This window comes from Perognathus longimembris, chromosome 2, assembly GCF_023159225.1.
Source record: "Perognathus longimembris pacificus isolate PPM17 chromosome 2, ASM2315922v1, whole genome shotgun sequence".
Taxonomy (NCBI): Eukaryota; Metazoa; Chordata; class Mammalia; order Rodentia; family Heteromyidae; genus Perognathus; species Perognathus longimembris.
This window is the reverse complement of record NC_063162.1, coordinates 151,110,005-151,170,952: the sequence shown is the minus strand read 5'-3', so window position 1 is coordinate 151,170,952 and position 60,948 is coordinate 151,110,005. Positions and strand designations below refer to the sequence as shown.

General features: G+C 55.8%; 4 protein-coding genes across 6 annotated transcripts; 2 read left to right on the top strand and 2 right to left on the bottom strand.

The window, feature by feature from the left end:
- Nucleotides 1–490: 490 nt before the first annotated feature.
- Nucleotides 491–20,033, bottom strand: Galnt11 (polypeptide N-acetylgalactosaminyltransferase 11). 3 transcript variants are annotated; one of them, XM_048340498.1, is made up of 12 exons: nt 19,911–20,033; nt 12,458–12,790; nt 9,258–9,381; nt 8,126–8,292; nt 5,565–5,690; nt 5,215–5,464; nt 3,667–3,784; nt 3,111–3,263; nt 2,134–2,352; nt 1,587–1,691; nt 1,110–1,247; nt 820–988 (listed from the first exon to the last, which is right to left on the bottom strand). In XM_048340498.1, exons 2-12 carry the CDS (start codon nt 12,750–12,752, stop codon nt 857–859), a joined length of 1,827 nt encoding a protein of 608 aa, XP_048196455.1. In that variant the 5' UTR covers nt 12,753–12,790; nt 19,911–20,033; the 3' UTR covers nt 820–856. The 3 variants fall into 3 exon arrangements, with proteins under 3 accessions (XP_048196456.1, XP_048196455.1, XP_048196454.1); XM_048340497.1 differs by lacking the exon at nt 19,911–20,033 and adding an exon at nt 14,410–14,578; XM_048340499.1 differs by lacking the exons at nt 820–988; nt 1,110–1,247; nt 1,587–1,691; ... (4 more) ...; nt 5,565–5,690; nt 19,911–20,033 and adding an exon at nt 491–603 and having other exon boundaries at nt 12,458–12,752.
- On the top strand, nt 19,574–20,529 carry LOC125345717 (basic salivary proline-rich protein 2-like). Its single transcript, XM_048337761.1, has 2 exons — nt 19,574–19,888; nt 19,975–20,529. Exons 1-2 carry the CDS (start codon nt 19,574–19,576, stop codon nt 20,527–20,529), a joined length of 870 nt encoding a protein of 289 aa, XP_048193718.1.
- A 6,443-nt stretch (nt 20,530–26,972) lies between these two features.
- Nucleotides 26,973–45,669, bottom strand: LOC125345716 (inactive polypeptide N-acetylgalactosaminyltransferase-like protein 5). Its single transcript, XM_048337760.1, has 8 exons — nt 45,411–45,669; nt 43,827–43,947; nt 39,590–39,756; nt 38,042–38,164; nt 36,359–36,605; nt 31,896–32,013; nt 28,987–29,136; nt 26,973–27,152 (listed from the first exon to the last, which is right to left on the bottom strand). The coding sequence occupies exons 1-8, from the start codon at nt 45,667–45,669 to the stop codon at nt 26,973–26,975; spliced, it is 1,365 nt and encodes a 454-aa protein (XP_048193717.1).
- Nucleotides 45,670–51,820: 6,151 nt separating this feature from the next.
- On the top strand, nt 51,821–54,406 carry LOC125345715 (basic salivary proline-rich protein 1-like). The gene is made up of 6 exons (XM_048337759.1): nt 51,821–51,955; nt 53,066–53,185; nt 53,302–53,481; nt 53,571–53,780; nt 53,929–54,055; nt 54,363–54,406. Exons 1-6 carry the CDS (start codon nt 51,821–51,823, stop codon nt 54,404–54,406), a joined length of 816 nt encoding a protein of 271 aa, XP_048193716.1.
- Nucleotides 54,407–60,948: the final 6,542 nt, after the last annotated feature.

Sequence of the window (60,948 nt, the reverse complement as noted above, 5' to 3'; positions counted from 1 at the left end):
GGGTTTAAATCCACCATATGGCTGCCTTTCGCTTCCCAGCTGCACTATCTGGTCTTGAAGTCAAATGACAGAGTAAATGCTTAGGATATAAGTCAGTTACGTAGTACGGGATTCTTGGCTACTTTGCGTCAGCTGGAGATGGAGACTGAGCTGCTGGGCGTCGTGGGGCCCACCTGTACTCCCAGCTACTCGGGAGGCAGAGGCAGGAGGGTTACAGCGCAGACCTTACCTGAAAAGCAAACTCAAAGCGAGAGGGCCGGTGTGGGGCTCCACCGGCAGCCTGGGTTTCCCCAAATCGGAGTCGGTCCTGCCGCCGGGCTCCGCATGCGCACATCGGCCAAGTCCGTCCCGGCCAGGCCCTGTCTTCTGCACGGGTGACTCGGCAGCTGTCCCCGTCCGTGTGGAACACCCGTATCCGTGGCTCCTCCGCTGAAGCCCACGGCTCACAGGCCGGCCGAGAACCCCACAGAACCGCGCCGAACCCCAGACACTAGTTAAATAATCAAATCCTTTATTTAAATGTAGTACCGTAAATCAAAATAATTTAAATATTATGACACCTGAAGTTAAAAGTAACGTTCGTTTTTTGTTTTTTCAAATCATCTAAAACGTATTCAACACATGATAGAAAATAATTAACTTCTATGAAGTCTAAAAAAAATCATGACAAGGTTTTTGATCCGCTAAATCCACGCCGTCGCCCAGGGAGAAATGAAGAAGCATGAATAACCGCCGACGCCGTGTCCACCTGGCTCTTCACCATTAACCCGAGTGCCTCGCTCCCCGTGAGCACGATGTTGCTAGCAGCAGCTCCGCAGCGGCCGTGGGCGCCGTGGGCGCGGAAGCCCTTCCCGCCTCAGCCCTGCAGGCGCCACTGCTGGGAGGGGGAGCCGTCGCAGATGCCCATGGCCACCGCGCCCGGGGCGCCCGGCGCCTCCACCGCCCTCAGGCACTGGCCCGCCGACACCTGGTACAGCCGGCTCTGCCTCTGCGGGACGACAGCGGGGCGCGGTGAGCACCCCAGTGCACGCGGGGGCCGGGGGGCCCCGACCCGCCCGCCCGCCCCTCACCCCGGAGGTCCAGTGCTGGGAGCCCCCCCCGCCCCTCACCCCGAAGGTCCAGTGCTGGGAGCCGCCGGAGCCGTGGCACTTCATGAGGCGCGGCGGGTCGCTGGAGCGCGTCTCGGGCATGTCGAGGCACAGGAGGCTGTTGAGCACCAGCTCGTGCTCCTCGTTGTAAACCCACACCTGCGGAGAAGAAGGGCCTGGAACCCCGGCGCGGCCGCGGAGCCCGGGGGGCGGGACTGGACCGCGGCACGCCCTGTGCGTGTGCAAGACACGAATCGCACGCGAGCGGCCGTGCCCACGCCGCCGCTTAGCCGCCGCTTAGGATGACGTCACACAGGGGAAGGCGAGGCACCGTCCTCGGCCCCGCGCGCCCCGCGGCCTGGGGGTGGCCGGGACACGCGGCTCCCCGCCCCGGCACGGCCCCGCCTTGGCGCCGTGGCCTCGGTCTCCCCTCGGGGCCGCGAGGCTGCACCTCGAGGCTGGCGTCGGGTAGCATGGTGGGGGGGGGGCTCCGCTCACCTGCGCCGGGTCCGTGTAATCGCACGCCCGCAGCACCACCAGGCTCCCCTTCTGGCTGGGGCGGCCCTGGGCCGCCAGGCACCGGCTGGACTGGACGTGGTAGAGCTGGGAAGGAGCGCGCGGATGGCTCAGCTACGTGCGAGCCCTTGGGAGCCAGGCCCCGACGGCCCGAAGCCGAGACGCGTGCGGGCCAAGGAGTGGAACGGAACCGTCAGACGCCCCGTGCTCTTTTACTTAGCGAGCATGCGGGGGAGGCCTCGAGCCTCCACTCTGGCCCCCCAGGAGCGGGGACGGCAGACACGCTCGAGCGGAGCGCCCCAACTCCGTGGGGCCCTCGCCTCGGCCCTCGCCACCCCTGTGGTTGTGATAACACAAGCACTACGAGCGTACACCCCCTTACACCCACGGTGAGGGATGTTAATAACAAAAGCGAGGCTCTGCGCTCAAGTCCCGGGTGTGGGCTGCAGGGGGAGGGGGACGACGGGGGGGGGGGGGGGCAGAAGGTTCCCACCACACCCAGTCATGGACTATCACAAACATGTCTCACCCGTCCACGCCGAAGGACCTTGGGGCGTTTGGGGCCTCTGTTGACGAAAAGGGGTTGCTGAGGTTTGGCGTTGGGTCCGGGGATCTGCATCTCGGGGTAAACGTTATCCAAATACCACTTGAACGACTGGCACCCCAGCTTCTTCCGCAGCTCCACGCGCTCACTGATGTTCCCGTAGCTTCTGCTCTTCAGGTCGGGTCGTAGGTTAAAGTACTGCTCCTGGGTTTTGGAGAGGGGAGCGTGACACGCGGGACACGCGGGACTTGTGCCCCTTGCACGTCCCGTGCAGTGATTCTGCGCTGTTGCGGACGTGGCGGGGAAGCCTCGCCTGCGCTGACATCTCCACCCCACCCCCCCCCCCATCGCTGCCTCGGCTTTGAAACTCAAGATTCCCAGAAACTCTGCTTGCAAGCCCCCGCGCACGGATGAGCTGCCATGCTAAAACCCAAAGCGGGGGCTGGGAGCGCGGCCCAGCGGCACACGCTCGCCTAGCACGCCTGAAGCCATGGGTTCCAGTCCTCAGCGCCACATACGCAGAGAAGGCCGGGCGTGGCGCTGCGGCTCGAGTGCTAACACACATGATACACACGTGAGCATAAATTACTGTTGTACCTGGGCTTGCCGCGCTACGGGTCAGGCGTGTGATGGTGTAACGTTCAAAATGCTCATGTAAGTTACACTTAATAAAGAGGTTACACAAACACCTAATATCGCTGAAAGTTACAAAGAAATACTGCAAGGTGATGAAGGCCGACGAGAGAGAAGGAATCCAAGGCGCGCCGGGCCGACGGCAGCAGCTCTCGAGTCCAGGAGAGGAAGAGGGGCAGCGGGGTCTGCGGGGTCACGGGGGGGAGGGAACTGGGGATGGGAACGGCACTTTTTCTGATGGGAAGGACGGCAGTTAGACGCCAGCTCGGAGCCGGGGCTCAACGCGGCCGGGTGTGGTGGCGCCAGCCTGTGACCCCCGCGGGCCTCACCTTGTACTCGTCCAGCCACACGTGCGCCAGCCGCAGGGAGTTGTGGGTCATGGTGTCCTGGCCCTCCGGAGAGCCGTAGGGCCGCCGCTTCCGGAAAATGTGCCCCACGCGCGAGCAGGGGATGATGAAGAGGCTGCCGCCGCACATCCAGATCTGGCGGGAAGCAAAGCGGGCGTGAGCGGCGGACTGCGGGCCGCGCGGTCATCCGTGAGCGGCCATCGGGGACCACGCACAAGGAAGCGGGGGCACTACTAGGAAACACCCCTCTGACGTGAGCTGCAGACGGGCCATCCTCACTCGCTGCTGTGTGTGAAAATGCTAGTGACAGCGCGGGGCTTCAGCAGCCTAGCAGAAGACGCCCTACGGTCCCGGCCAGTGAACGGCCTTCCTCCCCCCACCTCACCCCCCCCTCCAGCGGCATTACCCAGAGCGGAGGCTAGACAAAGGCAGAACTCACTAAGAGAAGCCCGAGAACCTAGAGAGACCGCGGGGGATGAATGAGGATCTACTTCATGACACCGTTTAATTATTGAACACACAAGAACATAAAAATTACCCGAAATGAAATTTCCAAATTTTCTCCTCCCCAGATATCCATGCCACTGTCATACTTGCCGAGTTCGTTGAAGTACTGTCTGTTCATGGCGAACAGCCCCCCGGCCATGGTGGGCGACCTGGAGGGGAGAGCAGACGCTGCCCACACCGGCAAGGGCCCCGCGCGCCTCTCCCATACCGACTCTAGGAAGCCAGCGTGCCCCACTCCTCCCGCTCCCGTCACGGGCGGGGCGGCCACGCTGCGCCGCCCTCGACGCTGCTAAGGAGGCGCTCCGTGCCTGGCAGAGCAACGTGACCAAGTGCGTGAAGTACTAGGTTTAGAAGAAATCCACCGATTAACCATATCGTGATCGTTGATGGTCTGGCAGAGCTGCGAGGCCGAAAATGGAACTGGGGGGGCCTGCCACGGGAGGCCGCGGCCCCGCAGAGTCGGGTCAGAGGTGCTGGTGCTGACACTTTTGGTTAGCTGTTGGGGCTTGTCATATCCTGTCAAGAGGCTGCCACTAGAATTGGCTGAGTATCCTAACACGCGTGAGACCCAACAACAGCTTGGTCCGTGGTCAGACGCCCCTTCCGGGCATCTCACCTCCGGAAACCCACCCGTGGGCCATAGCTTTTATTGGACCAAGTCACCTGTGGAAGAGAAGCAAACTACCAAGCAAAGACTCTGATGCCTGGCAGAAAGCAAACAACAGATAGCCAACTACCAAGAAAATTTTTTTAAAAAGTCACAGCTGGTGACTTGCACCTGTCATCCTAACTGCTCAGGAGGCTGAGATGTGAGAATCACGGTTCAAAGCCAGTCCGGGCAGGAAAGTCCATGAGACTCTTTATCTCCAGTTAACCAACAGAAAACTGGTTGTGGCGCTGTGGCTCCAGTGGTAGAGCGCTCCGCTTGACCTGAAGAGCAGGGACAACGTCCAGGCCCAGATTTCAAGCCGTGACCAACAACAACAAAAATTACATAAGGAGCTGGGAATATGGCCTAGTGGTAAGAGTGCTTGCCTCACATACATGAAGCCCTGGGTTCAATTCCCCAGCACCACATATATAGAGAAAGCTGGACGTGGCGCTGTGGCTCAAGTAGTAGAGTGCTAGCCTTGAGCAAAGAGAAGCCAGGGACAGTGCTCAGGCCCTGAGTTCAAGTCTCAGGACTGGCAACACACACACACACATCACATAGAAGAGACAACCTACAATAGAAGCATATTATGTCGCTGAGCAGCTCCTTCACACCCACTGGCTACTGTGTTCAAGGATAAGAGCGAAAATGTCAGAACGAGCTCTCAGGACAAAAGCTCAGTAAACGATCTGAAAAGCACTTCTGAAAGTTAAAGGAAGGAGGAACCAAAAGTTGACTGCTGCTGACTCTGCACCCCCAACTTCTGAAACGACCAGGAACCCGAAAACGGCAGTGCTGACCGGGCCCCGGGGAGGGCGGGAGGGAGTGCGGGAGGGAGGGAGGGCCCCTGGCCCCAGGGCAGGCGAGCTGCCTGCCTGGAGGGCGGCGAGACCCCGGGCCCTGGGCGCGTGCCTCGCTTTGCCTTACCGTATGGGCGCCGTGGCCCCGTCCGCCCCGCCCAGCTCGGAGGGCGGGACCAGGTCCCACTTGAAGTGCAGCCCCCAGTTGAAGCCCCCGCGCACGACGGGCGAGGCGGTGTAGGCCAGCGTGTCGGCGCTGATGATGTCGATGACGGGGCACACCACCGTGTGCGGGTCCCGGCGGATGGCGGCCAGCAGGGGCTGCAGCCACGCCACGTTCACCTCGCAGTGGCTGTCCAGGAACACCAGCACCTCGCCTGGGGGGACGAGGCACGGGGGGGAGGGGGGGGGGTGTGCGCGTGCCCGTGCTGCCCCGGCCCCCCCCCGCGGCTGTGAGCACGCAGGGCCCCCCCGTACCTGTGGCGTGCGCGGCCCCGACCATGCGGCCCCGGATCAGCCCCTCGCGCCGCGCGTTCCTCACGAGCCGGACCTTGGCGGGGAGGTACTTGCGGACATACTCGCCCAGCTCGCCTTTCAGGTCATCTGGAAGAGGGGGCGCCCCCTGAGCGCCCGGCCCGCAGCGCCTCCCCGCTCCCGCTGGGCTGGGACTCGATCGCGTGGCTGACTCCACGGGACGGCGCGGGAGGAAGGGGCGGGGCGGGGCCCTGGCCGCGTGGCACCTCGCCCAGGGCCCGTGAACAAGGGGGAGCGCAGACGCGATCACCACGCCACACAGACGCCATCACCACCACGCCACGCAGACACGATCACCACCACGCCACGCAGACGCCATCACCACCATGCCACGCAGACGCCATCACCACCACGCCACGCAGACACGATCACCACCACGCCACGCAGACACGATCACCACCACGCCACGCAGACGCCATCACCACCATGCCACGCAGACGCCATCACCACCACGCCACGCAGACGCCATCACCACCACGCCACGCAGACGCCATCACCACCACGCCACGCAGACGCCATCACCACCACGCCACGCAGACGCCATCACCACCACGCCACGCAGACGCCATCACCACCACGCCACGCAGACACGATCACCACCACGCCACGCAGACGCCATCACCACCACGCCACGCAGACGCCATCACCACCACGCCACGCAGACGCCATCACCACCACGCCACGCAGACGCCATCACCACCACGCCACGCAGACGCCATCACCACCACGCCACGCAGACGCCATCACCACCACGCCACGCAGACACGATCACCACCACGCCACGCAGACGCCATCACCACCACGCCACGCAGACGCCATCACCACCACGCCACGCAGACGCCATCACCACCACACCACGCAGACGCCATCACCACCACGCCACGCAGACACGATCACCACCACGCCACGCAGACGCCATCACCACCACGCCACGCAGACGCGATCACCACGCCACGCAGACGCCATCACCACCACGCCACGCAGACGCCATCACCACCACGCCACGCAGACACGATCACCACCACGCCACGCAGACGCCATCACCACCACGCCACCCAGACACGATCACCACCACGCCACGCAGACACCATCACCACCAAGCCACGCAGACACGATCACCACCACATGTCACAGTGAGTTGAAATGTCTTGTCTTGTTTAACTAACCAGAATCTTATTCCACTCCAGACTCGCTACATAGCGCTGACCGTTTCTACCACGCCTAAGAGCCACGGGAAACCTAACCTATCATTTTGTACCTTTCTTCCAAACACACAAAATATTTTCTTTACCAATCCCGGGTTATTTACCTTTCTTAAAGCTCGAAGTCAAAGCTCATGGGATAATATGTAATTTCTTCCGTAGCTAATGCATAAACGACTTGAGCTCATCAAGTTTTCCTTCTAGACAGAGGACAGGATGAAATACGGGTCGGCTGCGGTGGCCCCTTCCCGCCACTCGAGGGGCCGGAGCGGGAGGACCGGCGCTGCCAACAGAGCGAGGCCGTGTCCCCCAGTCACGGGTGACCAGAAACACGCGCGCATTCTAGAACTCAGTCTCCAGTCAATATGAATACTAAAGGCTTGGTTCCTCACCACCTGGTTGTGAAAGTACGTTTGGATTCCCGCGACGTGCTCCCCACGTGTGGCGGGTGTGCTCCCCACGTGTGGCGGGTGTGCTCCCCACGTGTGACGGGTGTGCTCCCCACGGGTGACGGGTGTGCTCCCCACGTGTGACAGGTATGCTTCCTCGTGCACAGCACCCGCGCGGGCGGGCACGCGGCCACGCCGCCCACGCCTGCGTCCTGGGGGGCGTGAGGAAGGAGCCCGGGGAGGGAGCGAGGGAGGGAGGCCCAGCTAGCCTCACAGCTGCCGAGTGTGTGTGTGTGTGTGTGTACGTGCGTGTGCATGTGTTCACATGTGCACAAATGCCCACTCCCATCCTGAGCTCGGGGCCTGGGCAGCCACTGTCCCCGAGCTGCTTTTGCACTCTACTCCTTGAGTCACAGCCCCACCTCTGGCTTTTCTTTTGGGGGGGAGGGGGGTCTTCTATTGGACATAAGAATCTCATTCCTGCCCGGGCTGGCTTTGAACCAGCACCCTCCGATGTCAGCCTCCCGAGCAGCCAGGATGACGGGCATGAGCCGCCAGTGCCCGCCAGCTGAGGATCTTGGGCGCATCCCGTCTCGCAAGGGGGCCTGGGGCTGGATGCGGGGTGCGGCTAGAGGGGCTCCCACGGTGGAGGGGGGAGGGGCCGCTCCGTGCAAGAATCGACAGTGAATTAAAGGTGGGTGAGGCAACACCAGAGATGACTCCCTGCCAATCTGCTTACTAGGTCTTCTTATTATTATGATTATTATTATTATCACCCAGTGGTTGTGCAGAGCCCTTCAATACACGTCAACGGACGCGTCCAATGCAACTGGATGGGTCAGTCTGAGAGGCCCCATGGAGGTGGCGACTGACCCCGCCCCCTGCCCCGCCCCCCGCCCCGCCCGGCGCTCACCGAAGTCGCTGGCGTCGTCCACCAGGATGACCTCGTGGAGCAGGGGCGCGGGCGAGCGCGCCAGCACGCTGTGCACCGTGCGCAGCAGCGCGGAGAAGGCCTCGTTGTAGAAGCAGATCACCACGCTGGCGGCGGGCAGCCGGGCCGGGTACGCCTTCTCCTTACACCTGCAGAGGAGAGACGCGAACCGCTGACACGCCCGAGGCCCCGCTGCCTGTGACCCTGGGCACTCGGGGGGCCGAGACCTGCGGCGCTGTGGCTGCAAGCCGGCCCAAGCACGCAGATCCTTAAGACACCCCCCCCTTTTTGCAGACTTAGACCCCCTGAGCCATCCCCTGGCCGCCCTTTGCCTCGCTCGTTTTGCAAGTAGGGTGCAGCTTTTGCTTCCCACACGGCCGTGATTAGAGGTACAAAGCATTTCACCGTGCTTATTGGTTGAGAAGGGATCTTGCCAATGTCAGCCTCCCAAGTAGCTGGGATTACGGGTGTGAGCCACCGCGCGCGGCCTTAGATGAACATTTGTAAACCTCCGCGCTTCCCTGGGCTTTCCGTATACTGCAAGCGCGGAACACAGAACGCGCCAGCGGATGTCTAGCTTCCCCTCAAGAGCTTTCAGAAGGACAGAGTTTAAACTGTGCACCTGAAATTTTTTTTCCCAGTAAAATAAGAACATATTGGAAGTTAGCTATAATCTCTCAAGATCTTAGAAGAGCTTTCGTGTCACAACTGTAACTACTAGATAAGCAACCAAAGAAACTACTGAGGAATCAACCCCAAAGTTCTCAATTCTTCTTCCCTGGTCTGGCCCTGCCTAGCTCCTGCAGCTGCCCAGCACAGCAAAGAGGACCAGGTCAGGAACACTCCTCCCCCGCCCCATCAAAGCCCATCCTCCCGGCTCCCAGGGCCTCTTCTCTGTGGAACCGGCGCTGTTAGGGTCTGGGCCTCGCTGCCCGGTCCACCCTAGGCCTCGTCCACGTGCTTCTGGAATGTTTCCTCATCTGCCGTCTCTGACTGACGCGGGGTCCTGTAAACCCTGGGACTAGGTCTCACGCTGGCTGCTCTTGAATTCTTAAAACTGGCACCAAGCGCCCTGGTACTAAAATGTATAAGCAGAAAGAAACAAAGAACATACGCTGCATTCCTGGTGTCGGGCACGTCTCGGTGGTACCCCAGGCGGTTACTAATAAGCATATTAAAGGCATGTTTCTGATAGCCCAAATCTCTCAACTCCTGATCACGTTGATTAAAAATCATTCCTGCAAAACAGGGAGCTTTCGTTAGCGCGTTCAGTAAGGAGAGACTGCTACATTACTCATTACCATCCGCCAAATGTCTTGAGTTTACCCTATTATAATCAAATAGCCCTGTTTCTCAAATGTAGGTTGTCTCGGGTTTCAGGTAGACCGAGGCTGAGATCAGGTTCCTACGTAGCGAGTGCAAAGCAGGGTGCTTAACCGTCAACACCAGCTGCTCACAAGCCGCAACCCCAACGGCGCTTTGTTATATGGGTGAGAAGAACTTACACGTGACCAAGGAGAAGTCTGATCATTTTCCATAAGAGCTATGGGTTATTAAATGTCACTAGGCCTCCGTCTTAGCAGGTTTTTCTACGAATCCCTGGTAAGCGTTCCCATTTAAAGGGCTCCTGCAGTCTGTGCCTTCAGACTCACGCAACAGGAAGTGAGTCCCTGCACGGCCCTCACCGGGAGGCGGACAGCGAGCACACTTGCTCTTGCTCACACGCCCACTGTGGGAGGCCGCAGCCTGGCACGGAGACCGTCTCCTGTGACTGTGGGTCTCCCAGATCACGCCTTCCACCTGTCCTCACAGACGGCGCCTTCCAAAGCCTTCAAGACGGACTCGCCCCCAAAGATGCGAACAAGCGTTAAAAAGCAAGCCAGCCAGCACTTGCTGGGGCGCGTGCGCGGGCCGCGGCGGGGCGGCTCTGCCTTTGGCACTGGAGCGTAGCAAGGTTTCAGTGCAAGGCTGACAGTTCTGGATTGACTGCCAAGGTTTGAACTCGGAGCTTCGCTCTTGCTAGGTGGCGCTCCAGTGCTTCACACGTTTTCTTTACTGATAACCCTCTTCGGAAATCAGCATCCTTCTCAAGCTAACACTACGCTGGCCTACACTCGTGCCTTCTTTTGGGGGGAGGGAGGGCAGTGCTGGGGTTTGAACTCAAGACCTCGCACTTGGTCGGCAGGCGTTCTACCACCAGAGTCACACCGATGACTCTTTGCTACCTTAGTTATTTTGAGGTCTCCAGTCCTTGCCTAGAGCTAGCCCCAGGCCGCCATCTTTGTGTCTGGCTTCCCACAGAGCTATCTCTGGCTTATTTGTTGAGATGGGGGTCTCGCTAACTTTTTGCTCAGCCTGGCCTCAAGATGTAATTCTCAAGTAGCTGGGTTTATAGGACTGAGCCACTATTCAGAGCCTCAGGACTATTTTTCTAGCTACTCTCTCCTCCTCAAATGTTCTTATATATCCTTCTGGAAAAATCAACTGAGCACAAATGTCATCAGACTTATTTTTAGACTCTTTGTTCTGTTCCACTGATCCGTATGTCTGTCCTTAGGGTAATAAAAACAGCTTTCATTACTTTCATTGTGCAGAAAGATTTGGAATTGGTTAAGTATGAGGCCTCAACTGTATTCCAAGAGTACCAACTCGTCTGTACCACTTTCTAATCAGTACTACTTTCATTCCCTATTAATTTTAGGATATTACCATCTTTAAAGTCCACTGACATTCTGATAGGAGCCAAACAGCTCTGGGCAGCGCTGACACCCTAGTTTTTAGTAACTACTTTTGCCAACCTAAGCTGTCTCTCCACTTGCCATGGTCTGCAGTAACTTCCTCCAGCACTGTCTTCTCCTTTTCAGCGTCTCTCTCTTGCTCGGCCACATTTATTCCTGAGTATTCCATACTTGTTGGTGCTACTCTAAATGGAGTCCTCTCTTAGTTTTGTTTCTGGAGCTAGCTTACAGAAATACAACTTTTTGCAGCTGCAGAATTCATTTGCTCTCATAGCAATTGTATAGATTCTTCAGGTTTTCTATTAAGTTTTTCACTTAGGAAATCTCAGTTTGTCACTCTGAATATGTACAATGTTTCCCCTACTTTCAAAGACAGCTACAAAGTTCATTCAAAATGGAGGACCCGGTGTTATTTTTGTTTTGTAGAAATGAAACCAAAATAAACATGGAAAACAAGAGTTCTCCATTAATGCTTTTAAAATGTGAAGTGGTTATTTAAAGAGCAGAAGGTATACTAAAGTTGAAGTGCATATTAGCATCATTTCTGATTGACTTAGAAGATCATTAAGTCCTAGATCATCAAACATCTGTGGTAGCACTTCCTTTATGTTCTCTGGCACTTTCCATCTATCAAGACAATGTACAATACTTTAGACTTTTAGATTACCTAGTATGTGATGTTTCTACAATCAAAGTACCGTGTGTGTGTGTGTTGGACTTGGGGCTTGAGCTCAGGGCCTGGGAGCTGTCTCTGAACTTCTTTTACTCAAGGCTAGAGCTCAACCACTTGAGCCACAGCACTACTTCCAGCTTTTCCCAATTAGTTTATTGGAGATAAAGAGTCTCAGATCTCAGCCTCCAACGTAGCTAGGATTATAGGCTTGAGCCACTAGCACCTGGCTCAAAGTATTTTTCATTAAGTTTTTTTAAATGATTTTTGTTATTATAAAGGTGATATACAGAGTAGTTACATTTTTAGTAAGTTCGGGAAATTACCAAATTAACCGACTGACTTACCCCTTGGAGAAAATTTGCCCAAACTTGGACCATGAAGTTGCAGTGCTCAAAGGCATATTCTTGTTTCCAAATTAAACAGATGTAAGAGGAAAGGGGGCTTTTCTTTTATACTATGATTTCATACACCCACATCTACTGCAGGGTCTTATCGCTCATAGGTGGAAGGCTCATTAGGTCTAAGTAATCTGAGCTTATTTCCAAATCTAATGCTTTACACGTTGTTTTAATTAAGCATGCAAAATAAGTTAGGGTCACTATGAAGCATTTTTTCCCCTTACTAAATAATCTGAGCAATTACAAAATCTCTTATAGGTTCCATTTTCTTTCAGCCCTTTTTCATTGTTTTCTTCTCTTGTCCTTGTTTCTTCTAGTTACTCATAAAATACTGATGTCACAGGTAAAAAAAATCTTCAAAAATCACAGAACCTCAGCTACTTCACAAAAATTAAAGGGGAATTGGTGCATTTCTAGTCTACTGAGCAACACATCATTTAAGGAATGAATTTTCAGTGCCTACATAGTTCAGTATAGCTGTTGGTAAAAATCAAACACAACTTACCCAATTCAGAAGAGGACTTTAGGTGGTCTTTTTCCGAGTCTCCAATATTATTATCTATCACATCATCCATTTTGTTTGCTTTGAACTGTGATTCTAATACTCGACTTGGGCCTCGAGTGAAGCGGGGATAGAATTTTTTGGGAACTGGCCCCTGGGGCCCGGACCCCTTGAAGGGCACATGCTTAAGGGGCTGAGTCACTTCGCTGACATTGAAATAGATGAAAAGCAACACCGTCCAGGTTGCAGATGTAAAAAGGCACCCATAACAGAAATACCGAACCGTGACACTTCCCATTATAGACCTAGCATGGCTGAAGGGACATTTTCAGTTTCCTAGAAAAAAAGGGTAGATAAGTTAGACACTTCAGTACACTTTTAAATCATCCATCAATACATGCTCTCAACTGTCCAAGCTGCCAAGTAGGGCCCCTGTACAGAGATTCAAATATAGTAAGACATGTAGATGAATAGCATAGACTTTTTTTTTTTTTTTTGGCCAGTCCTGGGCCTTGGACTCAGGGCCTGAGCACTGTCCCTGGGCTTCTTTTTGCTCAAGGCTAGCACTCTGCCACCTGAGCCACAGCGCCCCTTCTGGCTGTTTTCCATATATGTGGTGCTGGGGAACCGAACCTAGAGCTTCATGTGTAGGAGGCAAGCGCTCTTGCCACTAGGCCATATTCCCAGCCCCTAGCATAGACATTTTTTAAAAGGTGATATATTCATTCTCATTAAGCCAGAGGCAGCACGTAGCTGCCTGATTTACATGTGTCCAGGTTAATCTGGAGTTCTCCACTTTTTTTTTTGACTGCTTTCTGTTTGCTCATTTTTTTTTCAAGTTCTAACTTTTCTTTAGAAAATGCCAGTGGCTCACATCTGTCATCCTAGGTACTCAGGAGGCTGAGATCTGAGGATCGCCATGCAAAGCCAGCCCAGGCAAGGAAGTCTATGACATTCTTGTCTCCAATTAACCACCAGAAACCCAGAAGTGGCGCTGTGGCTGGAGTGGTAGAGCGCTAGCCTTGAGCTGAAGAGCTCAGGGACAGCGCCCAGGTCCATAGTTCAAGCCCCACAACCAACAGAAGAAAAAAAAGACAGAGAAGAAAATGTAAGTACTACAGATAATGTGACAGACTATTTAAAGTATCATTGAACTGTAAAATTACAGGAATTGTTTTCTTTTGGTTTGGTATTTTTTGTTTATTTGTTTTGTTTTTGTTGCCAGACTTGGAGCATGGACTCAGGACCTGAGCACTGTCCCTGGCTTCTTTTTGCTCAAGGCTAGCACTCTGCCACTTGAGCCACAGCGCCACTTCCGGCTTTTTTCTATATATGTGGTGCTGAGGAATCGAACCCAGGGCTTCATGTATACGAGGCAAGCACTTTACCACTAGGCCACATTCCCAGCCCTGGTTTGGTATCTTTTGTTTGTGCCATGCTGGAGATAGAAGCCAGGGCCTCTGCCACTGAGCTACACTCCCTGCCCACAGGTTCTTTTTCACATCAGGATCTTGGCTGTCACTAAAAATAAGCAATTTGGAAAACACAGTTGTCCTTTCTAGTCACAGATAACACTTATCTCTGTACCTATCATAGACCTAACAGTTATTTTCTAGTGAAGTTCAAACAACCGCGTTCCCTCTCATCATGACACCTTGTACACCAATGTAAGAAGCATAAAATAGAGCCTCAAATAGCCGTTCTTGTAAGCTTCCTGATATCTTCTCTCATGCAGACTCACGTAACTTCTCGAGGGCCAATGCACATATAAAACAGCCCCGGTGAGCAGACTTTGCACAGAGAACCCCTGGGGAAGAAGTCTGCAGAGATACTGCAGTATGAAATTATTTTTTTTAATATTATCATCTCCAAAACGCCAAGACAAAGCAAGTTTTCAGTAATCCTCTTTAAAAATTAGGATTATGCTGTAAGCCAGAAGACAGTAAACAGCTTACCTTCCAACCAAGTTGATGGGAAGCTGAATTCTGATCTGACCAACAGACAAACCTAGCACCACGTGAGAAGTGTCTTGGTATTATTTGCTAAGTCTTGGGTGGCAATTAACCCTGGCTTTACTATGCAAGCATAAAAGCCTTTAAAAGTAAGGTCACAGCCAATATGTAAGGTAGTTTATGCCGAACAACTAGTGAGCAAATCCTTTCAATCATAAGCTTGAATAGTTAAAATCCAAACTTGAGCAGTTAGATATCAACATAATGAATGTGTTCGCAGTTGGGCGCATGAACCTAAAGTCCGAAGTCAGTCTGGGTTGTTTTGCTTTAGTCATGGTAGCTGCTCAGGCACAAGACATCTGAGCGTTGAGGTTTTGCCAGACAGGAATGGGGCAAAGTCTATGCAAAGCGATGACTCTCACGATGGACTACAGATTTCAGTGTGGCGAGGCCCAGGATTCCCTTCTGGTTTGTCTGATGAGCTGCTGGAGTTAGCAGACGGGGCTGCAGCGTGGTTAGGAAACGAGATGCCCCACACCGAGAGTGCAGATGGGCACAGATAACAACGGGCCACAGACGTGTCTATGGTGTGATTGTGGGGAGCCCGGGGGCAGGGGGGGGAGAAAACCCTGGAATACGGGTCGTTTCCATCTGCCCAGCCCCAAGTAAGAACTCAGCAGGGTATTGTGCTCACAATTACTATTTATTTGCATATGCTTTAAAAGCATATTGCTGTTAAAAGGATATGGCCTAGTGGCAAGAGTGCTTGCCTGGTATACATGAGGCCCTGGGTTCAATTCCCCAGCACCACATATACAGAAAACAGCCAGAAGTGGCACTGTGGCTCAAGTGGCAGAGTGCTAGCCTTGAGCAAAAAGAAGCCAGGGACAGTGCTCAGGCCCTGAGTCCAAGCCCCAGGACTGGCCAAAAAAAAAAAAAAAAAAAAGGTCGGTAATCATAAGGAAAAGAAGAAAACTAAACATTGGGGGAGGGGGAGGTTAGAAGCTACACACCATTTTTGTAAGATGGAATCTGACTTGGTGCTACTATGCAATTCCAGACTCCAGAAAATGTATCTACAAAATTACCCAGGTAACAGTTTAAAAGCAAACGCCCCCTCCCCCCCCCCCCGCCCCCCCCCCCGGTCCTGGGGCTTGGACTCTGGGCCTGAGCACTGTCCCTGGCTTCTTTTTGCTCAAAGCTAGCACTCTACCACTTGAGCCACAGCACCATTTCCAGCTTCTTCTGCATACATGGTGCTGGGGAAGTGAACCCAGGGCTTCATGCATGCTAGGCAAGCTCTCTACCACTAGGCCACATTCCCAGCCCCCAAAACAAACTTTTTAGTGTTGCCATTAACATCTACTTCTGTTACATTTAAAATGCTGAGTCTCAACAGAAGGAGAGAGGGAGGAGGACCATGATAAAGTCAAGAAATTATTAAACCCGTTAGGCCAGGAAACACCTACACGGTACTCTTAGGTAAGACCTATTTTTGAAACGTTTCCAGTCATCTTTATTAACAAGGGATACGGTCTCTATAAAGATTTTGTCAAGTTCACAAATAATCCACATTTGTCTTCTGAAAATTAACTAATCCTAAAGAAAAGTCTAACAGTAGGAGCACAGTTGAGGAGCACAGTTGAAGTTCTATATGCAGGTACTGAAAGCATAGGTCCCGGCCATCCCAGAGGACCGTGCGGAGATCATCACAGGCAGGAGAAGAAGGTTCACAAGGAGGTTTATCAGTGGGGCCATAGTTCCCAGGGAAGAGGGAGCTACACGGCGTCTGCCCCTTAGCCAGACGGCAGCTTCTCTCTGGGGGTAAAGGGGAAGTAGGTAGGTAGTGAGGAGTGGCGGCTCATTAGGCGTGGCTGGGTCTGGGAGGAGCCGAGGACCTGAGGCAGGGGAAATGCTAACAGGTACCACTCAGGAGACTGGGATTATTAATGCTTGGAGTACTCATTATTACATTAACACCTTAGCAAAAAGGAAAATACCTGAACAACACCTAAAATGTCATCACTATTGTTTCACTACATAAAATCCAGTTTCCACAATCTCTGTACACTGTCTATATAAAATCTAATACTACTTCTGTCAACTACGAAAAATTTACTTAATAGACTCAGGTTACTGGCATTATGGCTAATGTTCTTTGTACTTGACTTTGTTTTAAAACAATGTAAAACAAATTCTGCAAATTTAGTATGAATGAGGGTAAAGACTTTATGGAAAAGCCAGGTGCCAGTGCCTCATAGCTGTCATCCTTGCTACTCAGGAGGCTGAAATCTGAGGGTCATGGTTCAAAACCAGCCCAGGAAGAAAAGTCCCCATGAGACTCTCATCTGGAATTAACCACTCAAAAACCAGAAGTGCTGTGTGGCTCAAGGTGGTAGAGCACCAGCCTTGAGCAAAGGAATTCAGGGACAGTGCCCAGGGCCATGACCACCACCAACAACAAACAAAAGAATTTATGGGGGGGAAAAAAGCTGTAACTTAACAGCTTTGGAAAGTATTAGTTTAAGACTTACAAAGAAATGGTCTTTTTTCTTAATTCGGAAGCAAAGAGGATTTCCATACCAAAATGAGCAAAGCACACTGAAAGAATATTTTAAGCCTGTGAGCTGGCCAAAAATCTGAGAATAAAATTCAAACACTGAACAATTTCTAAAAAATTCAAACATGGAGCACATGTCGTAAAAGCAAGAATCAAAGACTATGCTTCCTCCCTGAGTCACTTTCTAGTCTGAATTTCTATGTTGCTCTAATGTACATCTTGCCACAAAGCTCACAATGACTTATCTGTTTAACAGCTCCTTTCTCTCTCGGCACACAACACTTTTTATAATGTTCAATAAGTTTGAAATGTAAAGCATTTTACCTTTCAGTGGTGCCCAACTATTTTCTCTGTTAAGTACAGCCTGTGTTCCAAACTGTCACACATTGTAACTCAGCTACAGTCACGTGGGTACAAATATTGGTTTATAGAAAGTACAGCTCCTTCCATATCCCTGCGAAATTACCAGGTGATGACAACAGAGAAGTACACGTTATTTCTTCTCCTTCTTATTTACTCAGGAAAACCGGAAGAACACATGGATTCAGCAGTATTTTCTAACTGTGCTCAAGGAGATTACTGAGCCATGGAAGGTTCAGAGCAAACTCGAGACACCAGGTGCTCTTAGGGAATTATCCTTGGACATGGATGTCTTTTCCTAAGAAAACCAGCAGGGGAGCATGGCCCAGTGCCTTGAACCCCAGAACGCTATATAGGCTGAGGCAGATTTCAAGCCAGCCTCGGCTACACAACTGCAGACTAACCTGTGCTACACAGTCTCACCCGGTCTCAAACCGAAGGCAGAAATATAAATAGGAAAATCATGGTCCCTCGTGGGCAGGACCGGTATTTATGCAGAACCCCATCCCCCCAAATAACTAAAGTAACAGAGGCCAGCAGGGGGTGGGGGCACCTCAAGTGGTAGATTCCCCCAAGCATGAGACCCTAAAGTCAATCCCCAGTACCGCCAAGAGAGAGAACAAGAACTTAAGGACCTAAGTATCTAACGTTACATCTCAAGGACAGAAGGGAAAACGGTGCAAAACACATGCCACAGAAGGGGAAATGGAGAGAAAGCAACCTGGCAGAGCACCTGGAAGAACGAGCCTCACCTGGCCGTGAGCAGGGACTGGAGGGGACTGGCCAATAGCACTTACCACCTTCTTGAACAAAGGGTTCTGTTCAAAGAGACTAAAAAAGTGACAAGCAAGAAGTCAGGGGACTGGGAAGATGGCCTAGTGGCAAGAGTGCTTGCCTCAAATATATGAGGCCCTGGGTTCAATTCCCCAGCACCACATATATAGAAAACAGCCAGAAGTGGCGCTGTGGCTCAAGTGGCAGAGTGCTAGCCTTGAGCAAAAAGAAGCCAGGGACAGTGCTCAGGCCCTGAGTCCAAGCCCCAGGACTGGCCAAAAAAAAAGAAGTCAGGGTGTGGCTCAAATGGTAGAGTGCTTGCCTACCATGCGCTGGGTTCAAGTCTCAGTGCTGTTTAAAAAAAAAACCCGGGGCTGGGGATATAGCCTAGTGGCAAGAGTGCCTGCCTCGGATACACGAGGCCCTAGGTTCGATTCCCCAGCACCACATATACAGAAAACGGCCAGAAACGGCGCTGTGGCTCAAGTGGCAGAGTGCTAGTCTTGAGCAAAAAGAAGCCAGGGACAGTGCTCAGGCCCTGAGTCCAAGGCCCAGGACTGGCCAAAAAAAAAACCCCAATATGTACTAAGATGAAGACGAATGAAGAGTTAAATAACTAAACAAGGATAAACGGTTAAATAACTAAACAACTAAAAAAATGTCTTTCAGCACAACTGATGTAAACAAGTATGTGTAAATACACTCAGCGCAGCCTTCTCAACGATGTGGTCCATGGTCGTGCTGTGGGAGTACTCTGCTCGAAGGTCATGAGCTTCTCGGGATCCTAGTACTCAGCAGTTCAGGTACACTAGTCATGGAGCAAAGTCGGGCAAACCCAAGCCGAAAATAAAGGATTAGTACCACCCCTTTTATCTTATAGAAATTGGCTATCCCTAAGGACACTCTCAACTCGGATGTGGAGGAAGATCTGAATTCTAGTCATCTGACTTCGCAACAGTGTCTGTCCTTTTTGTATTATTACTATTAGCATACAGTAGGCCTAGAAGGTTGGGTCGTGACATTTCCACAAATGCGTACTATGTATCCCCCCCAGTCAACCCGGCCCAGACCAGCGTTCTCCACCAGTTTATTTATTATATCACCAGGCAAGAGGCAGCCCCGTGGCTTCCCGATTGTCATTCCCCGAACGATCGAAGTCACCTGGGGACTTCCACGGGAATGTATTTCCTGTAAGGCTAAGATGACTTTTCCTTTGGGGTAATTTCACAGTGACTTTATTACGTCCTAGTCTGCGAGTCACACAGAAGCATTAGCAGTTCCCCGACTGCATCCTGACTCAGGCCCCTCTTCATCCGCACCCCCGATGGCCCGGCTCCCCCCCCCCCCCGCCCCGCTTCTGCGCGGCGAGGTCCGTCACCAGCGCGTTCAACGTCTCCAAGGGGGGCAGTAAGAGCATCAGAACTGGAGGGGAGGGCTTGATATGATTTTATCCAAAGATCCCCCCCACCCTGGATGCGAGGTCCGTGGCACGAGCCCGGGGACCCGGGTAGATCAATAAGCGCACGGGAAAAGGGCAACAACGCCTGGCACCACCCCGTGCCCCGTGCCAGGGACCCCTCACCTTCCCAGGACGACCACGAACGGCAGGGGCTTCCGGAGAGGAGGAAGGCGAGCCCCGCGGAGGGCGGCGCACCGGGGTCCCCGGGAGCCCGGCGCCTGGGGCCGCCCCGGCCCGGACCCACCGCGGCCCCGCGCGGTCCCCGGCCCCGCAGGGAGGCCGCGCGGCCTCGCCGGCGACCCAGGCCGCGGCCCCCACCGCCCGGCCCGGCCCGGCCGCCCCGCTACTCACCGCGCCGCCCGCCGCCCAGCGCCGCGGCCTTGCAGGACGCGGGCGGTGCCATCCCCCGCGCCAGGGCCCCGCGCCGAGCCGAGCCGAGCCGGCCGCGCCTCCCCGAGCGGCCGAGCGTGACGCGCGCACGCGCCGCGCGCCCAGGCCGCAGCGCCCGGCTCGCCGGAGGGGACCCCCCGCCTCCCGCGCCGGCCTTCGCTCCGCCCCGCCCCGCCCACCGGCGCTACGTCACGGGCGGCGCCGCCCCTCCGCCCCGCCCCCCGCGCGCGCTGATGACGCAGCCGCCCTGACGTCAGCGCGGCCCCCAGGCTCCGCCCACCGAGAGCCCGGCGCGAGTCCTTCAGGCGCCGCGGCCGCGGCGGGCGGGGTCCCCGTCCCACCCGCGGGGCCCAGCGCGCGGGACGTCCCGGAAGCGCTCCGTCAGCTTCCGGAAGGCCCGCCGCGGCCCTCCACGCGACGGGGCCCGGCGGAGCGGCCGGAAGTGCCCGCGGGGCTGAGCCACGCCCGGAACGGCTCTGCTGCCACCGTCCCCGTGCACGGCGCCGTGCACCCCGGGCGGACTCGGAGGGGCGAGGGCCGGGCGTCTCGGCAGGGCGGCACGCCACCTGGCTTTGACTGAAGCGGCGGCCCCGGCGGCCAAGGGGCCGGGATCGAACCGGGGCGCACGCGGCATGCAGTTAGCGGTGGAAGAGCCCAGGACGCGCCTCACAGCCCGGAGGAAGAAGGGGCGCCAGGGCGCCGGGACGCCGCCCCCCCCCCGGGCCCGGAGACGCCGCCCCCCCCCCGGGCCCGGAGACGCCGCCCCCTCCCCGGGCCCGGAGACGCCGCCCCCCCCCCGGGCCCGGAGACGCCGCCCCCCCCGGGGCCCGGAGACGCCGCCCCCTCCCCGGGCCTGGAGACGCCGCCCCCCCCCCCGGGCCTGGAGACGCCGCCCCCTCCCCGGGACCGGAGACGCCGCCCCCCCCCCCGGGCCTGGAGACGCCGCCCCCTCCCCGGGACCGGAGACGCCGCCCCCTCCCCGGGCCCGGAGACGCCGCCCCCCCCCCCCCCCCGGGCCCGGAGACACCGCCCCCTCCCCGGGCAGGGATGGCTTTCACTGGCCCGCTTAGGTACATTGAAGACTCGTTTTACCACCATCCGTTGGCCCATCTTTACAGTGGAATGCAGCCTGTGACCCAGTGACATTTTGTGACCTCAGTGGCCGCCTGGGCTGGTCCCTCGTAACTCGGAAGGCGTAATTACCTGGCTTTCTCTCAGATTCGTGTCCCTTCACTCAGAGAACTTCTACCGGCCATTCTCCCTCTCAAGGGCTTGCGACCCTGAGATCTTTCAGGGGACGGGAAGTCAGGTTTCAGCTGCTTCCTTGTTGGCATGGGCCCTAAAGCCTGGGTCGGAGGTCCCTTGCCCTTGGTGCTCAGACAGCAGGGACAGCTGAGCATGCTGGGTTCTCAGGCTCTGGGTGACCCAGCGGCCCCTGTAGAAGGGGGTTGCTCTCTTGGAGCTCGCAACCCGGGCTAGGGTGTTTAAGGATAGATAAGGGGCCAGGCTGCGGAAGCTTGGGGACCAGTGAGATACACAGTAGATAGAGGAGCACACAGCAGCTAGTTAGGACCAGGAAGATGCATAGTAAATAAGTAGAGGAGCAGAAAGGATGGGAACAGATGGTTATAAAGGACACAACAAAAAGAAGGCTTGTAAATCCAGAGGACCAAAAGGATAAGATACTCTGTTTACAGCAGAGTCAGACATTGCGTTGATGGGGGTCCGTTACACTGGCTGGACTGCCTGGACTATGAACCCAGCAGTTAGACTGCCCAACCCCACCGCAGGAAATCAAGAACCATCCCGGGGTGGAGTGCCTGGCTCATCATCTTTATCTCCTCGTGGGAGGCCTCGCCTCTGTGGAGCTGGCTGCGGCGGACAGCACGACTGGCCCTTCAGTCAGGCAGGGCAGTCACAGTCTGGTGTTAATGGTGTTGGCCTTTCTGTGCTGTCCTACCCCAGTCTACAGTGATAGGTCCTGGTCTAGGCTTCAGAGTAGAAGCCGAGGGGTGCTAACAGTTGAGGGATAACTTGGGTTTGTTTGGCTTTGTTTTAGAAGGGCGAATAAGATAAGATTCGCCTGAATTTTATCGGGAGCCAGCCCCCTCAGGGAAGAGGGCTGCTCCCAGAGCTGGAGAGGACTGAGTTTCATACCTCCGAAGACAGAAAGGGCCCATTGATGTTTGGAAACCACTGGCCTTAAACATGGAGCTCTCCGTAGAAAGAGATCACGAGCCACTCTTTTCCCGGTGATTGACAAGCTAGCCTGCCAAGCCACTGGGCAATAATAAGAAAGAGAGCAAGGCACTACGAAGAAAAGGAAGTCAGAATCCAAGCAGCAGAAAAATCCTTGCAGAATGGAACAAACAGGCGTGTCCCATCCGGACAGAGGTGCTGAGCAGAGCTCTTTCCTCCTGCGGAAACAAGCATGTTGAACCCAAGACACCCAAGTGACACACAAGAAGGTAGCCAAGTCAGAAACCCGCCCCATCCATCAGACTCACTTACGCTTAGAGTTGCTCAGTCACCAGCTCTAGCCACCCACTGGAACTGATTCTACCTCCTTTAGCCTGCACAACCTTTATCAGCTCAGCTCGGACCACCTGACTGGGCAGATAACATCCATCCTTAACACCGCCTACCGAAACCACAAGTTCCCGCTCAGTACTTTCCCGCTGACCCACCCAGGGAGACCCAAGGCTGTGGGTGGCAGTGAACTCTGACCTCTGCTAAAGACCCCTTGGGCAGTGTCCTCTCCCAGGTTAACCCTGTGCTGACTCGGAGCGGCCTCCTGGCTCATCTGCCCTTTTGCTCCCTCTAACACTTCCAGGAAGGGATCCAAGCCATCCATTAGAAGCAAGTCAGAAACAAGAAAGGGAAAGGCCCCAGGGGGGAGGAAAGCGTCTGGAGTAAGGATTCAGGTTATCTCAGCCCCAAACAGGAGGAGAGAAGATGGCGAGTTCCCCTCCGTGCCTCCAAGTCAGAAGCAGATGCACTTCATCCAAGTCAGAACCCCAAAACAGGTGCCCCGAAGCTGAGTGCGGCCAGTCAGCCTGGAAGCCAGTGCCTGGCGTGGGAAGAGTTCAGGCAAAACTCGAGCCTAGTCTGGTGATGGGAAAGCATATTAGAAGAGTCTATTTACAGTACGCTGACAGTGGATCATCTCCAGGATGAGAATGACCCAGAATCGCTGGGCTTTGAATTATTTCAGTAGACACACAAGCAAGACTTTGAGCACCAGACTTGGAGGGCCTTGCTCCTCAAAACCGGGCCCCGCGGCAGGCAGCTGCGTGTCAGGAGCACTTCATGCCCGCACCGCTCCCAGAGCTCTAGATCACTGATGCCAATGAGTGGGTGACAGGGTGCTGTACACTGGCAGGGTAGACCCTCGCAAGGTCAGGGACTCAGGGCCGTGGCGCAGCGAGGATCTCAAAGGTCAGCCGGACAGAGTTCACCAGCCCCTATCTCAAAACCGGAGTAACAATGGCGACTTAGTGTGAGAGGGAGGTCAGATCTGGCCAGTGCCATCATTAGCTGTGGAGGAACTTCAGGTGGACTCCAGCTCAGATTAGAGCAGAAGCCAGCTCCATCTTCACTAAGATCTCCCCCACCCGATCCAGGGAAGCTCCCCTTTGCTGTGATAAGATTGTGTAAACTGCTTGACCGCCTGAAGCATGGAAAGTTCAAGGAATGTTCAAGGTTAAACCCGTGCCCTCCTGTTAGTAGGCGAATCCACCTGCATCATGTGAGCCCCGCCACATCCATGCGCCAGTTCCAACTAGAATGATAGGTTGGTACAAACAGATACTATGAGACAGACTGTAACTCTATTGGCCACCTGCGTGCGGCCTGGCACGCTCTGTGAGTGTTGTATCCTCATTGGCCGCCTGCGTGTGGCATGTTTGACTGTGACGTTTGCCTTATAATAACCAGTCTGGAAGGCCACACGGACACATGGTCCCAGCTTCCGAGTCTGGGCTGCACAGGTGTGCATGGTCCCAGCTCCCGAGCCTGGGCTGCACCAGTGTGCGCGGTCCCAGCTCCCGAGTCTGGGCTGCACACGTGCAGGCGGTCCCAGCTCCCGAGCCTGGGCTACACCTGTGTGCGCGGTTCCGGCTCCCGAGTCTGGACTGCACACGTGCGGACGGTCCCAGCTCCCGAGTCCGGGCTGCGACCAAGGCCGGTCGGTTCACTTTTTGTTCACCTTTTACTTCCCCAATAAATCTTTTTGTCATCTTGTAGCTGGAGACTGTGTGGTGGACTCTTGGGGGAACCAGGAATCCCCTCCCTTGGGGGGGACCCCGTTTCATTGTAGCGAACCCCCACTCTACTTCACTTAGCCATCCTTCTAGTAATGGCCGATCTAGATTAGCTCCAGCTCCTCCCTGTTAAAACCGCTCTAAAGTGCGCTTTACAGTGCACGTGTAAGTGTGTCCGTGTTTAGTGTGTCCTTGGGTACAGTTGCAGATGAAATGCAGATGGGCCTGAAATTTGAATTCCAGATAAGAATAATATAGCATGAGTATGGCCAGTTGAGTAAGTGCTCTGTTACACTCGCATAAATTTGGGAGGAGATAAATTCAAACCACTGCTGTTCTTAAAGTACGATTGCCTAGTGGAATCTCAGTATCATCTCAGTATAAGCGTCCCGTGTTCTCATTGGCTAAATCTGGCTCACAGCAACACGAGCTCAGCATGAGACTCTGGGTTCTGCCCACCAGGGCCTCCACCAAGCAAGGAGCTTTCAGGAGGCCTCTGGGGGAGAGGGAGGGGGAGGGGGAGGGGTCTGCTCAGGGACGCTTCAGGGGTAGGGTGTGGTCTGCCCCTTCCTAGGCTTACGACTTGTGTATTTGATCATACCAAAAAGTACATCGAAAAGAAACACTTTAAATAGGTTAGCAGGTAAAGGTCAGATTTTAACCTTTCTATATAAAATTTAAATTACCACTTGCATAGTAGATATTTCAGCTGGGACTCAGTGGCTCACGCCTGTAACCCTAGCTACTCAGGAGGAGTAGCTGAGATATGAGGATCACGGTTCCAAGCCAGCCCAGGAAGGAAAGTCCAGGATACTTTTTTTTTTCTTTTGGTTTTTTTCTTTTTTTTTTGGCCAGTCCTGGGCCTTGGACTCAGGGCCTGAGCACTGTCCCTGGCTTCTTTTTGCTCAAGGCTAGCACTCTGCCACTTGGCCACAGCGCCACTTCTGGCCGTTTTCTGTATGTATGGTGCTGGGGAATTGAACCCAGGGCTTCATGTATGGGAGGCAAGCACTCTTGCCACTAGGCCATATCCCCAGCCCCGTGAGACTCTTATCTGCAATAAACTACTCGGCGCCAGCAGTGGAGCTGTGGCTCATGTGGTTGAGTGCTCGCCTTGAGCAAAAGCAGCTCAGGGCTACAACCCAGGTCTGGAGTTCAAGCCCCTAGAATTGGCAAAAAATAAAAAAAGTATAGCCCCTTTGTTTATTCCAAATAGCTAGTGTTGACACTGATGTTTTTCTATTTTAGGGACAAAACAATATCCGAGGAGAGATTGTCTAAGGGACATAATGGATTATTTCTATGGTTGTTATGCTCCTAAAATAAGTTATATTACACAACTAAGATTTAGTAGTAGGTACATAACAGAGAGGGAGTGTGTGTGTGTGCGTGTATGAAAGTTTTTTAGTAAAGCTCATATTTATACCCTTTCTTCCTCCTCCTCCTCCTCGTCCTCCTCCTCCTCCTTCTTTTTTCAGTCCTGGGCCTTGAACTCAAGGCCTGGACACTGTCCCTGAGCTTTTATTTTTGGTGGTCCTGGCCTTGAACTCAAGGCCTGGACACTGTCCTTGAGCTTTTTCACTCAAGGCTGGCACTCTACCTCTTTGAGCCACAGCTCCACTTCCAGTTTCCTGGTGACTAATTGGAGAGGAGTCTCGTGGACTTTCCTGCCCTGGCTAGCTTGGAACTGCCATCCTCAGATCCCCGCCTCCTCAGTAGCTAGGATGACATGTGTGAGCCACTAGCACCCAGCCCTGAGATTTTTTTTTTTTAATTCAAGGCTAGCACACTACCACTTGAGCCACAGCTGCACTTCTGGCTTCTTGGGGGTTAGTTGGAGAGAATCACTTCGCGGACTTTCCTGCCCAGGCTGCCTTTGACCTGCAGTCCTGGGATGTCCGCCTCTGGAGTCGCTAGGGTGACAGGCGCGAGCCTCGGGTGCGCTTTTGTGAAGGCTCATCGAGTTTCCTGGCCACCTGAATCGTCTGTCAGCCTGCGGGTCCAATGCCTTCCTAGAAACAGTGTTTGGATAAATGATTATAAACTGTTCCTTTTTGCTCATATATATTGTTATCAAAGGACACCAACTCCGGGAGCCAGGGCTGCTGGGCAGCTCGGCTCTGCCTCACCCCGCACCCGCCGCCTCCCTGGCCCAGAGCAAACAGCTGCTGAATGCGTGAGCTTCGGAGGTGACGCCCCTGCTTTCCTTCCGGGGCCTTGTTACTCTTTCCCCCGGTGTAGACGTGGTCAGGGCCCCGTCGGAAGTTCCTCCAGGTGCACGCATACCCTCTGCCCCTTTTAATATGTCCCTTTGCTCTCTCCATGTCTTTGTGAATTACATCTCTTGTACCCTTTTAAGCCCCTCCGACCAGGATGAACCCCAAAAAAGCAACCGAGAGAGGATCCCTGCCCCGGCTCCCAGCGGGCTCCTGGACACAGGCTCGGGCCGCGGGGCGCGGGAGGCCGCAGGGGCGGACGGTTCGGCAGCCTGGAGGGCTGGGGCAGCCGGGGCGCCCGGCCCAGCGGTGGCCATGGACCCAAGTCGGTGCGCTGGTGCAGCCCCGAGCACAGCATGCACCCGACCCGACCCCCCGAAAGCAGTGCGCAGCAGAAAGCGGAATTGCTCAGCAAGGCAGCGGGAGGCGCGGAGGCCGAGGCCACTGCGGTCGCACCGTTCATTGCACGCCGCTCCGTGGCGCTCCGACCCCGCTCTCCCACGCCCCGGGCGCAGGGGCCAGAGGGTGGCCCCGCCGCCGCTCCCTCACGGAGACGGCTCCCTCTCGTCGCGCTCGCCGTCCATGAAGGCCTCCAGGTCCGGGAAGAGCGTGTCCAGATACCACCGGAAGGGCCTGCAGCGCAGCCGCCGCCGCAGCGCCAGCCGCTCGCTCAGGTCGCCGTGGGGCACGCGCCGCCAAGCAGGGTTCTGGAGGAAGAAGTTGTCCTAAACGGACACAACAAGGCACCGCATTCAGCAAAACGAGCGTGTGCTAATCAGCCCGCCGTAGCAAACGCAGGCCAGGCCCCCTGCCGCCCCAGCTACGCGGTTCGCTGACATCCCAGGGTCCTCGTTCAAAGCCAGCCCAGGAAGACAAGTCCACGAGGCTTTGATCTCCCATTAACCACCGAGGAGGCCCGTGGCGGAGCCGCGGTTCCGTGTGGCAGAACGCTGGCCTCGAGTCACAGAGCTCCCAGACAGTGCCTGGGCGCCGAGTTCGAGTCCCGCGGCTTCAAGCAAGCGCACCATGTTTTCGTCATCTGAACTACAAGGCACAGGGTGAGGGGAGACCTCACGGGGCTCACCGGCGCCCAGGGAGGGGAGGCGGGGTGGAGAGGCGGCCCGTGTGGGCCGTGACTGCACATGGCCGTTCTGTGTGCTTTTGTCTCGTTTGCTTGGGCTGTGCCGGGGCTTGAACTCTGGGCCTCGCGCTGTCGAGGCGGGTGCTGGACTCCAGTTACGCTTCCAGCCTTTCCGCTCTCCCTTTTGAGCATCTGAGGGTGGCGGGCCCGGACACCAGTCCTCCCGTTCACGGTCCCCACGCAGCCGCAGCGACCGCCCCCCCCGCCCCCCCCCCCCCGGGTTTCTCTTGGTTCTGATGGAAGCTGACGGCCCACGGTGGTGACTCAGCCTCCACGGAGCCAGGGCCGCACGGGAGCCGCCAGCCGCGTCCCCGGCTGCGGTGGCTCCTGTGCTCTCTCTCGCCCTCGTGCTGGAGACTAACGCCCAGACAACCGGCTGCTTTAGTAGGTTATGGTATTTTTTTTTTTTTTTTTCCCCAGTCCTGGGCTTGGACTCAGGGCCTGAGCACTGTCCCTGGCTTCTTTTTGCTCAAGGCTAGCACTCTGCCACTTGAGCCACAGCGCCACTTCTGGCTTTTTCTATATTCGCGGTGCTGAGGAATCGAACCCAGGGCTTCATGTATGCGAGGCGAGCGCTCTACCGCTAGGCCACATTCCCGGCCCAACCTAGTGCTTTAAACTTAACTCTGTGCCAGTGTATCTTTTACAAGAGCTGGGAACGACTCAGCGATTGCTGCTGCAAGACCGGAGTTCACAGGGGGAGAAAGTAACACGTGCAAAAATGAACTCTGGATGGCTCCCGGTTAAATGCAATAGGAAACGATTCCACTGTCTTTCGTGCGTGGCTTGCTAGCAGGTGCTCGGTCGTGGAGGTGACGCCCTGGCCCCTTCTCGCCCTCCTCCACGGTGAACCACCGTGCCCAGCACCAGCCTCGAGACCTGGGAAGTGGAGCAGGGGCTCAAAATGGTAGAGTGCTAGCCCGGAGCAGAAAAGCTCAGACACAGCACCCAGGCCCTGGGCTCAAGCCCCTGGCTGACTGCCAGAAAACGGGGGGAGGGGGGGAGGGAGGGAGGGAGGGAAGGAGGGAGGGAGGGAGGGAGGGAGTCTTTGTCCAAGATCGATGGCATCTGCATCCCTTGGGAAAGCAATCTAACAGGACATCTAGGATTGGGGGAGACAGAGGCTTTGGGGGGCGGGGGCTGGCTATTCCCAGCCAGAGTGCAGGGCAGGGGGGTCAATCTAGGGAAAGATAGATTTCTCCCCTTGGCTGGTTATTTCTGAGGAACTTGAGTTTCCTTAGAAGTTCAGTGTTCCAAACGGAAATGCCAGGACAGGCGCTTAGAACCAACCAGTTCACAACAGAGTTGGGGATAGGTGGTTGGGGGGCCCCCCACCGAGTGACAGAACAGACACTGGACTCGGGGAAGCCAGCCCGCAGGTCCCAAGCCCGCGTCCGCGCCCGCGCCGAGCGCCTCACCTTGTATTCGTCCAGCCAGACGTGCGCCACCCTCAGGGAGTTCCGCAGCATGGCCTTCCTGATGGCGGGGTCCGTCTCCAAGTGCTGCTTACTGACGTGGCCCACGCGGGAGCAGGGGATGACGAGGAGCTGGCCCCCGCACAGCCAGATCTGCGCAAAGGAGAGCCAAGGCGGATTAAGGCTATATATATATATCAAAGGCAACTGATAGACTTTCCTCTCCAGGCCAACTTCAACCCATGATGCTCAGCTCTGGCTATTGCTGGGCTTCTCACCCAAGACTGGCGCTCTACCATTTGAGCCACGCCCCTACGTCCAGCTTTTTGCCGGCTAGTGAGTGATGAGAGCCTTGAGGACTTCAGTGCCCACTCTGGCTTCCAACCGCGCTCCTCAGATCTCAGCCTCCTGGGTCGCTAGGACGGCAGGCGTGAGCCACCGGCGCCGGGACTGCGATTCACGGTGGCTCTGGGCAGGGTGAGCGGTGGCTCCATTTCCGTCCTCTGCACCTGCGCGGTGAGTTCGCGGAGCTGTCTTTCCTCCCACGCGTGCTCTCCGGTACGCGTCTCTCTGGTCAAAAGTTAGCTGGCAGTCGCCACGCGGGGCTGATTCTGGGCTTCCTGTCCCGTCGGGCTCCGTGTGCTCTGTGGGCTGCGTCGGTTCTGTGGTATCCTCTGCCCTCCACTCTCACCTCTGATCCGGGCCTGGCAGTTTGCTTTGGCTTTTGCTTCGTTTTGCGAATCCTGCGGCTTCCGCCCAGGCTGGCCTGCTCAGCGATGAGACAGAAGCAGACAAGCGGCCCTCGCGGCCTGAGCTGCGGCTGAGCCTCCGGGGTGAAGGCACTGGCCGGGCCCGGCCCATGGGGGCGACACAAGGATTTGCAACAGAATTGTAGTGTTAAGCCACTGCACTGGGGGTGGTTTATTACACAGTCGAAGCTAACGGACACATGAGACAGCCTTGTTCACTATCACTGGCTTTGTTTTGTTTGTTTTATTTTTGTTGCCAGTCCTGGGGCTTGAACTCAGGGCCTGAGCACTGTCCCTGGCTTCTTTGTGCTCAAGGCTAGCACCCTGCCACTTGAGCCACAGCGCCACTTCCGGCTTTTACTATATATATGTGGTGCTGAGGAATCGAACCCAGGCCTTCATGTATGTGAGGCGAGCGCTCTACCGCTAGGCCACCTTCCCAGCCCACTGGCTTTGCTCTGGTAAAGCGGGTGTCTATCCAGAAACTTGAGCTGACGGTCAGTAGACATCGGCTCGCTTCCCAAGCTTTACCTGGGGGCAGCGGGAATTTTCCTAACACGTGGACTCGGAGTTTGTCTCTGCTTTGACCAGGAAATAGCAGCTCGCAGCCCACGCGAGGCCTGAGCGCGCTGCGGAGTCTGACTCCGTTTTCCGCGTCCGCCATTCGGTGCAGAAGAGCACGCCGTCAGTCGCTGCTGCTCCGAGAGAGGCTGTCGGTGCTGTAGAGCCGCCCTGGCCGCCACACATCCAAAAGGTAAAGGCTCTCGTTCCCAGCCCCCCGTGCGTGCATACACACACACACACACACACGTGCACGTGCGCGTGCACCGGGGCCTGGACTCACGGCCTGGGTTCTCGTGGCACGTTTTGCTCACGCCGCCATTCTGTCACCTGAGTCACACCTCCAGTCCCAGCCACGGTGACACAGTCCTTGCGTCAGCAGCTGACTCATTCCATTGCGCGCCGCTGGGTTTTCACACCCTGATTCGTCTTGTGCTGGTAATGGAGCTTGAACTCAGGACCGGGGAGCGCTCCCGTAGCTTTTGGCTCAAGGTCGGCTTTTTGCTGGATTTTTCTTCCTGGGCTGGCTTCGAACTGCAAACCTCGTATACACGAAGCCCTGGGTTCGATTCCCTAGCACCACATATATAGAAAACAGCCAGAAGTGGTGCTGTGGCTCAGGTGGCAGAGTGCTAGCAAAAAGAAGCCAGGGACAGTGCTCAGGCCCTGAGTCCAAGCCCCAGGGCTCGCCCAAAAAAATAAAAAAAATAAAAAAATAAAGAATCAGGAAAAATCTAGGTTGGAGGCATGGCTCAAGTGGTAGGTCACTGACAAACAGGCAAGCCAAGCAATCACAAGGGCCTGTGTCCAAACCTTTATACAGGGGGGGGCGGGGGAATAGCACAAAGGAAAATGAAAAGAGGACAAAAAAATTAGAAGAACAATACAATTTCCATAACAATGAAAAAGAATTTAAATACATTTCAATTGTTCTATTAATTTCCTAAGTCATACATTAAAAATAACAAGTCAGGTGCCAGGGGCTCACGCCTGTAATCCTAGCTTAACTTAACAGCCAGAAAAGTCCACAAGATTCTTATCTCCGATTAACCACCAGAAAACCGGAAGTGGAACCGTGGCTTAAAGTGATAGACCGCTGGCCTTGAATGAAAAGGCACGGGTACAGTGCCAGGCCCTGAGTTCAAGGCCCATGACCACCAGCACCACAACAAAATTCAACAGGCCATCTGCATGCTCTAATTATAAGACTGAATGGCCCTGGATTCTCATGCAGGAAAACTGGACATCAGTGTCACAACACTTCCCTGGACTAAAGTCAGCCTTTACTCTCCACACATAAATCTAGCCATTTAAGTAAAACAAAGCTGGACACACATCCTTCATGCCTGTAATCCCAGCTACTCAAGAGGCATAGATCTGAGAACTGCAGTTCAAAGCCAGCCTGGGCATGAAAGTCTGTGAGACACTTATGTCCGGTTAACCACCAAGAAGCCAGAAGTGGAGCTGTTGCTCTAGTGGTAGAGTGTTAGTCTTGAGCAAAAAAGGTCAGGGACAGGGTCCAGGACCTTGATGCACACACACACATGTGCACACACACACACACACACACACACACACACAGAAGGAAAAAGTTGGAATTACCCTTAATGAAATCTCCACATTTTCTCCTCCCCAAAGTTCCATGCCCTTGTCGTACTGTCCAATTTCGTAAAAATATTGTTTGTATATAGCAAAAATCCCTCCTGCCATTGCAGGCGACCTAGAAAGAGGACATACAGATTAAACGGATTCAGAAGCCGTCAATTTCTCTAAAAAAAATAAATTGAATAATAGTGATAATATAGTTAAAAACTAGGAAACAGGTAGCTAGATAGATATTTAGGTCTGTGAGATGCTTAAATACTAAGGTACCTAGAAGCAGGTGCTAACCTTTATTTAGATCTCAACAGATTATGTAAGCAATATGATCTTTGTGTGTTCCATTTCCAGATAAATACACGCACATTTATGGGGTACCATGTGGTGTTTTAATACGTTATCGATTGCGTGACAGGCCAGCCAGGTAGACAGCATTTTCGTCAGTCATCTCAAATGTTTACCGTTTCTTTGTAGTGAAACATTCAGAATCCTCCCTTGTAGCTACTTTGCAATGCACAACGTCATTATTTACCGTCGCCTCTTTGTACAAAAGAACTCCAGATCTTACTCAGCTTCTCTAACTGTCACGTTGTACAAAGCGACTGTCCTACAGACTCCAGCGACCACTACCCTGCTTCCTACTTCTGCGAGGGCCACATTTTTTGGCAGTGCTGAAGATGAAACCCAGACCCTCGTCATTCTAGCCACTCTGCTCCTGAGCTCTATTTTCAGCCCTTGTTTTTTTGCAGAGAAAGTCTTCCTGTGTGCTCATGGCTGGCCTCCAACTCCCTTCCCTCTTGCTTCGGCCTCCTCGGTACTGGGATCATGGGCGTACCCCCATGCTTAGCTTCCAGTTTCATTCTTTCGCGTGTGGATGCCCAATTTGACCAGCCCATTGATTGAAGAGGCTGCCCTTTGCACAATGTATTTTCTGATCACCATTGTTGAAAGTTAGTTGTCTAGGGATTTATGGGATTCTGACTAGGTTTTATATTCCACATGCTGCTTTGGTTCTATAACATTACTGTATATTTTGAGGTTAGATGATAGGATGCCCTTGGCGGTCTTCTTCTTGTTCAAGGCCTTTGTCCGTTATGATTTCATACAAATTTGAAGATTGTGTTTTATATTTCTGTGAAGAACGTCATGGGCATTTTGATGGGAGTGCATTGAGCGTATAGATCGCTTTCAGCATTGTGGGCATTTTACGTAGGTTAAGCCTTCTAGTCTGTAAGCACAGTATGTTTTGTTTATTTACATCCCCTTCGGTAGTTCATGGCTTGCAGCATACAGATCTTTCAGCTCCTGGGATAAATGTTTTGCTATGTAGAAATAGATGTATACATGCATGAATATACATCTATGCAGCAGTTACTGTGAGTAGGATTTGTAAGCAATATGTCATAAGTGTTGTCTTTCTGCACAGTGATATTTACAGTAAGAATTCCTCCTAGGAAGAGAACTGAACTCAGTAGTAGTATTAGAGCTCTTCCTTCCTAACAGCATGAAGGGGACTATAATACTGACTTCTGAGAACACAGTGGGACAGGCATCTTTCCTTTGTCCGCCAATACCAGAATCCCAATAATAACAAAGTAGACAGCTTGAAGATGATTATGAGTTCATTCATTCACTGCTCACAAGTACTTATCGAGCATCTGAGGTGTGTCAATGAGAAAATAGTGAATGAGCAAACCAGGAAGATCCCTGCTATGCGCTGGGTGACGTGTGCCGTCCTGATTGGTGCGCTGGGTGCTGGGTGCCATCCTGATTGGTGCGCTGGGTGACGTGCGCCGTCCTGATTGGTGCGCTGGGCGACGTGTGCCGTCCTGATTGGTGCGCTGGGTGACGTGCGCCGTCCTGATTGGTGTGCTGGGTGACGTGTCTCGTCCTGATTGGTGCGCCAGGTGACAGGTGCCATCCTGATTGGTGCGCTGGGCGACGTGTCTCATCCTGATTGGTGCGCTGGGTGCTGGGTGCCATCCTGATTGGTGCGCTGGGTGACGTGTCTCGTCCTGATTGGTGCGCTGGGTGACGTGTGTCGTCCTGATTGGTGCGCTGGGTGACGTGTCTCATCCTGATTGGTGTGCTGGGTGACGTGTCTCATCCTGATTGGTGCGCTGGGTGACGTGTCTCATCCTGATTGGTGCGCTGGGTGACGTGTGCCGTCCTGATTGGTGCGCTGGGTGACGTGTGTCGTCCTGATTGGTGCGCTGGGTGACGTGTGTCATCCTGATTGGTGCGCTGGGTGACGTGCGCCGTCCTGATTGGTGCGCTGGGCGACGTGCGCCGTCCTGATTGGTGCGCTGGGTGACGTGTGTCATCCTGATTGGTGCGCTGGGTGACGTGTGCCGTCCTGATTGGTGCGCTGGGTGACGTGCGTCGTCCTGATTGGTGCGCTGGGTGACGTATGTCATCCTGATTGGTGCGCTGGGTGCTGGGTGACGTGTGCCGTCCTGATTGGTGCGCTGGGTGCTGGGTGACGTGTGCCGTCCTGATTGGTGCGCTGGGTGCTGGGTGCCATCCTGATTGGTGCGCTGGGCGACGTGCGTCGTCCTGATTGGTGCGCTGGGCGACGTGCGTCGTCCTGATTGGTGCGCTGGGCGACGTGCGCCGTCCTGATTGGTGCGCTGGGTGATGTGCGTCGTCCTGATTGGTGCGCTGGGTGACGTGCGTCGTCCTGATTGGTGCGCTGGGTGACGTGTCTCGTCCTGATTGGTGCGCTGGGCGACGTGTCTCGTCCTGATTGGTGCGCTGGGTGACGTGTCTCGTCCTGATTGGTGCGAAGGGCGACGTGTGCCGTCCTGATTGGTGCGCTGGGCGACGTGTCTCATCCTGATTGGTGCGAAGGGCGACGTGTGCCGTCCTGATTGGTGCGCTGGGTGACGTGTGCCGTCCTGATTGGTGCGCTGGGTGACGTGCGTCGTCCTGATTGGTGCGCTGGGTGCTGGATGCCATCCTGATTGGTGCGCTGGGTGACGTGTCTCGTCCTGATTGGTGCGCTGGGCGACGTGTGCCGTCCTGATTGGTGCGCTGGGCGACGTATGTCATCCTGATTGGTGCGTCTGCTAACAATGACTCCTGGGGGGGTGAGGAGCACAGAGGTCTTGGCATAGGGTTATGAACAGTTTTCAGAGCTCCAGAGAGCATGTGGTCATGCTGAATGGCCGTGATGTCCATGTGGTTCTTGCATCAACTATTGTAGAATTTCACACTTATTCATTCCAATTCTTAGCTCATCGTGTGTGTGTGTGCGTGTGTGCGTGTATGCACATGCATGTGCATGTAACCGGTCTCAGGACTTGAATTTAAGCCTCTCACACTCCTTTGGCTTTTTTTTTTTTTTTTTTTTTTTTTTTTGGCCAGTCCTGGGCCTTGGACTCAGGGCCTGAGCACTGTCCCTGGCTTCTTTTTGCTCAAGGCTAGCACTCTGCCACTTGAGCCACAGCACCACTTCTGGCCATTTTCTATATATGTGGTGCTGAGGAATCGAACCCAGGGCTTCATGTATGTGAGGCGAGCACTCTTGCCACTAGGCCATATTCCCAGCCCCTCCCTTGGCTTTTTTGCTCATAGCTGGCACTCTGCAACGTTGAGCTACAGCTCTGCTTCCAGCTTTTCTGCAGGTTAATTAAAGGTAAGACTCTCTCCTATTGGTCTGTAGTCTAGATTAGAGGCAAAGATCAAGATCTCGATTCTCACATCTCAGCCTCCTGAGTAGCTGGGACTATAGGAGTGAGCCGCCATGCCCAGCCTCACTTGCCTTTAGGTCAGAAAACCTAGACCACGTACGAGAGAGAACTAGAAGAGGAGGAGGAGAATCCAGAGGCTGGAGGTCCCATGGCGTCCAAGGTCAGGGCCTTGGTTGTGGTTCGAGAGGGATACATGCATGGTAATGTAGAGATGAAGGCCCAGGGGAAACCACAGCAAATGATTACGGCTAACAAATACTGCATTTACACACACACCTTATTCTTGTAATAACCCTGGGAAGTATCATTCTCCAAATAAGGGAAAGAGGCTCAGAGAGGTCATCTAACTTGAGTAAGACCGCAGAGCTCTAAATTAGACTGGCGCCGAAGATCCAGGACTCGCGCAGCTCTAGGTTTTTGCTAGACTAGAATATGAGAAACTTGAATTATCTGCCTTGTGAAAGGCCAATCCGCTGGAGAGGCGAGGAGCCCGGCTTTCAAGTTCACGCGGGGGAGGGAAACCCTTCCGCGACGGCCTCATAAACACAGCTGAAGCAGCCACAGTGTGACCCGACGACCCGAGACTTAGAAGCAGACCCAGCCGTTCACCCCTTTAAAATGCATCTTCTCAACCCGGGAGAAAAGAGAAGCCCCCAGCAAGCCGCGCTGGCCGTGGCCTCGGCGGGCCACGCCGGGGTGTGTGTGTGTGTGTGTGTGTGTGTGTGTGTGTGCGCACGCGCCGGGCCAGCTCCCCTCCCCCCAGAAGCCGCTCACCGGATCGGGTTGGGTCCGTCGGGCCCGTCCATCTCGTAGGAGAACACGGTGTCCCACCTGAAGCGCAGGCCCCAGTCGAAGGCCCCGCGGGCCGGCGGGGAGGCCCGGTACTCCAGCGTCATGGCGTCGATGACGTCGATCGAGGGACACACCACGGCGTGGTGGTTCTCGGCAATGACGGCCATCAGGGGCTCCAGCCACACCTGGTTCACCTCGCAGTGGCTGTCCAGGAACACCAGGACGTCCCCTGGGGAGGGAGGAGGCCCCCGCGTCGGCCCCCGGTGCGGCCGTGGCATGGGGGGGGGGGGACGGGCGAGCCCTACTTGATGCCGTCCAACCACGTTGGCCAGCGTGTGCACGGACGGCCGTGCGTGCATGAGTGCGCGTGCGTGCGGATCCTGTGCCGCGTGTGTTCACGGGACCCTGGTGAGCGAGGGGTTCGAATCCCACCGGGGCAGGTGAAACTAAGCCTCAGTCCCGTGTACGGCCCCAACATTTAGAGAACAGAACAAGTCTTGCCCGCGGATGGCGTCCGTGGAGGAAGCGGCCGTGGAAACGCCCTTCAGATGACCTCTGCCCCCCCCGCCCCCCCCCCCCGGCTCCCCACGGCCTCTGCGGGTTGCTTAGATGCCGGGGCTCCCCGGGGACCAACGGGGTGGGGGTGGGGGGGTCCCACACCGTGACCCGAGGCCTCCCACCTGAGCTTTGGGGTCCACTGCGGCTCGGTGAGGCCGCTGCCTCCCCAGGGTACCCCGTGTGTGTGCGCGTGTGTGCGTGTGCGTGCGTGCGTGCGCGTGTGCGCATGTGTGTGCCCGTGCGCACACGCGTGCGTGTTATCAGAGCTGGGGTTTTCTGAGCGGCTCCCTCGCCCAGGGCTCCCGTGCTTGGGGATTCCTCTCTTCACCCCAAACCTCCTCCCCCTCCCTCACCAGTGTCCCCCCCTTTTCCTGCTCCTTCGCAGGTGGTCCTCCCTCCCCCCGGGGCTCCTCCCCCAGAGCCCCCACCCTGGCCCCGCCCCGCCGGCCTGAGGGCCCCTTCTGGGGGGGGGCGCTGTAGCTCTCCCCACCCCTCATCTCCCCTGCCGCCCCCCCCCGTGGGTCCCCGGCACTTCTCTCATGGAAAGTCCGTCTCCCAGGGCGCGCCTGGGGAAACTGAGCCCGAGGGGCGGGCGGGCCTGACCCGCGGCCCTGACACTGAGGGGCGGCCGTCGTGGAGGGGAGCACCGTCAGAGGTGGAGGAGGGGAAGGGAGGAGGGAGGAGGGAAGAGGGAGGAGGGAGGAGCATCCATCCTGAAGGGGAGTACCGTCACAGGCCGAGGAGGACTGCGCGGGAGGAGGGGGAAGGGAGGAGGGAGGAGGGAAGAGGGAGGAGGGAGGAGCATCCATCCTGAAGGGGAGTACCGTCACAGGCCGAGGAGGACTGCGCGGGAGGAGAGGGGGGGAGGAGGGAGGAGGGAGGAGGGAGGAGGGAGGAGCAGCCATCCTGACGGGGAGCACCATCAGAGGCCGAGGAGGACTGTGCGGGAGGAGAGGGGGGGAGGAGGGAGGAGGGAGGAGGGAGGAGGAGGAGGGAGGAGGGAGGAGCAGCCATCCTGACGGGGAGCACCGTCACCGGCCGAGGAGGACTGCGCGGGAGGACGGCCTCTGCGGGCCGCCCCCCCCCCCCCCCCGCGGCCGTGCGTACCTGTGGCGTGTTGGGCTCCGATCATCCGCGATCGAATCAGCCCCTCCCGTTGCTTGTTCCTCACCAGCTTGATGTTCCGCTGCAGAACCTCCATGTGGTACTCGAGCTTCCCCTGCAGGTCAGCTGCGAAAGCAGCCGGCGGGGGCGGGGCGTGAACGGCGGCGGCCACGGAACGGAAGCAGGCGCTGCCGGTGCCGGCGGCGTCCCGAGCACGCGGTGGGCCCCACGCGCCCTCCCACAGGAGAGCAGACAGCCGCGCCCAGCCACTGCCGACCCTGCTCCCTGGACCCCGACTTCCAGCCTCCCCAGGTCAGCGGCGCTGCCCAAGCCTGCGCGTGCCATGGGTGTGGTGAGGGACGGGCTCACGCGGGCCTCGAACCTGTGGCCACACCCTGCCCGTCTCACCCAGCCAGCCGCCGAGTACGCGGGGGGCCGGGACGATTCACCCCACTCGCAGGCGGAGCCCAGACCCGAGCGGCCCCGAACCCCCGGCGGCCGGCAACGCCCCTGTGGCCAGGGAGAACTTCCAACGCAGTGACCGAGGCTGGAGTCTCCCTCCAGGGTGGCCCCCGCCCCGCCTGCCCCCCCCACCCGCCCCGCCCTGCCTGCCCCCCTGCCCCGCCCCGCCTCCTCCCCCATCCCCGGTCAGCACAGGTCAGCGGGCACTTCTGGCCTTTTCTATATATGTGGTGCTGAGGAATCGAACCCAGGGCTTCATGTATACGAGGCAAGCGCTCTTGCCACTAGGCCACACTTCCAGCCCCCATACCTGTATTTACACCTGTGCTCACACCTGTATTTACACCTGTGCCCAGGTATAAACCTGGGGCCTCCAGCCCAGTGTGTACCAACAGGCAATCCTTCCAGAAACCAGTAAGCTTAGGGAAACTAAGGCTTCCGTGCAGCTGGTCCAGGTCCAGCTTTTCCACATGAAGCCCCCGGGCGGCTGGGTCTTGTCCCTGCATGAAGTCGCCACCTGGTGACAATCCACGTACTTGGGATAAACTCCTGTGGGGTTTTCAGGACCGGCTTTGGTTGTTCTTGTTGGTGCTGGGCCTGGGCACTGTCCCTGGGCTTGTTTTCTCAAGAGAGCCACAATTCTCCTTCTGGCTTTTTTAGGTTCTTCACAAGTCTGCCCGGGCTGGCTTTGAATCACAATCCTCAGATCTCAGCCTTCTGAGTAGCCGGGATTACAGGCCCGACTCATGGCTCCCAGCTACTAGCTACTTTGGAAGACCTCGGGCTTGGTGCCCTTCTTCCTACTCTCCCAGTCCTTCCCTTACTTTACATAAGCCACAGAAAATGCAGAACGACTCCAAACTCATCGTCTTTTCTCGCTTGCCATTGGGCCTCCACAATGCCATTTCCTCCACCCACAGTCCCTTTCCATCCTCTTCCTGCTCTGCTCTCCGCCTGGGTAACTTCCAGCCCCGTGGGCATGTCCCCTCCTGTGGAAGCGACCTCCAGAGCCCAGGCCAGCCCCCCTCCGTCGCGGCCGTGGGGAAGACCCCCCTCCCGCCGAGGGACGCTGCTGCTGCTCCGTCTTACCAAATTCGCTCTTGTCATCCACCAGAATAATCTCCTGCAGGAAGTAGGGCGGGGTGAGGTACAAGACGCTGGACACGGTTCGGAGCAAGGCATTGAATTCTTCGTTGTGGAAGCAAATGATCACGCTGGCAGTGAGCACTTGAACTGGGTAAACCTTATGGTAACACCTGAAAGTCACGGGAGAAACGAGGCAAAGCGTGTGGTGTCCGGGCATCTCATTCAGATTTCATTTTCATCTTTTTTTTCCTTCAGCTGATCATTACGACCACACAATGACCATACATGGAAGATTGTCAGAATTCAGTACAATGAATTCCCTTTACTACTTATATTATACCTCTCCCTTCTTAACTGCCCTTTGCTGACATTGCTGCGGCCTTCTTAGGTCTACTTTAACTATGGCACAAACACATAGTTAGCCCAAGGTCCGTATTTACTTTCTATGATAAAAACGGAGTCACTGAAGGCGCGTAGAGAGAGAGGTTCATATGAAGTTGGTGGCACAACCTTCAAAGAACTCACCAGGCTTTATTTTTAGATTGATGTCATCTCCTGCGGCAAAGAAACACGTGATTGGATTCCTTCCATGTATCTGACAAAAAGGTGTTTTTTATTCTTACTTTATGTCCAGGAGGGAAGACTGGAAGCTGGGCAGTATCTCCAGCGAGTGCCAGTCAGTGTTTCTGCTGCTACATTACTGTATGGCTGCCTTGGACATGTGGGGTTGTAAATTACAGAAACCTCTCAGAGCGGACTTGAAAAGCAAGATGAGGGAGGCGCGTTCCCAGGCCCCGCACAGGGCGTGGGGGGCCCGGGGGCGGGGGGTGGGGGAGGCCGCATGGCTCTCCTCTGCAGAACGGCTCACGGCGTCTGCTTCTTTACCCCAAGGGCAGGGGTGCGGAGGGTCTTATAGGCCAGCACCCGAGGAGGAATCAGTGGGGGGGGGGGGCGGGGGGTCTCTTTCCTAGCCCCCAAATTTCCAGGCACCATTTCGTTGGCTGAGCTGGGCTCCGTGGCCAGTCCTGGGCCCGTCACCACGGCCGGGCAGTGGGCGAGAATAGAAAACGATGGCTCCCGCTACAGCAAGGAGAAACGGGGGGCGTTTCCTGCTGGGGGAATGCGACGGAAGGAGAGGGCTTTGGCTCGGGCCGCATTCCCAGCCCCTGCTGCTGGGGAGGCGGCTGTAATGTGTTCCCATGAGTGACGAGCGACCTCCTCCAAACGCCCTCCGCCATAGCCAAGACCGTGCTGCACAAGAGCGCAAGGGTGTTTTCTACCAAATGATAAAAAAAAGTACCGGGGCTGGGGATATGGCCTAGTGGCAAGAGCCCTTGCCGCGTATACAGGAAGCCATGGGTTCGATTCCCACCACATATATAGAAATGGCCAGAAGTGGCGCTGTGGCTCAAGAGGTAGAGTGCTAGCCTTGAGCAAAGAGAAGCCAGGGACAGTGCTCAGGCCCTGAGTCCAAGCCCCAGGACTGGCAAGAAGAAAAAAAAAGTATTCAAAATAAACACTGTAAAGAACTAGAAAAAGAAGAACAAAGCCCCAGGTTAGTAACAGGAAGGAGATGCTAAAGACTGAAACAGCAATACATGAAGTAGATTAGACAAACAGTAGAAAAGTCCAACAAAACTAGGAGTTGTCTTTTAGCTCGACTAAGAGAGAGAAGACTCGGGCAACAGGAATGAACAAGATCTGCAGTTGCTATCACAGAAAGGCGGAGAACCCGCCGGGACCCCTGTGAAGAGCCCAGGCAGTGACTAGGACACTGAGAAATGGGGACTGTCCTGGAAACACGCGACCTACCAAGGCTCAATCACCAAGACGAGAAGCATCTGAACAGATGAATCCTAAGGACATTGGATCGGGAATAAGGAGTCCCAACGCTGTGAGCTCTCCCAAACACTTAAAGAATGGACACAATTTTTCTCCTTACTCTTCCAAAGCAAAATGAAAGGGAAGGAATACTTTCCAAGTTATTTTAAGAGGCCAGCGTGACCCTGAAATCAAACCCAAGCCAAGTACAGGCTGGAATCCCTTTGTGCACAGTTGCAGAAGTCTCCAGGAAAGCTAAGTTTCAGAGCTAGGCTTAATTCACTAGGCCCAAAGTGGGATTTCGATTTAGATGACAAGAATGTCTGGACATAGGGAAATCCACCAATGTGAAAACACCACACAGACAGAACCCAGCTCAAAAACAAGCGATCATCTCAACAAGCGAATCCAGGGGCCACGTGACAAAAGTTCTCAACAAAAATTACGTATAAAAGGGAACTACCTCGACATAAAACAGATGCCATTTCTGACACAGATAACATCCTGCTTAGCAGTAAGAAGCTTTTCTCTAAGATGGAGACATCTGCTCCATTCTCGTTAAATAGAATACTGGGGGCCCTGCCTGTGAATGAGAGGATTAAACAGAAGCCACCCATACCAGAAAGGAAGAAATTCTCTTTTTCTACCTGGCATGATCTTCTACCCAGAAAATTCTTACTAGGCGCCAGCAGCCAAAGATCAGAGGTCAGCTGAAGTGCCTGTCCGTTGGGGGGGTGCAACCAACAGCGTCCTATTTGGCCTTAAAAAAGGAATTCAGATTACTGAACTCTGTTCCTTATGCTGGGCCCTGTTGGCTGCCGCCCGCCCTCAGGACCCCTGTCCTCAGCTGCCCAGGAGGCTGAGCTCTGAACATCGGTGTTTGTGGTGGAGGCCTGTGACACTCAGACCTCTAGTTATCGGGCAAAAAGCTGGAAGTGGCGCGGTGGCTCACGTGGTAGAATGCCAGCCTTGTGCAAAGATGTGCGAAGGGAAAATAGGTGAGAATTGAAGGCCCTGACTCCAAGGCCCAGCACCGGCACACATGCATAAACCTAAACACGCTTCTGAATTAAACTCATACTGCATTCCATGGTTGAGGTGTTTTTCTTTTCTTTTCTTTTTTTTTTTTTGCCAGTCCTGGGCCTTGGACTCGGGGCCTGAGCACTGTCCCTGGCTTCTTTTTGCTCAAGGCTGGCACTCTACCACTTGAGCCACAGCGCCACTTCTGGCCATTTTCTATAGATGTGGTGCTGAGGAATCGAACCCAGGGCTTCATGTATGCGAGGCGAGCACTCTACCACTAGGCCATATTCCCAGCCCCAAGGTTTTGTTTTTTTTTCTTTTATTCTGACCCAGACAGGGCTGTTCTATGCAAACCCTGTGTCTCTTGTGTGTGCCGTGTCACAAGTAGAATTTGTGGCTTTAGATATTGCCAGTTTCTGGAAATTCCGCGGAGATAGCTCCACGTCCTGAAGTGTCTTTCTTTTACACAAAGGAGAATGTCTGCGCTTCCCCTCCAAGCGGTCAGAACCTACGCCTAAAGCGCAAAGTCCTGGGGAGACCCAGGCCACCGCTGGGTGAACCTTCCTCCTTCTGACGCGCCCCTCAGAACACAGGGGCTGCGGGGGCCCCCCATGCCTGGCGTGGAGGGGCCGGGGCCACAGCAACAGGGTGTGCACTGTGGCCGAGGGCCGCGGTGGATAACAGGGCCGAGGCTCAGACTGCATGAAGAGAAAGTTCCGGAGCCACAGGTAGGAGGGCTGCGTCTCTGTGAAGACTTAAATTGCACCACCAAACACGCACTTAAAGATGGCTACGGTGTTTGTGTTTCACACAGATTGTAACACAGGTACTCGAGACTCAAATGACTGGGGGAGCAACGGAAACTAAGCAGATTTTGGAGAAAAAACAAACAGCTTTCCAAAGTATATTCTATTAGGATTGAGGTCACTTTTGGGGAGAGGCCTTTATTGGTAATTGAATGAAAAACCCCTGGGTGGTTTCGTCCTTGGAAACCTTTCAAACATTTTAGCTACTCTCTGCACCTTGATATTGTCTTCTTGGAATAAAATCTTCACATTGTTTAATTTTATTTTTCTTTGGGTTGGTCCTGGGGCTTGAACTCCAGGCCTGGGGACGTAAGCTTTTGTGCTCAAGGCTAGGGCATTACCACTTGAGCCACAGCTCCACTTCCAGCTTCTCGTGGTTCATTAGGGCTAAGCGGCTCACAGACTTTGCTGCCTGGGCTGGCTTTGAACTGCCGTCCTCCGATCTCAGCCTCCTGAGTAGCTGGGACCGCAGGAGTGAGCCCCCATAGGCTGGCCACATTATCTAACTTTTAGACCGACAGTAGAAATCTATCCTGCAAGACTTCTGATCTGCTGAAAGCAAACTGTCATAAGATACAGAAAGAACATACGTCTTGTCCCTGGTATCGGGTACCTCTCTCAGGCCGCCCAGTCTTCTACTGACAATGGCATTGAACCCATACTTCGAAAGCTCGTCGAGATGTTCCGGATTGGAAAAGTTAAAATTCGTATCTGCAAGAAAAGGTAGGTGGAGTCACGTGGGTGAAGGCGCTGCTGTGGATTGTCCCGCGGGCTCCACCCTCGTCCGTAACGAGTCCTCAGGACCTCCAGAGGAGGGAGATCGGGGCTCAGCCAGTGCCGGGCAGCTGTCCTGACTTCATCCCCACAACAGGAAGCCCAAAAGACTCAGCTCCTCACCCGCCAGCGTGCCCGGCAGGAAGCCCGCGCCGGCCGCACAAACAACCCGCCTGGTAGATTACGCAGGATTCTAGACACTCTCAGCAAGGCCGGCAGAGGACACACGGGCCGGGAGCGCGGCCCAGCGGCACAGCGCTCGCCTGGCACGCACGAAGCCCTGGCTTCCATTCCTCAGCGCCGCAGACGCAGAGAAGGCCGGGCGTGGCGCCGCGGCTCGAGTGGACCTCGGGTGTGGCTTTGGTGGCTTTAACCCCCCCCCCACTCTGTGTCTTTTGAGGGAGGTGGGTTTTGTTAAAGTAGGTCTTCACAAGTGTGGACGTGAGGAAAAGAATCTTAAAGCGAGAAAAGTAAGTTGGAAAGGCTATGCAACCGCAGAACGGGCGCCGCGATTTCAGCAGTGATGGAGGGTTCTGCTTGGGAGGGAGGGCAGCGGCGGTCCAGTGCCCCCACCTCCGGGGGGAGGGGGAGGGGGGAGGGGTGTACAGTGTGTACTGTACCTATTGACACTCTGTCTTTGTAAGAAGAAATAAGTGAGAGTGTGGCTTAAGTGGTGGAATGCCAGCCTGGGGCAGAAAAGGCCAAGCAAGCACGCAAGACTGTGGGTTCAAGCCCCGGGACTGTCATGAGAAAGAGAAAGAGAGAGACAATCCAGACCAAGAAGAAACAAGTTAAAAGGAGGACTATTAGAGAGGTAAAAGGGGAGGAGGCTACGGAGGAGCAATAGAAGGGGTCAAAGACTATTATATGCCTGGGTAGAAATGTCATAAAGACGCTCCCCTGGACAGGGAGTGTCTGCTGCCTGAAGAAATACCATATAAAGCAAACTATATGAAGTGTAGACGTTAAGCCAGGTACCGGTGGCTCACGTCTGTAATCCCAGCTACTCAGGAGGCTGAGATCCAAGGATCGCAGTTTGAAGCCAGCCCAGGTGGGAAGGGCTGTGAGACTCTTATCTCTAATGAACTACCAAAAAGGGGGGTGGGGGAAAAGCCAGAAAATGGAGCTGTGGCTCAAGTAGTAGCTTTCCGCAAAAAAAGTTCCTGGACAGCACCCAGGCCCCGAGTTCAAGTCAAGACATTGGCAGCCAAAAAAAAAGGCGGGGAGAGGGTAAAATTTAGGTTGTAAATACCTATGTGCTTGTTTTACTATTCTGTATGTAAATATGTACAACTATCTTAGCTATTTCATAATTAACCGCTTTGGTGACTGGGAGAGGACGCTCTCGGGAGTGTTTATTTCCCCTTGCAGTGGCTGGCGGAGAGCATGGCCGCACTTACTCCGCATGGGAGGGAGTATGCTCCTGCGCTTCGGTCGGTCTCGGTCCAGCCAGCGCTCCCTGGGGTCTAGCATCGGCTCTGTGATGTCCAGGACCTGCTGGGACCCCTTTCTCCCAGGGGACAGGACCGAGGAGGGCTCCTGGGCTTGCTTGTGCTGGCTGCTCACATGACTATGATGGAAATATGCAAGTAACAGAGCTGTCCAGACCCCAAAGGTCAGGGACGCGTAGAAGAAACAGTAAACGACGAGGCTCCTCATGGTACACCCAGCATCTCAGCGGCCGGCTCGCAGCTTCCTAGGGCGGAAGGGTTTGAGGAAGGCGTCGTTAGGAATGCCAGCGGTTTGCAGGACGCCAGCCACCCGCTTCAACGCAACCAGCAGAGGGCACTTTCCTGCCCACGCTTACCACGTACACTTGGGCTGGTACCTTCCATTCGTCAAAGCTATTAGAACCGATTGCGTAAGAGACCCATATCACCAATTAAGCACTTAAGAACCCGAAGTGGCACTGTGGCTGGAAGGGGGTAGAGCTCCAGCCTTGAGCAAAGAGCTCAGGAACAGCGCCCAGGTCCTGAGTTCAAGCCCCACAACTGACAACAACAAAAAAGTGGCTGGGCACTGGGTGGCATTCCTATAATCGTAGTTACTCAGGAGGCTGAGATCTGAAGATCATGTTTTAGAGCCAGCCCAGGCAGACAAATCTGACAGACTCTTGTCTCCAGTTAGCCAGAAGTGGAGGTGTGCCTTAAAATTGTATAGCACCAACCATGAGGAAAAAAGCCAAGCAAGAGAGTTAGGGCCTGAGTTCAAGCCCCAGGACCAGCACACACACAAAAAAAATCAAAGCACCGTTTTTGATTGCTCTAAGGGAGCAAAGATGCCTCACTTATAAATCCATCTGGAACATTCTGCAAGGACCCAGGATTTAACAACGATCTTGGAGTCACAGTAAAAGTTCAGCAATGGGGCTGGGGATATGGCCTAGTGGCAAGAGAGCTTGCCTCGTATACATGAGGCCCTGGGTTCGATTCCCCAGCACCACATATACAGAAAACGGCCAGAAGTGGCACTGTGGCTCAAGTGGCAGAGTGCTAGCCTTGAGCAAAAGGAAGCCAGGGACAGTGCTCAGGCCCTGAGTTCAAGGCCCAGGACTGGCAAAAAAAAAAAAAAAAGTTCAGCAATGGATGACTTAACACTTTAGGAGTGAAGTCTGGATTCCACGAAGGAAACATTTCAAATGTGTAGTAGGGCAAAGTAGCTCCCGACTTGGAAAAGCTATGGATTAAGACAGGCACCCAGGCCCAGCTTCCAAACCCAGCACCACAAACAGAGAAACAATGCTATTTTAAATTATATTATCAAACCATCTTCCTATGAAACGCTTTAAATAGCAAAGATTTTTGTATTAACTTTCTCTAAAAGCAAAAGCAATTATAAATGAATTAAAAAATGAAAGACTTTTATACCCTAAAGAAAAGCAGGTTGGGAGGCTGGGAATGTGGCTTAGCGGCACAGTGCTTGCCTAGCATGCAGGAAGCCCTGGGTTCGATTCCTCAGTGCCACATACACAGAAAAAGCCAGAAGCGGCGCTGTGGCTCAAGTGGCAGAGTGCTAGCCTTGAGCAAAAGAAGCTCAGGGACAGTGCTCAGGCCCTGAGTTCAAGTTCCAGGACTGCCAAAAATAAGAGAGAGAGAGAGAGAGAGAGAGAGAGGCCAGGTGGATGCTAATTAAATGAAAAAAAATATTCGGAGAGGAATCAAACCTAATGTATAAAGTGCATACATGTTTATGTGCCAGGATTGTTTTGGAAAAGTAAGTCCATATTCTCCAAAAGGATTCTAACGTAGTAACAAAACTTGGGAAGGCTAATTCTCTATAGATGCAAACTTATAAAAAAAAAATACCCTGTCTTATTTTCTTGTTTCTTGTTCTTATTTATAAAATCTTAGGTTTTTTATAGTAGATCTTGCCCCTGAGCTCACTCCACTTACCACGGACACGTGGGCTGCTTGGAAGGCGCTGCACCGGCCCCGCTCAGTCACCGGCAGATGGGCTGCGGCTCTGATGGTGCTGGCAGCCCTGCCCAGTGTGCTGCTCCCAGTGCAGCCTGGGACTGCGTCACAAAGCCCAGTGACGTCATACAGGGCAGCGCGGACCTCCCAGGCCCTGCCCGGGGTGGGGGGGGGCGTCCAGGCCCCCGCAGATCACAGGCGCTTTCTCCGCAGCCCAGCAACTAGGGAAGGGCTAGCCAGGTCAAAGGTCAAAATTCAGGGCAACCTTTTCTAGGCGAGCCCTAGCGTTCAGCTCTTCTGAAACAATCTGAAGGGAAACAGCAAGCTCTCAGAGTGAGGGTCTCCAGTACGCTGAGAGATAAGCTAAAGGGCCATCCGCCTGCCTCTTTCTGTTACGGTTTTATTTGCCTTGTGCTGGTACTGAGGCTTGAACTCGGGGCCTGGGTGCTGTCCTTTAGCCTTTTTGCTCAATGCTGGCACTGTACCATTTGAGCCACAGCCCCACTTCTTGTTTGTTTGTTTGTTTGTTTGGTGGTTAATTAAAGATGAGAGTCTCAAGACTTTTCTACCCAGGCTGGCTTTGAGTCGCAAACCTCATCTCTCAGCCTCCCGAGTAGCCAGGATTCTGCGAACGAGCCGCCAGTGCCTGGCTACGGCTTTGACGGTGTCACACTGGTACTTAGATGTTACTCTGAGTTCAGCCACTTACTTCTGAGTTTTCTTCTTTTAGAACCAGCAGACTGCGCACACATACACACACACACACACACACACACACACACACACACACACACCCCTGACCATCGGCCGGCTTGGAACCAGCCACTGCCTCAGCTCCGTGAGAGGAAGAGGCCGTGCACACACAGGGAGAGCGAGCACGGAGGAGCCACGTCTGCACCACGCGCGTACATCGCCACCAGAAACGCAGCAGCAAGGAAGGACCTGCCCTCTTCAGATCAGCTCCGCTTCTAGCACTGAGAACACATCCCTGCTGCTTAAGCGATGGTTAAAGAAAAGTCGTAAGGGGGCTGGGGATATGGCCTAGTGGCAAGAGTGCTTGCCTCATGTTCATGAGGCCCTGGGTTCAATTCCCGAGCACCACATATACAGAAAATGGCCAGAAGTGGCGCTGTGGCTCAAGTGGCAGAGTGCTAGCCTTGAGCAAGAAGAAGCCAGGGACAGTGCTCAGGCCCTGAGTCCAAGCCCCAGGACTAGAAAAAGAAAAAAAAAGAAAAGAAAAGTCATAAAGGACCATTGCTCTGGACTGGGCCCCAAAAACCTAAGCCAAAAATCAAAATGGAGTCGGTTATGCTCCAGTCTCCTGTTAGCAAATTAAGAACTAGATTGTTACCAGACTTGCCGAGAAACCAAGAGAGGCAAGTTTCATAGACAGGCCTGTTAACAACCTTCCTTTTCCGAAGCCTTGCATTCTTTTTTTTTTTTTTGCCATTCCTGGGCCTTGAACTCAGGGCCTGAGCACTGTCCCTGGCTTCTTTTTGCTCAAGGCTAGCACTCTGCCACTTGAGCCACAGCGCCACTTCTGGCCGTTTTCTATATATGTAGTGCTGGGGAATTGAACCCAGGGCTTCATGTATACGAGGCGGGCACTCTACCACTAGGCCACATCCCCAGCCCCATCCGTGCATTCTTTGTTGGTTTTGAGGCGGGTCTCACTGTAGCTCAGGCTGGCCCCTCCCCCAGACTGGGTGCATCGCTGCGTCCAATGCTGATGACCTCCTTGAACTTTACAAAAAGTAGCCTAGTCTCACTCAACCAGTTGTTTCATCATCGTTCTGTCTCCAAGTCTCTTCATTATGAGGGAAGTCATAGAAATGTCCAGCCTGGTTTCCTTTCTCTCTTTTGCCCTTCCAGCCCTCCTCTGTCTATAACACCATCTTCCTGCCCTCACTAGCTCCCTTCCCATGGCTGAGACACTGCCTGACTTTAGAATAGCCAAACAAAGCCAACCAAGATCTTTAGACAGCTATGATTTTACTATTTAACACTGTGTTCACGACAGGGTCATAGGTTTGTGATGGGTAATAGGTGCTAGTAGAAATTCATTAAAAATAATGTTACAAGTAAGAATAATTCTTAGCATCAAAAAGACATTTGTACTTCCATGTTTATCACTGCACAATTCACAATAGCCAAAATATGGAAACAACCCAGATGCCCCTCCACAGATGAATGGATCCAAAAAATATGGTACCTATACACAATGGAACACTACATAGCGATTAGGAATGGTGAAATATTGTTATTCGCAGGGAAATGGTCAGAACTCGAACAAATAATGTTGAGCGAGACGAGCCTAAAACACAGAAAACAAAGGGGCATGATCTCCCTGATATATGACTGTTAAGAAAGGGAGACGGAGAGACAGTAGAGACCAAGTCTGTGAATACTGTATATGTTCTTGATACAATGTATATTGAATATATGTCTACCTGACCTAGACAAGGGATAGAAAAACAGGGCGTAAGATATCACAAGAAATGTACACACTGCCCTATTATGTAACTGTATCCTTTTTGCACAACACCTTGTCAAAAAATTTGTGTTCAATTAATAAACAAACAAAAGAATAATTCTGAAGAGAAGATCATCCTGGACCCCTCCAACCTGCCCCACTGGGTTCACCTCTGCAAGGACTCCAGGCCCTTCTGCCCGCCCCCAGCTCGGTGAGCGAGCCCCGCCCCGGGCCCCGGCTCTGTGTGCGGCCGCAGCTTCCTCAGCAGGTGCTCCTCGCTGCCTTAACATCCCTTCGGGAGAACCCAGACGCTCACACGCCTCCTTGCCACCCATCTTCTTGGAATGTGCTCTCATCTTGGGGCGCAAGCAACATTCCCCTGCACGGCCCGGCAGGTAACCCCGCGTGGAGGTCCGCTCTGGAGACCCACGGCGCGTGGACGGCTCGCGTTAGAAGGGGATGGCTTACCGGTGGGTGCCGAGGCCTGGCGCCTGCCCTCCTCGCCACGCGGGAGGCTGAGGGGGTGGGGATGGAAGTTGCGGGCCGCGCTGGGCGCACACCGGGACCCCTCCTCAACCAGGAACTGCGGGGGGGGGGGGCTCCACCGTGGCCAGAAGTGAAAATCAGGGGGACCCCCGGCCAGGTGGCCCTGGACAGGACCAGACTCCATTCTCCATATCACCAGCGCAAACAGGACGGCCACCGTGACACTCGTCTAGCAACCCCAGCACCAACACCAAACTAAAAAGAAAACCCATCGCTGCCTGGGGATGAACAGCCACCTTCCCCCTTCCCCACCCCCACCCCCAGACATCTGCAAGAGCAACTGGACCCCCATGCGGCCCCCGGGCCCAAGATGGCTGTTGCATGCGTGTCTCTTTATCCTTCTAGTAGTCAGAGCCTAGGTCTCAATACCCACACCCACTGGGCTTCTCCCCCTGCCCCCCTCCTTCCTTCAGAACCTCGGTCCCCGCCTTGCGATTCCTGAGACCCAGGTGAATTTCCACTTGGGACTGAGCAGTAGTACCCCAGGAAGACCAGGTACGATCACTGCCGTTCACAATCAGCCTCGGTTTCACCACCTCGGCAGTGTGGGGGTTGAACCTGGGGTCCTACGCTCGCCAGACGGGCGCTCTACCGCTGGAGCCCATGCCTCCAGCCCTCTCTGGGTTTGGTTTTTTTTGTTGTTTTTGTGAGGTGAGATCTTGAATTCTTGCCCAAGGAGATGGCAGGGCCCGCCTGCCCGTGCCTCCTTGGTAGCTGCGGTCACGGGCGTGTCCTGTCATGCGTGGGGTACTGAGAGGCCTTGCTCATGCACTGTCCAGACGGGCCTGGAACCTTCATCCTCCCGACCTTGGCTTCCTCGGTGGCTGGGCTTACAGGTGTGAGCCACAACTGGCCCCGACTTACAACAAGGTTGCAGCACTCGGGACAAGGGAGGGGATTTACAACAATGTTACCACGAGGTTGCAGCACTCGGGACAAGGGAGGGAGGGGATTTACAACAGTGTTTCCACGGGGTTGCAGCACTCGGGACAAGGGAGGGGATTTACAACAGTGTTACCACGGGGTTGCAGCACTCGGGACAAGGGAGGGGATTTACAACAGTGTTACCACGGGGTTGCAGCACTCGGGACAAGGGAGGGGATTTACAACAGTGTTACCACGGGGTTGCAGCACTCGGGACAAGGGAGGGGGCTCCCCGAGGCCTCTGCAGGCTCCCTGGTCCTCGGGTTGCTTCCTGGAAGCCCAGGACGTTGCGGGGAATCCCCATCCTCCCCGGACATTTTCCTAAGAGTCCTTTCCGCGCCTCTCGAATCTTCTCTGCCTTCCCGCTTGCACACGGAGGAGCCGCCCGGGCCACTGCCCACCCCGGGGAAACTGAGGGCACGGGGAGGGAAGGAGCGTGCCCTCCACCCTCGGAATGTTCTCGAGCCCGCCTGCATTCCGGGCGGGACGTGCGGGTTCTGAGGGTGACGGCCTCGCCGTCCACCGTGCAGACCCGGGGGAGCTCAGGCCTTCAGGGGGACCCGGCCCGGCCTCGGAGCGGAGCGGGCGGGCACGCGGGGGACCGGCCCGCCCCCGCCCCCGCCCCCGTCCTCCCCACACCACGCCCCACCGCGCCCCGCCCACCCCACACCGCGCCCCGCCCACCCCTCCCACGCCCCGCCCCGCCCACGCCGCCCCGCGCCCCGCCCCCGCCCACACCGCACCCCCGCCCACGCCACACCGCGCCCCGCCCACCCCACACCGCGCCCCGCCCACCCCACACCGCGCCCCGCCCACGCCACACCGCGCCCCGCCCACGCCACACCGCGCCCCGCCCACCCCACACCGCGCCCCGCCCACGCCACACCGCGCCCCGCCCACGCCACACCGCGCCCCGCCCACCCCTCCCACGCCCCGCCCCGCCCACGCCGCCCCGCGCCCCGCCCCCGCCCACACCGCACCCCCGCCCACGCCACACCGCGCCCCGCCCACCCCACACCGCGCCCCGCCCACCCCACACCGCGCCCCGCCCACGCCACACCGCGCCCCGCCCACCCCACACCGCACCCACGCCCACGCCACACCGCGCCCCGCCCACCCCACACCGCGCCCCGCCCACCCCACACCGCGCCCCGCCCACGCCACACCGCGCCCCGCCCACGCCACACCGCGCCCCGCCCCTCCCGGCCCTGTCCTCGGCCGGTCCTTTCGTTCGCCCCTCGTCTCCGTTCAGCGCGTTCTCTCAGGTGTGAACCCGGCTCCCCCCCGCACCCCGCACCCCGGGCTGAGTCCTGGGCCTTCCCCTCGCTCGGAGGGGCTGGGCCGCGCCCGCCAGCCGCCCGCCCCAGGACGGCTTCTCGGTCTTCACCGTTCCTTGCTGTCCCTGCGCTGGGAGGGGCCGCGGGCCGCCCCTAACGGAGGGCGCTCGGCGGGGAGGCCGGGCGTGGGGCCCCCTGTGCCGGGCTGGCGGCCCCGCCCGCTCCCCACCGCGCGGCCCGTCCTCGGGGATCCCGGGGCTCCTCGCCCGGGTCACTGCGGACCTGAGCCTGCTGGGGCCACCTAGGCCCCTCGAGATCCGCCCCTGCCCGCCAGGCCCCTCGGGCTCCGCCCCTGCCCGCCAGGCCCCTCGGGCTCCGCCCACTGTCCACCAGGCCCCTCAGGCTCCGCCCCTGTCTCCCAGGCCCCTCGGGCTCCGCCCCCTGTCCGCCAGGCCCCTCAGGCTCCGCCCCCTGTCTCCCAGGCCCCTCAGGCTCCGCCCCGTGTCCGCAAGGCTCCCCGGGCTCCGCCCCCTGTCCGCCAGGCCCCTCAGGCTCCGCCCCTGCCCGCCAGGCCACTCGAGCTCCGCCCCTGCCCGCCAGGCCCCTCGGGCTCCACCCCTGCCCGCCAGGCCCACCAGGCTCCGCCCACTGTCTCCAGGCCCCTCAGGCTCCGCCCCCTGTCCGCAAGGCCCCTCGGGCTCCGCCCCCTGCCCGCCAGGCCCCTCGGACTCCGCCCACTGTCTCCCAGGCCCCTCAGGCTCCGCCCCGTGTCCGCAAGGCTCCTCGGGCTCCGCCCTCTGTCCGCCAGGCCCCTCAGGCTCCGCCCCCTGTCTCCCAGGCCCGTCAGGCTCCGCCCCCGTCTCCCAGGCCCCTCGGGCTCCGCCCCCCGTCTCCCAGGCCCCTCGGGCTCCGCCCCCTGTCTCCCAGGCCCCTCGGGCTCAGCCCCCTGTCCGCCAGGCCCCTCGGGCTCCGCCCCCCGTCCACCAGGCCCGTCGGGCTCCGCCCCCCGTCTCCCAGGCCCCTCGAGCTCCGCCCCCTGTCTCCCAGGCCCCTCGAGCTCCGCCCCCCGTCTCCCAGGCCCCTCGAGCTCCGCCCCCTGTCTCCCAGGCCCCTCGAGCTCCGCCCCCTGTCTCCCAGGCCCCTCGGGCTCCGCCCCTGTCTCCCAGGCCCCTCGGGCTCCGCCCCCTGTCTCCCAGGCCCCTCGGGCTCCGCCCCTGTCTCCCAGGCCCCTCGGGCTCCGCCCCCTGTCTCCCAGGCCCCTCAGGCTCCGCCCCCCGTCCGCCAGGCCCCTCGGGCTCCGCCCCCTGTCTTTTGCCGCCTAACTCACTCATTTAATACTCGGTTTGCCAAGTCTGGATTTGAGTCTTTCTGCGCCCTGGGAGCCGTCACCCAGGTGTGGGCGGCTGGGCCCGGTGCCGTCTCCGCGCGGGCGCTAGGACGGGGTCCCAGCCTCCGCGGGGAGACCCAGCACGCATGGGTTTGCAGGAACCTGCTTTCCCGCGCGTGTCCCCGTTCCGGTGCGGCCCTGCTGCTCTGGGTGCTTGGTGTCCAGGCGTCTCCCGCTGTGACCGCCCGGGAGTCCTGCCTCTGTCGTTCTCCTTTGCTCCCACGTGCATTTAGGTCTCTCATTCATTTTCCGTCTCTGTGGCGAGTGCTGTACCCCTGATGTCCGGCTCAGCCCGCGCTGCTGGCTGTTCTCTGCTCCTGGTCCCTTTTCAGCTCTGGCTGAAGTTGAATTTGGTCTTTCTGACGCCTACCAGTGAGCTTTGTAAACCAGGCCTTGGCTCACCAGAAAGCTTTAATTGTAATATAACCCAAATCATCATTTGCCAGGTGCCTTGTGGCTCATGCCTACCATCCTACCAACCTAAGAGGCGAGATCTGAGAATCATGGTTTGGACAGAGCTCCGGCAGGAAAGTCTGTGAGCCTTCGTTTCTACCAGGCGGTTTCGCTTCCTCGCCCGCACCTGGAGCTTCCTCACTCCCTGCAGGGCTGCTCTCACTTCTGGCTTGCTGGGCTGTCATTTCCTTTTCAAATAAAGTAGACAGGAACTACTGCAATCCACAGCCTGTGGGCATATGGCCTGACTCCCTAGCACAGTTATTCTTTAGCTCAAATCATGTCCAGGATCAAATGACAGCCAAGCCCCAGGACTGGCAAAAGGTAACTAACTAAATAAATGTGTAAATAAAAAGAGGAAGTTCTCCTAGGGCCCCAAGGAGAATAAATGAAATAGAGCCAGAAGAATACGCTTCAAAAGTATAATTAGAAGAAGAAAAGTAGACTACTAAGACTATACATGTTTTAAATCTCCTAGGAATCTTTTAAATCTTCTAATATTTAAATCATAAAATAGTAGCTTGTATCATTTTAACACATTATATACATTGATACCTATGAAAAACATGGGAGTGATAAAAATTCCGAATAAATGTCACCCTGGGAAGAGGGTTTATAATAAAGGAGACATACCAACCTTCAAGGATATCTATTTTATTTCTACATAAGAGCTAGATAAATATGGGGGAATGTTATGACTTGATAGAGCTACTTTGGAGGTACCTAGATGTTTTTGTTTGTTGTGTACGTGTGTGTGTGCGCGTGTGTGTGTGTGTGCTGGTCCTGGGGTTTGACTTCAGGGCCTGGGCGCTGTCCCTGAGCTTTTATGCTCAAGGATAGCGCTCTACCACTTGAGCCACAGCGCCGTTTCTGGCTTCTTTGGTTGTTAATTGGAAATACGAGTCTCACAGACTTTCTTGCCCAGGCTGGCTTTGAACAAGAGCCACTGGCACCCAGCTGCTGTATACACTGTTGTTGTTTTTTTCAAGTTCACAATTTATTTTTTGTCTTAAATACCTATTTCTCTCTCTCTCTCTCTCTCTCTCTCTCTCTCTCTCTCTTTTTGCCAGTCCTGGGCCTTGGACTCAGGGCCTGAGCACTGTCCCTGGCTTCTTTTTGCCCAAGGCTAGCACTCTGCCACTTGAGCCACAGTGCCCCTTCTGGCCTTTTCTATATATGTGGTGCTGGGGAATCAAACCCAGGGCTTCATGTATACAAGGCAATCACTCTACCACTACGCCATATTCCCAGCCCTAAATACCTATTTCTTAAAAATATAATTTTACTATTATTAAGGTGTTGTACAGAGGGGTTACCATTCCATAGTCAGGCAATGAGTACATTCTGTGTCCGCTTCCCCCGGGCCCCCTCCCGTCCCTGCCCAGTTACACGAATCATTGTTCACATAGTGGCTATGGGACAGCAAGATTGCCTTTGTTCACCCTCCCTCCTTCCCTCCCTTTCTTCATCCCTGTTTGCCCCCACTACAAAGAAAAAACCCCCAAAGCAAAAACAAATACTTAACAGCAAAAACAAACAAACAAACATGTTTTTACTTCCTGGAATTTGTTTCCATAGTAGTATTTTAAATGTTCAGAAGAGTTCCACCTTTGGGCTCCTCCCCTAAAGGTGTCCTCGTTTAGCCTGTCTGTGTGTGAAGGCCCAGTGTCCTGTGTAGGTTATCATGTCCAGTTATAGTTTAGATCTAGCTCCTACATATAATAGAAACACGTGCCATTTGTCTCTCTGAGCCTGGCTTCCCTCACTTGGCACAATTTGTTCTAGGTCCTTCCATTTCCCTGCAAATGACACAATCTTATTCCTTCTAAGGGACGAGTATAATGCTCTTGTGCGTGGGTACCGTATTTGATCCATTCGTCAGTTGTAGGGCACCGGGGCTGTTTCTGTAACTTCGCTGTTGTGACTATGGATGTGAACATGGATGCGCATCCTGACTTGGGATTTTCTGGGTAGAGGCCCGGGAGTGCTCTCTGGCTGGGTCTATGATAGGTTTTTGAGGACCCTCCAAGCCTCCATCCAGAGTGATTGCACTGGGTTATACTCGCACCCGCAGTGCACCGGGACCCCTTTTCCGTAACTTCCCTACCAGCATTTGCTGTGGCTTGAGTTCTTGCAGCTGGCCCGTCTAGCCGGGCGAGATGGGATCTTAGAGGTGCTTTGCCTTGCGGAATGGCCAAGCGTGCTGCGTGCTTCCTCCTGTGGTCATCTTACTCTGAGAGGCCTCCCCTTACCTTGTGTACACACTTTCATGCGTGTGATAGTTCGTAACAAGAACCATGAGGGGTCTTATTGAACTCACGGGATTCGCAAGAGCGGATTTCTGAGGACCAGTCGTCCTTTAGCGTGTCTATTACAAACAGTGGGTGTGTTTGACTTCATCAGTGGCCCACTAGGGGGAGATCTAGAATAATTCAGCCGCGGCCCATCTCACGAAAGCCGCCCTGGGGAGCTTTCGGACCCCACGCGGAAGGAAGCACACCTCCCCGCACCCGCTCCTGCCGCCCTGCTCTGAAGAAGTGTCTTCGCCCCAACTCCGGCGGGTATGTGCACCTGTGAATTCTCCCGGCTCACCCCTGCGCCCCCAGCCCCCTGGCTGGCTGGAGAAAGACCCTTCCGGGTGGGCGTGGGGGTCCCTAGCCACACCCGTCCTGGCTGGGTCCCGAGTGAGCCCGTCGCGACGCCCGCAGCCGTGTCTGAGTTCCTGTTCAGAGGAGTCACCTGAACTGGCGTGGCCAGGCTTCCCATCGCCCGCCGGGGTCAAGGGTGCCTTTCATCCCCCCCTCCCCCCCATCCTCCTGCCTCCACCTGCAGACTCGCACGGCCTACAGACGCGTTCCACTGGCCCGAGCTTAAGTCCAGGTTTCAGTGTCATAGGCCCTGCCGGACAATTCCCATACCCAGTTCCTCTGCGTACGGGCATACTGGTGTCTCCAGGGTGAGGAATCCGCCGCTCAAAGTACTTCCTACACCTCCCCACCCCCCCCCCTTCTCTGCACCTCTGTGATTTGTGACAGTTCCATCAAGGCACCGAGGCAAGTCATTCGAACTGCATGAGAGCTTGAAACCGCTGCGCTTCCCCAACCGGAAACAGTCGACACACGAAGTGTCCAAACTCTATCCAGTCCTGCTCGTGGACCGTGGTCAGGGCTCCCTGGCTGAATGAAATGGCTGTTTGAGTGGCTGCTCCCAGGGGCCCTTCCTCCGGGTGGGCGTGGCCTGGGTGCTGAGCCCGCCCCCAGCAGGTGCCCAGCTCCAGCTCTGCCCTGGCCGCCCTGCTTCGGCCGGCCTGGGCTATGTGGCCGGGATATCGAGATTGCCTGAGGTCTAGAAGGCAGACAGAAGGCGGACAGAAGGCGGACAGAAGGCCAGACTCACTTCCCCGCCGGTCTCGGCCTCTGCCCTCCCGGTTCATCAGAGCAAGGGCCTGGTCTGGCCTGGCCACACCGAGCCGCCCTGCGTCTCCGAGCGTCCCCCTCCCACGCTGCCCCTTGCAATGGGTGAAGAGGCCCCACGGTGCTCCCGGAATCACCGCGGGGGGCCCTGCCCCGGGGTGAGGGGGGCCCCTCCCCTGGCCTCCTCCCGCTGGGCTGGACACGGCTGCCGGGCGCATAGACACATCGTGACCCCCACCCCCACCCTGCGTCCAGTCCCGGCTTCCACCCCGTTTCTGTGTCACCTTCGGCTGCTTTGGTTTCTCTGCTGTCCCCACAACACCGGGCCATTGCACCGCTTCGTCCCCAAGGCCCTCTCTGTCCCCTTGCCCATCTCGGTGACAAAATGCCAGCTCGCACAAGTCAGGATCAAGCTTGCCCTTGGCTCAGTCGCGGCTCAGTCGCGGCGGGCCCAGCCCATGGCCGCGCGAGCAAGCGTGGGACGGGACATCGTGGCGGGGAGGGAGGGCCGGAGGGAGGGAGGGGGGCTCAGTCACCTCACAGCGCACAGGCAGCACCCAGGAAAGCGCTTACTCCCGCTGGCTTCTTCCTCTTTCCCCCTTCCATTCCCTGAGAGCCTCTGGCCGGTGGGATCGCGCCAGGCAAGGGGGGGGGGGCTCCCCTCTAGTCAGGGCCCTGGCTGCTGAATGGCTTACAGGTGCCTGCACACTGGCTTCACCCACGGTACACACACACACACACGCACACGCACACACACACGAGGAAGCTTGGAGCGATTCCCAGGTTTGCTGCTGACTCGGGAAGTCTTTGTAAAGGTCATTCGATTTCTGCATGCACCTAGAACAAAACTTGCCCTTGCTCTGCCCCCAGCGCGGCGGGGTGGTGCAAGCGAGGGGGATCCTTCGGGGTACGGGGTGGTGCAAGCGAGGGGGATCCTTCGGGATGTGCCCGGGCACCGCGGCCACGGCGCCACTGGAGACGACAGCATCCCAGAACCTCAAGGAGAGTGGCTGTGACAATCGGGTCCTGTGTTGTGCAGCCCAAGTGCCCGGGCCGCTCCAGCGGGGGGGGGGGGGGGGGGCAGGGTGGGCTTCGAGGCAGGGGTGGGGGGTGGGGGGGGCAGGGCTGGCTTCTCCAGGTCTGGGGCCTCAGTCTGCATGTGGTCTGAGGACACCCCTCTTCCGGAACAAGCCCGGAAGTCCTGTCCATTTGTCTTCTCCACAAGTTTCCTGTCATTCGTTTCTCCCTCACACTCCTGTGCCCCCTGTCTCTGTCTCTCTGTCTGTCTGTCTGTCTCTGTCTGTCTTTGTTTTTAGGTGTGGGTACTGGGGCTTCAACTTAGGGCCTTGTGTTCTTGCCTGGCTTTGTCATGCAAGGCTGGTGCTCTACCACTTGAACCACATCGCTACTTCTGGCTTTCTATTGACTGGAGATAAGACTTTTCTGCCTGGGCTGCCTTGGAACTTTGGTCCTCAGTACCTGGGATCATGGGAGATTTTTCTATAGCCCTAAGAATGGAAGACACTTGCAGCCTTCTAGAAGGTTATCTGAGCTACATAATAAGAAAAATGAGGGGCTGGGAATGTGGCTCAGTGGTAGAGTGCTCACCTAGCATGCAGGAAGCCCTGGGTTCGATTCCTCAGCACCACATATGTAGAAAAGGCCAGAAGTGGTGCTGTGGCTCAAGTGGCAGAGTGCTAGCCTTGAGCACAAAGAAGCCAGGGACAGTGCTCAGGCCCTCAGTTCAAGACCCAGACGGGCAAAAAAAAACCAACCCAAGAAGCGAAAGGGAGGCCAGGCCGCGGTGGTCCATGCCTGTCCTCTCAGCCACTTGGGACTGGAAAGCCACAGGATCAGAATTCCAGGCCAGCCTGACGTGGACTTTATGACCTCCCCCCCGCCCCATCTGAGTGCAAACGCTGGGCGTGGAGGATTTTAGTCCAGAGAAAAAGGGAGACCCTATCTCAAAGATAAGCAGAGGAACAGGGCCGGCCGTGGAGTCGAGAGCCCCGGCGACCGCGCGCTCAAGCCGGAGCCCGGAAAACAGGTTTCTCCTGGCGACTGGAGCACCGGGGTGCACGGGGGTGGGGGGGGTGGGGTCGGGGGTGGGGGGGCAGGTCCAGGGCCGAGCTGGCCCCGGGCAGCCCGGCCACACCCAGCAGCCTCCCCGAAAGCCCTGCCGCTGCCTGCAGGTGTGTCCCCAGCCCTGGGGGAGTCACCTGAGCCCCACGCCGGGCTGCGCGGGGGTGGGGGTGGGGGGGAGGACCATAAACGTGGGGGGGGGCAGTGCCCCCCTCCCCGTGGAGGCTGAAGGCGGAGCCCCGTGGATGACCCCTGCGTGACCCGGGGCAGTCAGGCTGTGCGTGCGGCCCACCCTCCTCAGGCCTGGACCCCCCCCCTCCCCCCGGGCCTGGGGCTCGCACCTGGAACCCCGCCGCCGCGCGGGAGCTGGAGGGCAGCTTCACCCCCGAGGGGGTCTTCGCTCCGGGAAACAGGCCTGGGGAAGAGCAGACGGGGCGGGCTCCGCTGCAGCCCGACTCCCCGCCTGGAGGGGTGACCAGGTCGCGCTGACCACCAGAGAAAGCTCAGCTGGGCCACCTAGGCCACCCTGGCAATCCCGCTGCCTTCTTCCACAGATAGTCCAGTGTAAATTTATTGTCACTAGTAGTTTTTTTTTTTTTTTGCCAGTCCCGGGCCTTGGACTCAGGGCCTGAGCACTGTCCCTGGCTTCTTTGTGCTCAAGGCTAGCACTCTGCCACTTGAGCCATAGCGCCCCTTCAGGCCTTTTCTGTGTATGTGGTGCTGGGGAATCGAACCCAGGGCTTCCTGCATGCTAGGCGAGCGCTCTACCACTGAGCCACATTCCCAGACTCATGAATAGTTTGTGTACCTCATAACCTGGCCCCAAATGAATTTTTTTAGCTGTCTATATGCCAATACTGGAGCTTGAACCTAGGGCCTGGATGCTGTCCCTTAGCTTTTTTTCACGCAAGGCTGATCTTCTTCCAGTTGAGCAACAGTTCCACTTTGGGCTTTCTGGTTTTAAACTGCA

Coding starts and splice junctions, on each gene's coding strand:
- Galnt11 (XM_048340498.1), bottom strand. CDS start 12,752: ATGGGAAGTGTCACGGTTCGGTATTTCTGTTATGGGTGCCTTTTTACA. Junction 8,293..9,257: donor CCCGACACCAGGAATGCAGC/GTATGTTCTTTG, acceptor TCTCCTCTGCAG/GTGTAAGGAGAAGGCGTACC. Junction 5,691..8,125: donor GGACGACGCCAGCGACTTCG/GTGAGCGCCGGG, acceptor CCCCTCTTCCAG/ATGACCTGAAAGGCGAGCTG.
- LOC125345717 (XM_048337761.1), top strand. CDS start 19,574: ATGCGAGGTCCGTGGCACGAGCCCGGGGACCCGGGTAGATCAATAAGC. Junction 19,889..19,974: donor GGCCCCCACCGCCCGGCCCG/GCCCGGCCGCCC, acceptor CCCCCGCGCCAG/GGCCCCGCGCCGAGCCGAGC.
- LOC125345716 (XM_048337760.1), bottom strand. CDS start 45,669: ATGAGGAGCCTCGTCGTTTACTGTTTCTTCTACGCGTCCCTGACCTTT. Junction 29,137..31,895: donor ATGTGGAGATTTCATTAAGG/GTAATTCCAACT, acceptor TCCTTTGCGCAG/ATCTGGCTGTGCGGGGGCCA. Junction 27,153..28,986: donor TCTGGCTGGACGAATACAAG/GTGAGGCGCTCG, acceptor GTGTCCGTTTAG/GACAACTTCTTCCTCCAGAA.
- LOC125345715 (XM_048337759.1), top strand. CDS start 51,821: ATGTTCTCGAGCCCGCCTGCATTCCGGGCGGGACGTGCGGGTTCTGAG. Junction 53,186..53,301: donor CTCCGCCCCCTGTCCGCCAG/GCCCCTCAGGCT, acceptor CACTGTCTCCAG/GCCCCTCAGGCTCCGCCCCC. Junction 53,482..53,570: donor CTCCGCCCCCTGTCTCCCAG/GCCCGTCAGGCT, acceptor CCTGTCTCCCAG/GCCCCTCGGGCTCAGCCCCC.